Source organism: Nicotiana tabacum, chromosome 6 (genome assembly GCF_000715075.1).
Source record: "Nicotiana tabacum cultivar K326 chromosome 6, ASM71507v2, whole genome shotgun sequence".
Classification (NCBI taxonomy): Eukaryota; Viridiplantae; Streptophyta; class Magnoliopsida; order Solanales; family Solanaceae; genus Nicotiana; species Nicotiana tabacum.
The window spans coordinates 92,140,233-92,212,321 of record NC_134085.1 but is presented as its reverse complement, the minus strand read 5'-3'; the positions used below and the strand labels follow the sequence as shown (position 1 = coordinate 92,212,321).

Below are 72,089 nucleotides of genomic sequence, written 5' to 3'. Positions count from 1 at the left end.
TTGGAAATTTAGACCTTTGATTGAGGATTCGAAGGACCATTTGAGGTCGGATTTAAGAACTTTTGATATGTATGAACTCGTGGGGAGATAAGGAATCTATTAATGTAAAAATTATCGAATTCCGAGACATGGGTTCGGGGGTCGTGTTTTGGTAATTTCGGGATTTGTATCGTATTTTGATTATTTTTGCTTGGACTTCGTTGGGGGGGGGGCGTTTCGAGGGGCAAAGGCTTCGCGATCTAGAGATTTGACCGGTTCGAGGTGAGTAATGATTGTAAATGATGTTCTGAGGGTTTGAAACCCTAGATTGCACATCGTAGTGCTATATTGAGGTGAGGCACACGCTTGATGACGAGCATGGGGTCGTGCACTATTGGGATTGTGACTTAGTCCGTCCCGGATGACTATTTTACCACATATTTGACTGAAATCTATTTGCTATCATCATGATTTGGGATGAATGCCATATTTGGGCCTTGTGCCAACTATTTGAACCTTTCGGGGATTTTTACTGGTATTTCCTCACTATTTTGGCTTTATACTTGAACTCACTCATGTTATATTTCACTATTTTTCGTACTCAGCCATGTTTACTCTGTTTTAACACTTACATGATCTTTTAAATGATATTTTTGGGTTGAGAATCATGTTTTACTATTGCCCGAGTGGCTTGTGAAGATTTTGACTAAGGCCGGCTGAGGGCCTATGTTGTGAGGGAACATTTGATACTGATTATGAGGCCGAGGGCCTGAGATATATATGCCACGAGGTGGATTGATTGATATGAGGTCGAGGGCCTAGTGCTGATGCCACGAGGTGGCTTGATATTGTGCTTGGGCCGTAAGGGGCCCCTCCAGGAGTCTGTACACCCCCAGTGAGCGCGGGTACCCATTGTGATGTGAGATTGAGCCCGAGGGGCTGGTATTGTTCTATGTGATTGCCCGAGGGCTGGTATTGTTCTGAGATGTTGCCTGAGGGGCGGATTTGTTGATACTATGCCCGAGGGGCGAACCTTTATGTGTTTATTTTCATAATTTACTATAAATTCCCTGTTAAATTATTGAAAAGGCTTTCCATGAAGTTAAATTGAGTTAAAGGATTTTTACCTATCTTTCACTGGTTTTACTGTTTTTAATGGTTTTACTGTTTTTAATGGTTTTACTGCTTTATTATAGCATGCTTTTGTGCCTTACGTGATTTCCTGCTTTCAGTCTTTATTTATGATTATTACTCACTGAGTTGGAGTACTCACTTTACTTCATGCACCCTGTGTGCAGATTCAGGCGTATCTGGTCTCGCTCCCGAGTGTTGATCATTCCGGCTCAGGCGAATCCGAGGAGTCTCTAGGTAGCTGTTGGCATTCGCAGCCCGGAGCTCTTCCCTATCTTATTCCTTTCTGTTCTTAGTTTCTATATTAAACTCTGTAGTTATATATATTTGGAGTATTTCGCTTTGTTAGATGCTCATGACTAGTGACACCCCGATATCAGGCTGTGTTTGGGCTGTATTCCGCATAATATACTATCATTTGCTTAAACTTTGGTTTATTTATTCATGTTTAGACTGTTTCTAAATGTTTAATTGTTAATAATTGGAAAATGAGAAGTGTCGGCTGGCCTTGTCTTCATGAGAGGCGCCATCACGACCGGGTCCGGGTTTAGAGTCGTGACAGATAAGAAGGAAAGAGGAGAGATGATGCATCTTTTTTCCCTTTAATAGCCATATTTAACTCAAACAAATGTAAAAGAGATTATGCATTTTAATAGAAGGAGAAAGATTAAAAAAAGGAAGAGGGAGATAAAAGAGGTAGTCTGCCAGAAAGATAAAAGAGGGAGTCTGCCATGTAGGGCCCACTTTTCCACTTGTCTAATAACTAATGGTGCCTTTTACATGTTTTGTTGGTTGATTCTCACTCAGAATAAAAAAATTCTGTTTCAATTTAGATGAGTTAGTTTGTTCTGCATGGAATTTAAGAAGAAAAAAAATTTTGAAACTTGTGTTCTTAAAAGCTTAAGGAGTTATTTAGATGAGTTAGTTTGTTCGGCACAGAATTCATGAAGAAAAAAAAAGACTTTTAAAATTTATGGTCTTAAAAGCTTAAGAAGTTAAAGTTTTGTTGGACCATGACATTTTGTGATTATAAAAGATTCTCATTAAGGGTAAAATCGATAAAATGAAGAGTTTAAAGTTGATTTAGCTCCAAATTTAGAAATATGTCATTTATTTTGGAACAGACTAAAAAGGAAATGTAACGATCTGACCGATCATTTTGAGCAATTGCACTTCGCTCGCCAGTTCTCGAGCATGGCTAGCCACGTATGATGTATTATGACTTATGTAAATCATCGGTTGTGGATTTGCAGGTCAATCGAATAGATATGGAAGAATGATTCTCAGCTTGAAGCTTTAAATTTGAAAGGTTTGACCAAGTCTTGACTTCTTAGTATTTGATATCGGATTTGGATTTTTATGATTTGGTTAGCTCCGTCGGGTGATTTTGGACTTAGGAGCGGGTTCGAAATGTATTTTGGAGGTCCGTGGTAGATTAGACTTGAATTGGCGAAATTGAAAATTTGGCATTTTCCGGTCGGCATTGGAAATCTTGATATTGGGGTCGGAATGGGATCTCGGAAATTGGAGTAGGTCTGTTATGTCATTTATGATATGTGTGCAAAATTTCAGGTCATTCGAATGAGGTTTGATAGGTTTTTGGATCGGTTGCGGAATTCAAAAGTTTTTGAAATCCTTAGGCTTGAATCCGAGGGTGATTTCGTGTTATGATGTCGTTTTGAGTGTTTCGAGGGTTGGTATGAGTTTGAATGATGATTTGTTCGTATTTTTGATTGAGGTCCCAGAGGCCTCGGGATGAATTCGTAAGGTTTTCAGAAAGATGGGAATTGGAATTGAGCAGCTTCATATGCAATGCTACTGTTGTCTGTCATAACTGCACCTGCAGATTGGGGACCGCAGGTGCGAGCCGCAGGAGCGTAAAGAAAACACCAGAAGTGGTGTTGGTCGCAGAACCGAAGATCTTGACCGCATCTGCGAGATCGCAGGTGTGGATTTTTGGGTGCAGAAGCAGCCCGCATGTGCAAAAATATTTCCGCAGATGCAGAAATCGCTGGGCTGAAAGTATATAAGTTCCCCTTCGCGAAATTTAGCCCATTCCACCATTTTTGAAGTCGGGATTGAAGCTTTTAGAGGGTTTTGAAGAGGAAATCAAGGGGATTCATGTTGAGGTAATATTTTTGAACTTAATACTCATATCTATGGTGAATTTCAGTTGATTAAACATGGGAATTGAAGAGATTAGGAGTGAAAAATTAGAAAATTAGGGCTAGAAATTGGAGAGTTAAAATTGGAGATTTGAGGGGACATTTGAGGTCCGATTTTGATATTCTTGGTATGTATAAATCTCATGAGAGGATAAGGATTCTAGTGTTGTGATTTTTATCCGATTCCGAGATGTGGACCCGGGGGTCGGGTTTGACCAATTTCGGGATTTTGAGTTTAATTTGATAATTTTCTCATGGGCTTTGTCACTTTGGCTTGTATTGATGTTATGATTCTGATTTTGGATAGATTCGGGATGATTTGAGGCCGAATCGAGAGTCAAGGGCATTGCGGAATAGATTTTTGCCTGGTTTGAGGTAAGTAATGATTGTAAATCTTGTCCTGAGGGTATGAAACCCCGGATTTCACTTCGTTTCACTATATTAAGGTGACGCACACACTAGATGACGAGCGTGGGGCGTGCACCGTTGTGAAATGTGACTTGTTTCGTCCCGTAGCAACTCTTAAGTTGCGTATTTGACTGAAAACTATTTGATACACTTGTGTTTGGAAAAGATATTACTATGTTTTGGGCTGAATGCCATATTTGGGCCTCGTGCCAAGTTTTTTGGACCCTTAGGGGCTTTTCCTTATTATTTCCTCACTATTTTGACTTAAGATATGTACTCAGTCATGTTATGTTTTTATTGATTTCATAACTCAGTATTTATTATCATAAAAATGATATTTTGGGCTGAGCACCCTGTTTTACTGATAGCCCGAGTGGCTTGTGAGGTTGATGACTGAGAGAGGCCGAGGGCCTGATCGTGAGGTTGATGACTAATGATCGAGCTTGTAGCCCAACACGATATATATATATATATATATATATATATATATATATATATATATATATATATATATATATATATATATGTGTGTGTGTGTGTGTGTGTGTGTGTGTGTGTGTGTGTGTGTGTGTGTATGTGTGTGTGTGTGTGTGTGTGTGCGCATCGGGCTGCACGCTGCAGCGATATGTTGGATCGGGCTGCACGCCGCAACGATATAGCGCTTGGGCTGTAGGAGCCCCTCCGGAGTCTACACACCCCGACTGAGCGCAATCGACTATATTTATGGATCGGGCTGCATGCCGCAGCAGTTATTATAAGGTACCTATTGAGCGTGAGTGCTGATTGAGGAGAGTGAAGTCATGAGTGACTAAGAGGCTTGTCCGAGGGGCTATATATATACGAGTGATGCTTTTGCCCGAGGGGCTTGTTTTATGAAATTACTGTTTTCACTCCTCTTTATTCTGAGCCTCTATTAAAAAAGTTGAACAAATGTTTTAAACAACTTTCATTGAAACTGGATTTTTTACGAGATGCTCGGATCTTAGTTATTGATTTGGCCTTGTTATTTCTACTGAGATTTTTATGTTAGGAGATGTATATGAGTGACCGAGGGGTCTGCCCAATGGGCCGTTTATGATTTATGTTTGCCCGAGGGGCTGTATACGAACTATGTTTTACCCGAGGGCCGATTATGATTTTCATCACTTCTACTATAAACTGCATTGAACCTCTATTGAAACTGTTGGAAAGCAACTTCAAATGATTTTTAGAAAAAACTAGATTTTAAATGAGATGATTTGACCCATATTCTGATTTGAAAGCAGGTTGTGCTTACTGAGTTTATCATGATGTGGATTATATTTGTTTCTTGCTGCTCAGTTTTTATTTACTTTTATTACTTACTGAGTTGGTGTACTCACATTACTCTCTGCACCTTGTGTGCAGATTCAGGTATATCTGACCCCGATGGTGGGTGTTGATTTTCTCAGTGGCAGGTTCATCGGAGTTAGCAAAGTAGCTGCCTGGCGATCGCAGCCTTGCTCTACTCCCTTAGTGTATTCTGTGATTTTTTCGACCATGTTGGTCTTATGGTTATCAGACAGTTGTAGTAGATACTCATGACTAGTAACATCCCGATGTTGGGCTTTCTTTTCCACACTGTTGTTTTGTTTTAAACACTTTATAAAGGTATATTGTTAAAAAGATTTGATTCTATCTTAAGAATGAAAAATACTGATTGGTTTTGGGAATGTGTCGGCTGACGTAGTTCCATGATAGGCGCCATCATGACCGGGGCGGTTTTGGGTCATGACAAGTTGGTATCAGAGCCTATGTTACATAGGTCTCACGAGTCATGAGCAGGTTTAGCAGAATCTCGTGGATCGGTACGGAGACGTCGGTACTTATCCTCGAGAGGCTGCATAACCTTTAGGAAAAACTTCACATTCTTGAATTCTTATCGTGCGACATTGATCCAGCCTTAAATGTAACTCTTGAAATTCCTTCCACGTGTTTGCATGTGTACATGAGCGCTCGGTATCAGCTGTGCATCGACGACTTGTGATTCCCTAATCGAGGGGCGAGACGTGATCTCTGAGTGTTGATGTTGGGCCAGTCTGGAGGACTTGAGGCTGGGATTTGCCGTAGCTTGAGCACTGAGGTGTTGTTTGTGTGATCACGTGTTTTTGGATTCATATGTTCGGTAGTGTCCCTATTAGTGGAAGTGATGGCTGGATGGCTACGTGATGAGCAAGAAGTGACTGCGAGATCTGTTCATATGATTTGAATGTAACGAGAAGGGTCTGCTTGAGGGTAGAAAGAACTATCTGGTGCTTGATTTTCATCGTGATTTGATGCATAACCCCGAGTTGTGGGTGTGTTAAAGGATTTTTTCATGTTTTCTAGTTGGGAAGTGAAGTAGATTTCATGTTGTGATATGAGTTTAGACTCAGGAAAATTAAGTGATTGCATGATGTTTATGATAGTTGAAGGGTATAAAGAGATGTTAGTTTGAGGCAAAGCAGGCAGGCTATCTCCTGCGAAGTGTTTCGAAGTTTGTGTGATCCTTATGTTGTTTGTTGGAAGACCTCTTTTACCAGTGAAATATATGTGTTGCAATGTGAATTTGGATCTCTTAAGAGAGTGGGCTTGACTATTGCGAGGGTGAATGCGAGATTGCAGAAGATTGGGAGTATTAGATGGTTTGTGTTGCACGAGCTTATGAGGGATTGAGTTTAATCTCACTATGGTATTATAGCAGTAATAGAATATAGGCATTATGAGTTATTGTGTGTGTTGTCTATGGCTTCGAGCCAAGTGGGGGAGTCTGCTATTGATCAGTTGACTACACAGTTATATAGTATGTTGGTTCCAGTTTGAGGCATACTAGCGAATTAGTTGTGGCTTACAGGGGTTGAGATCGAGGATGACTCGAGTAAAGGAAAAATTTAGATAAGGGTTGTGTTATGCTTTATGGGTATATGAGAAACATTAGATGAATTAGTTGTTATTGTAAGGGATGTAATAGGTATAGAGTAGATATCACTTGGTTGCTTAGAAAGATGGGCTACTTCTTTAGGTGTTGCTGGTGGGCACAGGTCGTTCGGTTCATTTGATCAGTATAATTGAAACCTGAGTAGAGTGGATGACTCCCGAGAATGGTTTTTAATGGATTCAAGACTTAAATGTAATAATTAGAGATCTTCAGGATGTGTATTTGGCTGGAAACTGAGGTTTACATTGGAGGATGTCAAGACTTGTGACATTTCTATATCATTATGGGTTCTACACATCAGTATCAGGAAGGCGAAGGTAATGGCTTTAGATTCGCAGGAAGTCTCTTCAGGGTAAGTATTTGAATGTGGTACTTTTGGGAATATTTAAGAGAATCAAGCGGCTTATGAGCCTTACACGGTGTGGTTTCATGCTTAAGTCTCGTGTGGTGAGTCTGGGTTGCGGATTGCGGTATTATGGCAAGGGGAAATATCAATTTGTAGGTAATTTAGAAGGAACTTGGATAAATAGGACAACTTGGTAGTAGGTCGGATCGGCATGGTAAGGGATATGATTAGTTCTTTGGGTGCTTATGAGGTGATGAGTTTCTAGAAGAGTTTTGTGGCAATGCTCTTAGGTTTTGATGGCTTGCGTAGCTTGGTTGAGCTAGAAGGAGTTAGTTCTAAGGGTTCGGTTTTATGCAAAAGGGATTCGTAGAGTTCTTGATGATTTCTACCACGGTCAGAGATGTATATTTTCTACTTGCGTAAGGAACATGTGATGTATAGTGATTTTCTTTAAGATGGGATCAAATGGAAAGTTCTTAGCTAGTTGAGTACGTAGTTGCTTGTGGCTCGGAATAGATTATGAAGTCCTCATATTTGACATAGGATGGCATGGTATATGCGGTATGTTGTGTAGGGTTGAGATTGCATGTGTATGGTTACAGTTCAATTCTGAAAGGAAGGTCATAAATTCTTAGGAAGCACGGACAGTTTCAGATGATTAGGCAAATGATATTGCTAATTGGTGTAGCTTGATGAGGGTATACATTTCAGAAAGGGCAATGTGATTGAGTTATGGATACTTCATTGGTATTGCGGCACTCTCTTGTTTGATCGATTGTAGGAGTTCAGATTTTGCCTTGTGGCACAGAAAAATTTCAAGAGTATTCCTCGTAGGATGACCATGTAATCAGAGAAGTGTGGACATTCAGGCGGTGGAGTTGAGACAAGAGATGGTGATTCATATGTTCTATGGATTTGGAGACTGAGAGTTTCCGTGAGTAGATTGTTTCGTGGTTGTGGACTGTGAAAATGTAGCTAAGGTTAATCAAAGGGTATTATGTGTTGTGATTCAGTCACTGTGGACTTTTGGAGGGTTATTTATCTATTGTGGGTGACCTGAGTTGACTTGGGGTTCATTAGTAGGCTCAACATGGATGTGTGTTCTGCACCGGGTCAAATTTGTTGACTCTGAACTGCTATTGTTGAGGAATGTGCCATTCGATTGTTGTTGAGCTTATTCATGTTCTGGAGTGATCTATGAGTTACTCTTCTGTGTTACGAAGAGTTGTGATTTGTTGGTTATATGCACATATGGTGTGGTTCAATTTGAGCTTTATAGCAAAATTTGAGCGAGATGAGTATTTGGGTATTGCACGATTGATTGTGCATTAGGTATGTTCTTTCGGGCTGGTGTGTCATTGCGTCATTTGTTTCTCCATGGTTACAGTGATTCACTCTTAGTTCTAGACATCAAATTGCGCGTGGTTGTTGATTCTAAGCATGGTAACTTGAGGTGTTTCGTGTGGACTAGTGTTTGGATAGGATCACGCATTGCAGCGAAGTTATGTGGAGGTATGATCATTCGGGTTAGATTTGTGTGTTCTGGTCCTACGGTGTGTGATGAGTTCTTATGGTGTTATGGTGGTACTAGTGAGCTTGCGGTACAGTTCTCTCATTTGATTCACTTTCCATGATTTGAGTACATTTGGACTGTTGTTTATTGGTGCACGGGTTGTACGGGTTGTGGCTTGAGATTGTATCGATGTGTCATGCCACTAAAGTAGCCGTATTGGATGAGATGAGGTCATTGGGATCTCGAATGAATACTATCGGATTCGGTTTCAGCATGTTGGAAGGATAATATCGAGATTTGGCTTAGAAATTTACTATGGTCCTTTCCAAAGGAGATGGAGCTTCATGAATGGTTGATCTGAGGAATGGTTATGACTTTCTGCGTGTTTCATTCATCATTGGCAGTATATAGAAGTGTTGGAATAAGGCTTTATTTGATAAGAGGTTTATTATCGATATTCAGTTGTTTTGAGCAACTGCTATGATTAGAAGTTATCACCACGAGTGTTTGGGTTATGTGGGATATCATGTAATTGCATCTAGGATTTCAGATATGGTTTGTTACAGCTTGTTCGGACTTATTCAGAGTATAGATATTAGATTCCGATCTTATAAATGATTTCGGAAGTGGGAATTTGGTTCTAAGGTTTATGGGCTTGGTTGGATTGCGGAATTTTAGAATGTTGTGCTATCGGACCTATATGGGATGGGGTGATGTAGGATTACCCCTGGGTATGTGCCTGGTAAGGTTCTACATCGATTTGTTGGCTTTTGGAACAACTCTGGACACGTTCAAGGACAAACGTATGTTTAAGTGGGGGAGGATGTAACAACCCGACTGGTCATTTTGAGCAATTACACTTTACTCGCCAGTTTCCGGGCATGGCTAGCCCCGTATGATGTATTATGACTTATGCAAATCGTCGGTTGTGGATTTGCAGGTCAATCGAAATAGATATGGAATAATGGTTCTCAGTTTGAAGCTTTATATTTGAAAGGTTTGACCCAGTCTTGACTTCTAAGTATTTGATATCAGATTTGGATTTTTATGATTTGGTTAGCTCCGTTGGGTGATTTTGGACTTATGAGCGGATTCGGAATTTGTTTTGGAGGTTCGTGGTAGATTTAGACTTGAATTAACGAAATTGGAAATTTGGCATTTTCTGGTCGGCAGTGGAAATCTTGATATCGGGGTCGAAATGTGATTCCGAAAATTGGAGTAGGTCCGTTATGTCATTTGTGATGTGTGTGCACAATTTTAGGTCATTCGGATGAGGTTTGATAGGTTTTTGGATCGGTTTTAAAATTCGAAAAAAATCCTTAGGCTTGAATCCGAGGGTGATTTGATGTTACGAGGTCGTTTTGAGTGTTTCGAGGGTTGGTATGATTTTGAATGATGATATGTGACTTGTTCCTGCTATTGTCTAACATAACCACACCTGTGGATTGGGGACCGCAGGTGCGAGCCGCAAGAGCGTAAAGAAAACCATAGAAGCGGTGTTGGTCACAGAAGCGAAGATCTTGACCGCATCTGCGAGATCGCAGGTGCGAGACCTGGGTCGCAGGTGCGGTATCTGAAGGGATAAGTGGATTCCGCAGGTGAGGATTTTTGGGTGCAAAAGCGGCCCGCAGGTGCGAAATTTTCTCCGCAGATGCGGAAATCACTGGGCAGAAAGTATACAAGTTCCCCTTCGCAAAATTTAGCCCATTCCACCATTTTTGAAGTCGAGATTGAAGCTTTTGGAGGGTTTTGAAGAGGAAATCAAGGGGATTCCTGTTGAGGTAAGATTTTTGAACTTAATGCTCGTATATATGGTGAATTTCAGTTGATTAAACATGGGAATTGAAGAGATTAGGGGTGAAAATTGTAAAATTAGGGCTTGAAATTGAAGAGTTAAAATTGGGGATTTGAAGGGTCATTTGAGGTCCGATTTTGATGTTCTTAGTATGTATAAACTCGTGAGAGGATAAGGATTCTAGTGTTGTAATTTTTATCGGATTCCGAGATGTGGGGTCGAGGCCGGATTTGACCAATTTCGGGATTTTGAGTTTAATTTGATAATTTTTGCGTGGGCTTTGTCCCTTTGGCTTGTATTGATGTTATAATTCTGATTTTGGATAGATTCGGGACGATTTGAGACCGAGTCGAGAGGCAAGGGCATTGTGGAGTAGTTTTTTGTCCGGTTTGAGGTAAGTAATGATTGTAAATCTTGTCCTGAGGGTATGAAACCCCGAATTTCACTTTGTTTCACTATATTGAGGTGACACACGCTAGATGACGAGCGTGGGGGCGTGCACCGTTGGGGATTGTGACTTGGTTCGTCCCGTAGCGACTCTTAAGTTGCGTATTTGGCTGAAAACTATTTGATACACTTGTGTTTGGAAAAAATATTACTATGTTTTGGGCTGAATGTCATATTTGGGCCTCGTGCCAAGTTGTTTGGACCCTTAGGGGTTTTTCCTTATTATTTTCTTACTGTTTTGACTTAAGATCCGTACTCAATCATGTTATGTTTTTATTGATTTCATAACTCAGTATTTATTATTCCTTTGATGCATAAAATGATATTTTGGGCTGAGAACCTATTTTACTGATAGCCCGAGTGGCTTGTGAGGTTGATGACTTAGAGAGGCCGATGGAGTGGCTTGTGAGATTGATGACTAAGAGAGGTCGAGGGCCTGTTAGTGAGGATTACATAATTATGGATCGGGATGCACGCCACAGCAATATGTTGGATCGGGCTGCACGCTGCAGCGATATAGTACTTGGGCTGTAGGAGCCCTTCCGGAGTTTGCAGACCCCAAGAGAACGCAATTGACTATATATTTATGGATCGGGCTACACGCCGCAACGATTATTATAAGGTACTTATTAAGCATGAGTGCTAAGTGTGAATGTTGTTTGAGGAGAGTTGAGTCATGAGTGACTGAGAGGCTTGCCCGAGGGGTTATATATATACGAGTGATGTTTTTGCCCTAGGGGCTTGTTTTATGAAATTACTTTTTTCAATCCTCTTTATACTGAGCCTCTATTGAAAAAGTTGAACAAATATTTTAAACAACTTTCATTGAAACTGGAGTTTTTACGAGATGTTCGGATTTTAGTTATTGATTTGAGTGACCGAAGGGTCTGCCCGAGGGGCTGTTTATGATTTATGTTTGTCCGATGGGTTGTATACGAATTATGTTTTGCCCGAGGGCCGATTATGATTTTCATCACTTCTACTATAAACTACATTGAACCTCTATAGAAACTGTTGGAAAGCATCTTCAAATGATTTTTACCAAAAACTGGATTTTAAATGAGATGATTTGACTCATATTCTGATTTGAAAGCAGGTTGTGCTTACTGAGTTTATCATGATGTGGATTCTATTTGTTTCTTGCTACTCAGTCTTTATTTACTTTTATTACTTACTGAGTTGGCGTACTCACATTACTCCCTGCACCTTGTTTACAGATTTAGGTATGTCTGACCCTGGTGGCGGGTGTTGATTTCTCAATGGCAGGTTCATCGGAGTTAGCAAGGTAGTTTCCTGGCGATCGCAACCTTGCTCTACTCCCTCTTTATTCTCCCTTAGTGTATTCTGTGATTTTTCTGACCATGTTGGTTTTGTGGTTGCCAGACAGTTGTAGTAGATGTTCATGACTAGTGACACCCTAATGTCGGGTTTTCTTTTCCGCATTGTTATTTTGTTTTAAACACTTTATAAAGGTATATTGTTAAAAAGCTTTGATTTTATCTTAAGAATGACAAAATACTGATTAGTTTTGGGAATGTGTCGGCTGGCCTAGTTCCATAATAGGCACCATTACGACCGGGGTGGTTTTGGGTCGTGACAGGAAAGTACGTCACCTAGTTTGAAATGGAGGGAATAATGAATACACAAAATTATTTTATCATAAGTTTAGTTGAAATAGAAGAGATTAAAAGAGTTATAAAATAAATTTTGTAAATAGACGCATATAATTTTATACACAGACAAACCACAAATGTAAATCTTCATATTAGAAATACCTTCTCGAGGTTAATTTCTCTTTCTAAAATATTTAAGTGCCAGTTTTCTCTATTTTTCTTTACATGTCAAGCACAATAACTTATTATTTATATCAATAAGCATTACCTAATTTCAAGAATAAATATTTGCAGCATATAATTTATTTCATTACTTGATACTTATGAGTTATGATGCATGGGAAAAAAAATTAAGTAATTAAATGAACAATATTTTGCGTTGTCATTCATCTAAGTTGGACGATATCTTATATTTTATTAATAAAATGATAATCGCAACTTATATGATTTAAATTTTAAAAAACAAATAATTATAAATAAGTGCTAATTTGGTTCTTGTATATACTACTACAGTAAAGTCGTTACTCAACCTTATTTGTGAAATGAACTTGACTTTGTTTTAAGGAAATTACTCAGAAAACTTGAAGAGCCTAATTGTATGGATTCCTAGAAAATTCTTATCCAAACAATAAAGTTAGCAAATTGAACAAAGAGGGGATGGTGTGACTATGAAGCTGTACAACGATATATTATTTATACCTCTTACTTGTTGGTGTCTCCAAATAAAAATGAAGGTGTTAACTCTTAACATCAATCCCTGCATTTAGCTTAAAGCAATTATTTCTACCGAGAAAATGAGATTTTAAAGTACTATAAATAATAAAACGTAAAACTAACATGCTAATTACTTTACTTTACTATAGTATATAACTAGATGAGCCCTGCAGCTCGGGCCCAACAACTCGAATTGTAGTATTTATTTACTCAACGTCTTTTATTTCTTTTGATTAAAAAAATGTTTGAATCTAAAAGTTTAGAAATTGTGTGAAAAAATTTCTAGTCATTTTATACTTTCCTACCAATTGTGATTCATAATATTCAGGAATTCTTTATTTGAAAAAAAATCAAATTTATGAAATTGAAAATTAAGAAACAGTTGAGAGTCATTTAAAAATAATTGACATCTACACACCATGACAACAACAAGAAGACTGAACTTCATGTCTGAATAATGTTGGAAAAAATATTGCAAATCCTTACCGTAGAAGTCACAAATGGCTGTTGGACGACCTTCAGAAATGATCAACCGCATGTTACCAAAAATTAAGACAGTTATCAAATGTTTAAATTAACATTCAATCCTTTAAAGCTTTGAAGATTTTAGCTTTTAGATATAGTTGTCCTACCTTTGTTCTCAACAAATTTACCTCTATTTACCAAACCACATTTTGTAAGTTTATATAAGCAAATCAAATTTGTAATTATGGCATAATAGATAAGTGCAGTAATCATGTGATAAATATAAATTCAGACGTACAGAGAGCTACAATTTTTAAGAGAATACAATGGTAAGCTTTGCGTGTACTGATGCTAAATCATCACCAACACACTATCAACAGGGTAGGAGACATTATTGGTAAAGGTCATCTGACGTTAACTACAAATCTTTAACGAAAGAAGTCACTATCGTCTATCAAATTCTGAAGGGAAAAAAAGAAACAAAAACATGGGGAGAAGATGAAGCAAAAACCAGCTCTATGTCCTCACTTTGTTGCTGAGTTGATTATTAGCAAATGCTAGAATAGCAGTGAGGGTGCCTAAATTCCACAGACATAGTTGGTTATTGATCATGGCGCCATTTGCTACTTCAAGGAACACATACATTATATATGGTGCTATCTGCTACTTCAAAGGAACATGTGTGGGATAGATGCGCACAGGTGGGAATCAAGGGTGTCACAAGAAAACTGCTCTTGTGCAAACTGCTCTTGTGCAAGGAGGCTGAGGAATTTCAGAGAGTCCTACAAAATAGCTGGCGAAGGCTTTTGAGGTAATACTACTGGAAAAATAAACTTGGAGGCGCAAAACTGTCTCGAGCTTGCAGTCGGGCCATCTTCATTGGACTTCCTTAGAGAGGACATCACAACTTTAGTTGATGAAACAGCTAGCAGCTAACCTTGTAATCTGTGGCAGTTTCAATTATGCAATATACGTTAGTTTGCCGTTCAATTCTTGGCTCACGCTATAGTGAAATTGATCATATAGTGGTACTATTGGTCCCAAAATTCTTCTCAATCTTGCAATAGATAGTGGTACTGCTGGCTTCTTCTTTGAAAGGAACTCTTCTGGTTACACTCCACATAGCAGTCATATGCATGAATATTTTCTACAGGCATTCTGTCCAAGTAAACCATATTAAGCTCATCTTCCAGCACTTGGGTAGAGAACATTTATCATAAAATCCGATTGATCTATATTAAGGGCATTTATAATTTTACAAGTAAAGTGGATAAAAGACTAAGCGGTTTACTGAAACCTCAGTTTTCAGAGCCAAAAAGATATATAGAGTAGTTATTTTTCAGCTTTAACAATAGTTAAACTCAAATTCTAAAGAAACACCCTTCCACATCAGGAGGTATAAGAACTCTGTCCCTCTTGGGACTATAAGCACCAATATTTTCTAAATTTTAATCCATCAAAAATCAATATGCGGAGCATTTCTAATTTTCGAATCAAAGGGTATATTAGAGCAGGAGAAATAATAAAAATTTACAAATATACAACCAACTTGAAGACAGCTTATATGGACATTTACACACTTGTAAGTACTTATATAAAGAAATTATAGTAATCAGAAAACATGTTATACGATGAGCCACCCGGAGATCACTATCAAGAAAACCATGCATCTGAATTATTAGTTGATTACAGAACATCATAGGAGTATTACTTATCTAGGTGCTGCAGAGACCGCTCAGTGAATCAATGAGTGTGCCAACATGGAAGAGAACAACTTAGTTTTAGAAGCAATATATCATCAAATAAACCCAAAAAAGAAGAATCATATTCATTTATACTATGAAAATAGAGAGGCAAGCAAGAAGTTCAAATATCACAAGTATAACATTCAGTCACCATTTAGTCTTATTAGTTATTACACACTGTAAGTTTATGGTATCTGGCACCGATCAGAAAAAAGTTTCATGATATCTGGAAGAAAGAAAAAAATTCTCTTTAATTGGTCAAACTCGTAGTATGTTATAATTTTTGTCCAAAGAAGCAACCACAATCAAGATTATTTAAAAGCAACAGTCTTTACAAAATTGGCTTCAAACATCATACGTTAACAGTCCTTAGATTCTTCTAATAACAATCATTATAGTAAATAGAAAGATTCACCCATAAGTGAACATGATCAAGCACATCTTTCAAATATATACAATTTTGTTCTTAACTGAGATTTGATTTTGATAAGTTACAGTTGACCAAAGATCCCACTTGTGGGATTATATTGGGTATGTTGTTGTTGTACAGTTGACCAAAGTCTAAAGAGACTAATCCATACTCATAAGAAATTGAGTCGATTCGCATGCCCAGAATCACATTTATCCTTCACGGTTTGTGATATTGCAAGTCCATAATGAATAGAATCATTAACAATTTGTTTTTTCCCGTCCACAAGAGAGGCACACTTTTAGATACAACAACAACATACCCAGTAGAATCCCACATCGTGGGGTTTGGGAGGGTAGTGTGTACGCAGACCTTACCCCTACCTTGTGAGGAGAAGCACATTTTTAGATGTCTAACATTTTATATAAACCACTATACCTATATATCTTCTCATCATCCATTACCTAAAAATTTGCTAGCAGTGTCCTTGTCTTACAAACATAAGTTAGAATAAAGACCCAACATATGACTCCTTAATGAAAGCTTAAGGAATTTCCATTATACTACAATTATTATCTACAATAATATAAATGATATCTAGATTGTTCATTCTTAAGCAGGGCCATCTAGAAAGAATATATTGATTATCTTTTTCTAAAGCAAAAGACGAACTGCACTAATTTAAATGAGTATTTTAGAAAAATTTAAAAGATGATGCACGTATAAATGCGTCAGGTTGAGTCGAAGCCAGTAAGATAGGTACAAAATTTTAAATCTTTAGGAATCAAAATCTTGCAGAGTTTTTGAAGTAGCTATTAACTTTGGGGAATAAAAAGAAGAAAAAGAAGGAGAAAGAAAGAAGCAAACTTTTTTCCTCAAGTGCGGTGGTAGGAGCAAATGCAATTGATAATTTCCACGGTAAAAAATCTAGATTTACCTCTTGCAGACATATCATCAAACACCATGGCTGTATAGTTCACTTCAACATTCCTGTCATTTTTTATACATCAGATTTTCCGATTTAATTCTGTATTCATAAAGGACAATATAATGTGCAGATCAGGCACAATTAGTAACATCCATGTACAATTCTAGCAAGAGAGTATTCAAATAGAATAGCAAGCTAACATATTGACACGAGATTATTTTATTACAAATAAAGAAAGCGCAATGAACAAATAAAGATTGCAGAAAATAACTCTAAAAATAGAGATGCCACACCAAATACAAATAGAGGAAAATGGAAAAATCTCTGGAGATCTCTAAAAGAATGAACACCCAAGAAAAAAAAAAGACATCCATTATACTATAATCGGCCAAGCACATACATATTAACACTCTCATTCCACTAAAGAACCTAATTTTAAGTATTGTAGAGTTCTCATGCTAAAAGTCATCATCGCAGACCCATCAACAAATTCACCAGAATTAAACAAAAGTAAATCACACAGCAGAGATAACATAGAACTGAAATTAAGAATTTAGCAATTTGAAAAAGAAATCCTCAATCAAAGAAGGACATGCACGAGTTTTGCTGTACAAATAGGAAGCAAGGAACTCCACAATTTACCTTTTCCAATCTATACAGAAAAGAGGCATGCCATAAAATACCATCTCAGCCCATCAACAGAAAATTTTTAAACTTTTTCAGAGTAAAGAACAGCGAGAATAGATCCCGCACTGAAAGGAAGCTTCGAAAAAAGTTAGCAAATTCACCCAAAGAGAGATGACATTTTGAAGCTGTGAAGGAGAAAGGTAATTCCAGAGAGAGCAGCGAAAGGAAGAGAATTAGAAGAACAAAGGAGTGACTGAACTTGAAGGCGAGCAATAAATGTAGAGTTAAGAAAATATTTGGTACTGGTAGTACACGTGCATTACACGTGCAATGATTTAAGCCCAACACTATGGTACATTCTAGAGAAATTTTCATAAAACGTCTTTTAGTAGTAATTAGTCATCTATAGATACCGTTTGCTATATTGCGGATTATAGATATATTTTATATGGTTATAAGATATATTTGATGTATTTAAGCTATTGTATTCATAAATACAATAGCAAAAATAGGCGTGAATCAGGGAAGTCCAGCTAATCAGTTGTTGTATTCGAATGTATTTGACTGTATTCATGGAGTGAAACATGGGATTACAGCTGGACAGATTATTGTATTCAACTGTATTCGATTGTATTTACGGCGTGAAATAGGGGATTACACTGTTTTTAAAACGGAAAGTGAATCAATTAACATAATAGACTCCTAATATAACTCAACAAACTCAATTATAACACACAAAATTTGTATTTTTCAGTTATAAAAAAGATCCTTAACCCAAAAACATAGCAATCTTCAGAGAAATTATATAATACATCTGAATACATAAATTATATTAATTAAAAAAAATATATGAATACATTCATGGCATATAGCGAGACAATGGATACAATGAAATGGATAGAATACAGAGGGATACATTGAAATACAATGAGAAAAAAAGATACTGAATACAATGAAATACATGGAATGCAACGAGATACATTGAATTACAATGAAAAAAAAGATAGTGAATACAATGAAATACAGCAAGATACATTGAAATGCTCTTAAAAAAAAGGTAACAAAATCTTCAAATTGCTCAACCCCAAACTTCAGACGACCTATTTTAGTCGACAATTTTCCGACGACCCATCGAATTCCGACCATGATTCCATAAGCAGTGATGAGAGAAAGAAGAAGAAAACGAGAAAGATCGCTGAAGAAGAAATCGCTGAAGAAGAAATCGATGAAGAAGAAATCGTTGAAGAAGAAATTCAGCAGTCAATTCGCTGAAGAAAAAATTCAGCAGTCAATTCGTTGAAGAAGAAATTCAGAAGAAAAAACATACTGAAGTTGACTCCTTATTCATGTCCACGAAACTTTGGGAGAAAAAGAGAGTTGATATTAGAGGAAGAGATCCACGAAACTTTGGGAGAATGGGATGTATCAAAGTAGAGAGCGAAAGAAAAAAGTGTAACTGATTAGCGTATTTAGTGGCTTAGGGCTAGGAGTAAACCAAAATTAGGAATTTTGCTATAAACCTTAAAAGGTATCTATAGAATATAATTTTTTTAAATGGTACTTATTTAAAATAAATAAGGTGTTAACCTTTTCTATAAGAGGTAAAAATTCCTACATTTTCTATGCTAAAAAGGACTTAAGACGACGAAGCCCCAACTCCCGCTTCTAAATAGTACTAGTGGGAATGGCCCGTGCTGAACCCGGGCCCAAACTTGATAAAATAGCAGCTTATATTAATTTATAACGAAAATAAATTACTTTCTATAGAGAACAATTGCAGTTTGATCAATTATGTATTGAGATATGTGAGTTGATTTGTTAAACATTATGATCTGTAGGACGAGGTGCGTCATTATACTTTGGATAGCAATAAATTTCTTTCGATTTAGTCTTAGAAAGTTGGATATGTAGCAGAGTGAAGAAAACAAATTCAAGCCAAAAAAGGAGATCATATTTATTGCCAGTCTTCATTATACTTTGGATAGCAATAAATTTCTTTCGATTCAGTCTTAGAAAGTTGGATATGTAGCAGAGTGAAGAAAACAAATTCAAGCCAAAAAAGGAGATCATATTTATTGCCAGTCTTTCAACCCACTATTTATATCTGTTACAACACCAATATGTTTTACCGGCTAACAAAAATATAAATGTACATGCCAGTAAGTTACACAAAGTGAACTGTGGTGTCCATATTTTCTACAATATTGGAAACAAAACGACGTCAGTAACGGCAAGTGGCAACATTTTCTGATAGCTAAAAAAGGTAGGGGTTGTTCTTTGTATTACCTGTCAAGCAAAAACTGGCAATTTTCAAATACGTATTTACATAGCTGGATAAGACGTATATACAGGCATTTACAGAGTTATAACACCCTGCGAACAAAACAGACGTAAGATCTATAATGATGTCTTTTTTCGTCAACAAAAAATTCCTATCAGTAAACCATAATTTATATTGAAAAATATGTTGCATAATCTTAGTCAATAAGTGCAAGGTAAAAAGTATAAATCAATCCAAGCACAAGAATGTCTTAGAATACCTGTACAGATAAAGTACTACTACTTTATAAGTATTTTGAAAACAAAAGGATGTCAATAATGGCAGCTGACAAAGTAATTTGGGAGATAAAAAAAAGTAGTAGGTTGTTGTTTGTTGTACCTATCACAGACAAACTGGTGAGTTTGAAACACGTATGTACATAACTTCAGAAGACGTATATTACAAAGAAGAGGGTGAATGTAAGAGCAGCCGAAAAATATATAAGTTTTGGAACCTCATGTTAGGTTTTTTTATTGAAGTACATCAGTAGTTTATATTGAAAAGCATATTGTATAACAGGAGAAAATTCAGAACCTAACTGAAACATAGAGATTCTGTAGAATAACATTATAACCAAGTCTTTGTTAGGCATAAATAATGCAACAACTCTATATTAACAGAAGGACTTAGAGAGCTTTTTCACGCATAAACAATGGAATATTATTGAAACTTGATGAAAGATAGTGTGCTCAAAATTTATCCAACAGCGATTTGTGAACATTAGTAAGATGCTAAGTAATGGTAAGGACGATTTCTTTGATAAAATCTTAACTCATTTCCCCCCATTTTTACCCTCTTTCTCACAACAAAAAGGAAAAAGAAAAAATGAAGCCAATAAGGGGAGTGGTATAATCAAATACTATAGTTGAGGAATGACATAAACCTGTTACTCTATGATGCGAACAAATGAAAATTTACCAATCAACATTTGAAGTTTTTTTGAGTTATTTGTTCTTTAGTCAAAGAATCCAGTAGAGGACTCAACGTTGAAAGACGAGAATTGCAAAAGGCGAATTACCGAAAACACTCAAATGTTAATTAATAAGGTGAAACTCTTTTCAGCACTTAATTCCTGAATTTCTAGATAGAAAGATAACAAATTCACCGGCAACCGCAGAACTCCCAAATGATTTTCTGAAGAAGCTTCTTCGGATAGCATTGCCCTTATCTTAATATTGGCAGCTTCTAATGTGGGAACTCATGCGTCAATTATATTTATTTCTATGACTTGTGGTGTACTTTACTGCATGACATTGTTCTTGCCTTTATATATTTCTTTTTATGCTTTTTGTTTTTACTGATACATCCTCTATCTCATTTTTTTCTTTAATCATTTGGTAGTAAATTTTGAAGGAGAAAATGTATATAATGGATAAACAGTTGGAGGAATTGAGGAAAAGGTTCGTTATATGGAAGGTGAAAATGGGTTGGAAAGTGAAGCAAGTTTAAGAGAACTATAGGAGATTTAGGTGGCCATCAAGAAGAAGATTAATTATTGTGAAATGTTAGCTTTAGATGTGTAGAAGCATCAATGAATATAGAGCTGGTTATACTCGAACAGAAAGATAAAAGCATAATGAAATATTTTTGTAACTGGAAAATATTTTCTTAGTTACTGATGCCTACAATGGTGCAGTTGACTAATTATGTTACTAAATAATAGTTTATATTGTGCCCTTTTTCTCTTCTTTAGCTTGGTACAAAGGTGGCAATCTATATTTATAATAATGGTACCTATTCAACAACATTGTATGTGTGTGTTAACTGAACTAGATGCACATGGATTTCTATGTTCTCTTTGTTATTACAAAATGCATGATTTTGGATGTTTGTGTAGCTAAAGTCTGAATTAATTTCCCCTCAAGCCATATATGATGAAGTTGGATACTAACCGAAAAATAAAAAGAGAAAACCTGAGCTAAAGTAACTCAATCTTCGAAGGTACCAAGACCAGATGAAACTTCAAAGGTTTCTTCCAATTTTGATGTTGTCATTGTTACATCTATTTTTATTTGAGTTCTGTGTGACTTATTTATTCTTCATGTTAAAAAGAGTAATAAAAAAGTAGAGACAAAGTTTATTAACCTTCATTTTTTCTTGGGGGGGGGGTGTCTCCAGCTCAGTTTGTTGCCTTTTGGTAGAAGAGCCAACTTCTGTAGTTAACTCGTTCTCCAGCTCTTCTCTGGGTGTAACTTCTTCCATAGTCGACTGACTGCTTTCTCCAGCTTTCTAACTCTTTCTTCAACTCTTTCCTTGTTGCAACATTTTTCAATTTAGTGTTACTGCTTTCTCCAATTTCTTCAGAGGCTACTGGTGCGGGCAACTGAAACAAATCTTCCTTGACAAAGTAGGACACAATGAACAACCACATATCAGAAGTTCTAGAAAATGCTTTCCTCGGTTGTATCTTGAAGAGTTTATGAGGAAGACACTGTCGAACATGTTCAAGAGGTAATGGTTGTTTCTGCAAGAGAGAAAAAGATGAATTTAACATATCAAGATAGTGTTCAAAAGTGATATACTCTGAGTTAAAATTGATGTTTGTAGCCTATAAAGTACTTGGAATGCAGAGAAAATTAAAAAACATCTAACTTTTTCGGTCATTTAAAGGATTTGCATCATCTAGCTCTAGGCAGGAAAATTATTTTAAGCTTTTAAATTTAAGTCAATGTATTTAATATGGGAAGTTCAAATAGAATGGCAGGTACCTGGAATCCCCTATCCCACACCCAACTACTTCAAAGTCCAAGGATGTGTGGATGCTAAATTGCACCTATTAATGGAATAGGCACTGATAGCATTAAAAATAAGATCAAAACAGAATGAACAAAATCTAAATGCAAGAATTGACAAGTAAAAAGTAAAGGAAAGCAATTAAAGTTCTTGTTTGTTTGGTGCATCCTAAAACTGGATTATTACAGTTTAAGAGCTTAGAAATGGGTTAGATTTGTGTGCCATCTTGGAATTGAGCGTTGCACGAGTTAGGCTTTGGCTTCTCTGGACTGGACCTGATGTTGGGCCGGTTAGTCTTGGTCCAGGTTATGTTTCGGCCACCACAGTGAAAATGAAAGCTCTAAAATGATATTATTTGTGAAAAAGCCCAGTTGGAACCTATCAAGGTTTTGTATTTTACATGCTCTTCAAAATTAGGCCACCAACAGAACAATTTGGGACCTGTTTGACAAGAATCAATACTGCTTTTCAGTTAAGTGGGTTTGTCAAAATGACACCGGGGTAGAACATGTGTAACTAATGGCCTTCCAACTGTGCTTATTTTCAATATACCTAAAGGCATACGTTAACGAGGACAGAACAGAAAGAATTAAGAGTACACTTGTTTTCACAGTGTCATAATTTTAACAATGTTTCTGTTGTTGCCATCCACAACATACCTTTACCGAGATTATTTCACAGATATCTGCGGCGGCCATATCAAAAAATTTCTCTCCTAGTTCGCCTAATAATGTTGCAACCGCTGATCCACTGTCATCTGTCATTACAACCTCAAAGCGGGCCCTAATATGCAAGAAATGTACGTTATTTGATTTTCATAAAGCCAATGACAGAACATACTTTTTTTGTTTGAAGATGTCGAGCGAAGATATTTTATTAAGCTCGGACAGTAAGCCACAATACCTGGGTGTTAACATCACACTTTGGTTGCAGCTCGCACAACGAATAATTTTCGGCGAATGAGTTCTGTACTGTTGCTCGCAGTGTGAACACAGTAACTCATAGAAATCTTGGTCATTAGTCGGCAATGATAATTTACCTTCTACATAAAAGAGTTGTATTTCTGAAAGAAGGGGATAGAAGTAGATTAATTCAGTTGGGGTTAAAATAGTAAAGTACCTTAGATGTATACATATTAGCAAGCAGGAAATACACATACATGAGGTTGTGACTAAATATTAGCAATTGGTACAATTTCATTGTCTTTTGGCGCCAGCACAAGTGACAAAGTAGCCCTCGAAGAATTTTGCTGACTGTATCTCATCAATCTTGGTCGGTTGTCTGCGACGTATAGAGCATTTCATTGCCAACAAAATGTCAGGTACATTTTAAATGACACTAAAAGGTTGTGATAAGTTTTAAAGACGTAGGAAAAAGTAGGAATATGTTGTTTCAATGAGAAATTATTACGCAGTAGCACGGAAAATTAACAGAAAGTACCCAAAAAAAGTGCATCTTTCAATTGATCATAACTATAATACAGATAACATAATTTCCACCCGACCACAACTCCAACATATAGTACATATATGTGTTATGTTGACATATAACGTAGCCATTTTCTGAGGATACGGATAAGAAACTCTGGTTATTAAGTGACAGCGGCAATTCCTATTGGAAGAATAAGTTCATTTTGCAGAAATTTAGTCACCGTTGAACGACAATATTATCTTATTTGTCTAATTGTAGATCAACTATCGCAACAACCAACGTGGTGCAGTACTATTTCATAGATAATCAAAGGAATAGAAGTATATATTGGAAGTGCATAGAAGTGTTGGTTGCTCTTAGCAATGTTACATATAGCGTACCAAAATAGTCACTGAATGTAAGGACAACGTCACACATCCTCAAGAACTGTTCGGTAAATTATTTTGGCGAAAAAGTTTGCGTATAAGCTGTAAGATTTTAAACTCATAAATTTATATTGTACAATGAGATGCAATGTAGTTCAAAACTAATTAAATGAAGATACATAGATACCAAATTGTTATAAACTTGTAATTAACTGATAGAGAAATTTTGAACTAATAGCCTGCTAAGCATGTCCCATTTTTTTGGTAAGCAGGAAAACATGGTGGTACGACGGCGAATTGCATATGCTAGTCCATCTAGTTTTACCTACACATGTTCAGTTTGCATGAAATAAATAGCGAAGTATAAAATTCAATTACATCAATATTTGTTCTATACCAGTTTTGAAGCCTTCCAACCTGAGGATATGGTGGATTTATCAGTATGACTGAGTTGTACCTTGTCGACAATGATAATCTTATATGACACATTATATTAGTAAATAATTCAGAACAGATCTCTTGCAATAGGGAAAAAAGGGTAATTTTTTTCCATACCACCATAGGTAGTTCGAGTAATTCGCTTTGCTACAATTACTGGATATTCAGCAACCTGTGCAGCTAGGGTGCTTCCATCAACGTCGGCGAAGTCTTCCCACAGCATAAGGATAAAAGGGTTCATACTACAGTAAAAGGAATGGACAATAAATGACACTATCCAAAACAAAATACAATTGTAATAATGTCAGTAAGAGTAACAAAGAAAAGGATGTAAATATAAATATAACAAAGATAATTTGGTAAAACTGTAATTCAAATAATGCTATAAGAATTAACTGACACGTTGGAGCAGCAGATTGAAAGTTGGCAGAAAAGTTTTTTAAATGGTGCATCCTGCGTGTCTAAGCAAACAAATGCAGCATGACTCATATAGGTTTTTTTCAGTTTGGAACTAATCACTACTGGAGTATGTAGTTTATCACTGCATTTTCTAAAAGCTACGTACTGAATACATAGTAAAAATTTATATTTTAGGGCACAAAAAACAGAACAAATAAATTACCAAGTAAATTGCCAGGTATAAAGATTGAGAAGAGAATTTTTTGCCTATATAGGAACTTAAGAAGTTGTCTAATATTTTTTGAGGAAGTAAGAGATCATTTGGAGAAATGAGACACGTCTATCTAATATATTAAAGGTACCTTCACATTTGAAAATAATAAATCTTTTTGAACGGATGATCTTCTGGAATGAGTAATAAAACTTCTTAACTGATATTATATGTGAATCATGCTTAGCTACAGAAATGACATGGACAGTAGAAAATGGGGAGTTTCGATCTCCCATTGACTAATGAAGTCTTCGTGAGTAAGATGTTTCAAATGATAGCAGTCAATATTTACATTAAAAGAAGCAGTATTAGACACATTTCAAACTTCTTCGCATTTCTTTTCTCATGATCAATGCTGGATTTTATCTAGGGCAAGGTACAAATAAAAATTTGTACTAAAGCATGGTGATCACTGAAATATCGTAGCTCAAAATGTCAAGATAAAGAGAAAATTGGATTATGTCTGAAAGCTGATACAGTTTCCTTTTGGGGATCTTATGCCTTGTTCTATTTATACAAAGATTAAATTTGTTGAGCAAAACGGTAAGGTAAGCGACATGGATCAACCTGAAGGTGCAATAAATGAGTCTGACCAAAGTAATCAAGTAAGATGATATCGTGATATAGTATCTGGCAATATATTTGTACCCAATTTTTTTTGGAACCTGTAGAGAAAGTAAAAAAGATAAATAGAATGCTAGCTCACTTACCCGGTATCCATTACGATGATTTCACGACATTTGTTACTGTTAGCGCCAGCATACTTTATCGACCTACAGTTCACCACGACGGCAATTATGTCTGTTTAATTGACATTGTAAGTGGCTTATAATTTAGACGAATGTACACAGTCCCAGAATGTAAGAATACAAATAACTTTAACTGTGAAAGGGTAGTACGCGTAAAATTATGGTTACCAAATTCCTTATTTTGTTGTTGCTCCTGCAGATAGGCAAAAGGTATAGTGTTCAACCTTGTCGGAGAGTGGGAGCGGTGGGTCTTGTATGTTGTCATCTTTCACCTCTTCGACAACAGTAAATCTATCGATAACCCATTCAAAACGGTTCGTAGGTACTCTGTAGGGTAGAGGAATCCTCACTTTTGCAGTAGATATCAAGTAAGTGGAAAACGGAGTTAGCTTGTGTGCATCCTTTTCTATGTCTTCTCCGTACAAAACAGCAGCTACTTTGTCTTCCTGTATTTTGATATTGTCATGATTTAGTTACCAGCCTCTACAGAAGTGTGTAGATATAAACTTATAGAGACATATAAATATAGAGTATTGAAATATTCAAATAGTCAACAAGTGCAGTACTCGTTGCCTTAAACTCATTAAATACATGACAAGTCTGTAGAGAAGTTATTTGTAGAGCATTGTAGCAACACAATATATCAAGAATATGTAAAGATAATGGTATATGCCAAATAGCTACAACAACATGAATATTTGGTCACATTAATAATGATTGTGCCCCAATTGAGAATCATGAGTCAGTTATTTCTTTAATTAACAGTTATTTATTTAATTAGTGTTTCTTTGGATTTGGAACTGACATCAAAACTTTATCAGTTGTGAAAATATATATGTGTGCCAATCACATATACTCATCTGCTACTATTCTAGTTTCTTGCACAAAAAAAGTTTATGTTTTCAGAACCGAGCCAATATTTGTACAATGATACTGCAAATCAAAATAAGTACCAGAAAAGACAATTGTTGTTCAATATATTTTGTAGTTATAACATAATGAAACAAATGAGCATACAGACGTAAGATAGCTATAATGATATGGATATTATAATTATATTTCTTTAGATCTACATTTTCGGTCGATATATTAATTGGTGCAAAGTGCCTAACTATATTGTTTATACCAATATACAGAGAGATGAAAAAGAAACACATGTAAAAAGTGCTAAGCATGCATAAAATTCAAATGTTCTGATGGCACATGCAATAATTATTTTCAAAAAGGCTTCCTAAAATCCAAACTGATAGCTCCTAGAACGAATAAAATCCAGCACAGCTGGTTAGTCCTATTAGTAGCTGGAAAAAAATGATATGTCAATGAAGGCAACTTTCGAACAGGGCAAGAGCAAAAACTAATGCCAAAATATCCTTTTAGACAAACCAAGGGTTAAAAGGGAGGAAGTAATTAATCCAAAACAGAAACACAAAAGTTTGGTACTAAACTTTTAATTCAAAGAGGCTGAGCAAGAAAATATGAATCAGGAGCGAATGGTAAATGCGTACAATCCGACTTCAGAGAGCTCTTGTAATATTTACTTTTTAACATAGTCTACGCCAGAAGAAATAATTAACTATATAATAACTTAAGCTGATAAGTTTCTTTCTTTTGTTTAAATTAAAAAATAATGGTGATTGTAATTATATTTCAAACAGTAAAAGAAGTAGTAGCACGGTACACAGAAAATTACATTTTCGTTTTGGACAACAACGATCTGGAATTGGGTCTTTCCATCTTTACTTTTCCTTGGCCGAGTTTTCTCAATGAGATGTACCTTTGAGGTCTACTCTTTTGTTTGTGGAGTGATCTTATCAATGGTTAGTCTATACTTCATATGTTCTCTCTGCAGTGGAAAAGAAGAAGAAGAACAAAAAATAATAAATCATCATTTGCTGAAAGATATTTTGTGGTAAAGTCAAAACCGCACAAAAGCACAACAAGTTCAGAAGTATATGCAAATATATAGAGAGAAATTCGTCGAAAAAGTCATCTCTTTCCTTCTCACGCTATCCGTGTCATATTAACATGACAAATACATAGGTAACAATAGTAAGTCTTAATCAAAAGATAAGTTGAGACAGCTGATACATCAGTAAAAGTTTTCCCTGATTGTTTTATATATTGGTTCCCTTTGGAAGCATATGGAGTCCGTTCGAAAGATTATTTCAATTCCTTATTGAGAATCAAACAAGATTTATCTACTACGAACCGAAGTATAAGAAAAAAATAATATAGCAGTGTGAGTGTTCATTTAGAAAGAAATTCCCATGAGACTACAACAAGTTAAAACATAGCTGTAACAGTAAAATAGTTCACAATTTGATCAAGGAAGATTGTTTTCTTAGACCGAAGAATCGAAAAACAAGTAGACCAAGGGAAGACTAAAAGTCTTTACCATTAACAAGTTCCGGACTTGAGTAACTCTGATTTTCTTGTTGTTATTAAATCCACCGAGGAAAAACAGAGCAACTTGGTTGTGTAGTCCTTTATATATTTCTATCGGAAAAAGATAATAAGTACTTCTAATAAAGAAACTTTTTCAGTTAACTCAGGCACATAAATATGAAGAAGGAGATGAAATATGAAGCGCAAAGTAATAACCTATAGCGAACAAGCAGAGAGGAAAAAGTAGCAGGAAAGCGGAACCCAAAAAATCAAGAGAATAAAATAATGTAATTAAGGAGCAACCTTGGTTAAATTTAATTTTTTAGCCTAAAAGAGTATGCAAGCTGAGGTTTTTGCTTTATATAATCTTAAATCAGCACTATATCAATTAATGACAACAGAAAGAAGAAAGTAAGGTGGTTGGGTTGGAAAAGTGGGTCTGGCCTGATGATCGCATATCAGCAGGAGGGTACTTTAGTCAGCACATTAAAGATTGTATGAAAGAGCTACAGTAAGCTATTTTTCAGCTCATAAATCACACAAACATTCGCACAGAGCTCCAGAGCACATACATAAATTGAAAAAGCATATGTTAATCCAAGAGGATTCAGCTTTAGTGTGTCAAGATCCATTGAAAGGTAACAGCTGCTTCACAAAATAAGAAGTTAATTCTACAAAAATCAACGATCATCAGTATAATAAAATGGTCAACACTTTATTTATACTCTACTGTATAAGTTTCGGTCTACCATACAGGGTTCTTCTAATTATATATACAGTTATTATCTTTGTTTCTTCGTAATCCATTGACTTTGCTCATCAGAAAGTCACCTCCAGTTAACACGATAGTTTTTATCCCTTTAACTTTTATAACTGGTAATTAATAAACATCAGACAACTGAAAAATTCAACAAGTTATCTAGTCTAATCTTAAAATTAAGGATCAGACAAAGTAATAACCTGTCAGGAAACGAGCACAGAGACGAAAAGCTGAACAGTGGAGAAGCGAAGCGAGAAATATCGACAGAAAACCCAAGCAGAACAGAGCGTAATCCAGAATTTATTCAACTATCATAGCTAAACACTTCTATAAACTGTCCAATATAACCTTAAAAGTAAACATCAGATTTGCCAGAAACAAGGGCATCGAAGTAATCTAACCTGAAGAGATAATGTTTAACCCCCAAAATATATTGCTAATCCCCATGAAAACCTGAAGAGATAATGTTTAACCCCAAAAATATATTGTTGGTCTCTGTGAAACACAGGTGTTTGCAAGGTAACAAAACAACTCAAAGCACCAAAAGCAAGAGGATGTTGATGTTACACGTCTGAGAGGAGAAAGAGCCGCGTATGTAGAGAGAGATAAAGACACCGTGAACGGAATAGTGTAAAATAAAATATGTCATAAAGAAAATTGTAGGCTTACAGTCTGTCTAGATGATGATGAAAAGACTAAAATACCCCTAGACGATGAAGAGCTGCTTATTCTCGCTTCTAAATAATAGGAACTAGTAGGGTATGTCGGGCTTACGACATAGATTCCTTGTGTCAGCTAACATCAGGAGTGTAATTCCACCTCATGTATTTTGAATCCCATATCGCATTCAAGGTACCAGAGCATGAATTGATTTTCCCTTCACCCTAGGAAACGACTGGGTCATGTACTTGAATATTCCTCCTTAATGATTCCTATTGCCAATGTATTACTTATCCATATGCCTCATTTGTGTAATAATTGACGTCATCATAGTAATTAACCATGTCAGCATTATTAGTCGTAGCTTTTGTGTCCCTTAGCATATAACCTCAAAAAAAAAATACTCTACTCAGCGCATTAATGGATTCCTGAATAGCTCCAGCCTAATCTTGAACTCTATTGTTCCTCATTGTATTAGGTCCATTGGGTATTGTAAGATCAGACAAGTCAAATAGGAAGCTTCGCAGTGTGATCACATATATATTTGGTAGGTATTTTTATGGTCAGTTTATAATAGCACATCTTAGAGTAATTGTTGAAGGTCATCATGGGTTTAGTGTGAGTGTTTGCCTAGAGATTTAGAGTTTGGAGGGTGAGCACGCTATTCTCAATATTTTCCCCTGAAGATGTTATGTGAGTTGATAATAAAGATTGCATAAGTGTATTCCACATTAGGCCGCACTAGGAGTATGAAGTGTTCCCATAGTTGTCCGCCATATATCTTGTGGATTCATAAGTCTATGTCTAATAAGGTAGGTGGAGATTGTCACACCTCCTTTTTCCGCCCCCGCGAAGGGCGAAGGAGTTTTTTCCAATTAAAGGACAGTCGAAACGGGATTGGTTTAATTATTTCAGAGTCTCCACTTGGGAGATTTAGGGTGTCCCAAGTCACCAATTTTAATCCCGAATCGAGGAAAAGAATGACTCTATATTACAGTTTGCGTACCAGAAATCCGGATAAGGAATTCTGTTAACCCGGGAGAAGGTGTTAGGCATTCCCGAGTTCCGTGGTTCTAGCACGGTCGCTCAACTGTTATATTCGGCTTATTTATCTGATTTTTAATACAATTATGAACCATGTGCAAATTTTATCTTTTACCGCTTTATTATCATTATTTTTTAGGAATGTGAACATCACTTAAAACATATCTTTGGACTGTGTCACATGAAATGCACCCACAATCCGAAACATATTTTATTTGATGTTTTAGGATTTAGATTTGGGTCGCATGAAATGCGCATCCGAGTTTAAGAAGGTAAAATTAATTAAATCGCGCCTAAAGAGTTTAGCGCGTTATTATCTTTGGGGAAGGAAGTGAAATTCACTAAACAATCCATCCCAAATTCTAAGTAATTTTTTTTAAAATAATTAAATAAATAAATGAGATTGGAGAATCCTGTAAATTTGTATTATTTACATCTATTTATTTTTAGCGAAATCCTTCCTTATTTTAAGAATATCCTTTAATGACTACCTTTTTATTATTACTAAGTTTGTCTATAAATATAAAATCAATATCTACATTCTTGAAAATAACATATTAAATAGAAGAGAAAAACAAATATTAACAGAAAGTAATAAAAATTATAATCATAAATACAACATGGAATTTTCGAAAAATAAAATAAAAAAAATAAAAAAAAAACTAATTATCCCATAGTTGGATTAAAATTTAAATTGTTAGTAAGACTTAAGCTTATTGAAACTAATTATTTACAAATACTGAAAATTGAAAGAAAGAAAAAAAAAACTTGATTACTAAACCATATTTCTAAAAAATTTAAACAATTTAACATTAACTAACTTTGTTTTAATTCACATCATGTCCTAATACTTGTTCGCAAACTAATTCATGTTTTAACTGAAATTGACTACATGATTCCGATTAACTTATCGTTGACGAAAAACCTTATGAATAAGGAACTTATTTAATTTTTGCCAAACTGATTCAATAACGTCATTTTTACGTTATTTCTTCTATTTTTTTTATTAACAGTTTTAATTAATAATCAGGCTTAAATATATTTCCTAATAATCTGGTTAAGGCGTTATTTAATATGTCGCTATAATATGCCTAGTTATGCCAAATGACAGTGATTTACAGAATAATAATACATGAATAACCTAAATACAATACAAAAAATTAAATTAAACTAAATTAAAAATTTAACACTCCATTCTTCATTTCAGCTTACAAAATGCCAAAATTACAGTTGTGTACCTGATATTGTCAATATAAGAAGAAGAAAGTCAGCAACGTAATACGTAACACAGCAACAACAACAATAACCAGCAATAACCAGTCAACGAAAATCCCAGTGACAGCTTTGAAAAATTCAAAATAAAATCCAGGAATGCCGAAAATAATGGACAGAAACCAAGGGAAATTTTCAGATTTTTGAAAGGCTAGTTAATCTTCAACCCTTAATTTCTACACCTGTATACCAGAATATTTATCAGGTGTGTACTACTTTCTCTTCTAATTTTCAACTTTTTTTTTTATTTTTCTTTGTATGTTTTTCTTTTCTTGAGAGTTTCAATATTTTTTTTCGGAATAAATGTTCAGCTCTTTTTTTTTCTAATCTCTCTTTTTTTCTGTCTGTATTTCTTCTCTTTCATTTTTCAGACCTCTCTCTATATAATCCCCACCCTTTAATCAATTAAAATCAATCCTTTTCTCTACCAAACCCATTATCTTCCCACTCATCCCCATTACATTAAATAAATATATCACACCACCCCATTTCATTTTGTCCCCATGCTTCTTTTAAAATAATGCAAGATTCCCCTTTAAATTAAATCTTGTCCCCCCTTTATATTAAATAATAATATCACAACCCACCCCATTTCATTTTGTCCCCCATGCTTCAAATAAACAATTACAAATTGTACAATCCCTAAACTACCCCTTCCGACCTTACTGAAATTACCAAACTACCCCTGAACGTATTACAAATTTACCAAACTACCCATCAGCTATAACACATCAATTAATCAAACTTAACCAAAATATAGACAATATGATCAATTTCTAACAATGTTCAAACAACAATATGAACACGGATGAACATCATAACAATAATATCATATGAACATGATTTTAACAACATTTCAACAACAAATCACATGAACACAAATTGAACAACCAAGAACAACTAAAATTTGATTGAACAATATTTTAGCAACAAACAATCCTATTTTCGGATTCAACAAACAACAACAAACAAAATATGAAGATTTCTAAATTCAATCATATTGAACTTAAAAATCAACTCTAACAACATTACAACAAACAATTCTTATATTAAACTTAAAACAAGATTATGAGAACAATTCAAGCAATAATCATAAATGGTAAACAAGAAATCAAACTATACAAAATTCGGATTCAAGATCCTCCAAACAAAGTATGAACATGAATGAATCTATTTTAAGACAACAAACATGACAGATTAAACGATTAAAACAATATAATACTTTAATACAACTAAATTCTTTAAACAAATAACAAGATCGACGAAGAAACAATTATGAACTTAAACTTGAACTTAACAATATTAACAATTTCTAACAATACATAAACACATGAAACAAATTGAAGAAATATTTAATTAAATTTCAATTTGAATCTAACAAACATCAAACTAACAAATATTCACTTAAACAATAATACAAACATGAAATGAATATGAAAACAATTAATTAACTTCTATTTTGAAATCTGAAAATTAATTTTAACAAAGCACATGAACATGAACAAACTAGAAAAATAATTTTAACGATGAACAACGAACAAAACAAGAATTGAATTCTTTAACGATTTTGGATCCGGAAAATACCAAACAAAAATATGGACGATAAATGAGATTCAAAAATCAACTAACCGGAAATGAAACGACGAACAACGATTGTAAACAAATCCGTCCGGGCTTCGACTCAACGAAAAACCCTCGACCTTTGACAAATCGAAGAAGCCGAAGCAACAACGAAACAATAGCAACTGCTGCGACGAGCAGCAGTCCGTCGAGAAGCAGCAGAAGCAGACGCCCTGGCAGCAGCGCGACGGAGGAAGAAGAAACTACATGAAGCAGTAGCAGCTGGGAGCCGAACGCAGCAGTAATGACGAGGATGCAGCAACGACGGGCAACTCGACGAGACCGGCAGAACAGCCGCGATAGCAGTGTCGACGAAGCTTGGAAGAAACAGTCGCAACAGCAGCATGGTGGAGAAGCAGGCAGCCATGGCAATCTTAGCTCAAACTTGAGCTCGACGAGCTTCATTAATGGCGAATAGGGCTGGGGTAGTTTAGTCGAGCCGGGGTCGTGAGGGTGATGTGCGTGTGTGTGTGAGTGTGACGGGGTGTTCATGGTGGAGGGTGGTCGATGTTGGTGAGGGCAGCCATGGTTGTGCTTTGGAGTTTTGAGGAAGAAGAAGGAGAAATGGGGGGGGGGGGGGCGGATGCTTAGATTTTTAGGGTTTTCTTCTCTTATTTTTTTTTGTTTTGTTTTTGTTTTGTAAAAATGAAAGACAAATGGGGTTTGAGTCTTTTGGGTTATGGACTGGGTCGACCCAGTTCGAAATGGACTGGGTCGTAGGGAAGATTGGGCCAATTTTTGGGCCTGTGGCTTGAAATTGAAGAAGAGGCCTAATTCCGACTTTCTTTATATTTTTGCTTTCTTTTCTTCTTTTATTTCTCTAAAACTAAATTATAAAAATACTTAAACTATTATTAAGAATTAAATTAAGTTATAAAAGCGCAAATTAACTCCCAATAACAATTAACGCACAATTAAGTATTAATTAAGCATAAAATTGTATATTTGGACATTAAATGCTAAAAATGCAAACGATGCTTATTTTTGTAATTTTTAATTTTTGTAAAACAAATTTAATTACTAACAATTATAGAATTAAATCCTACATGCAAAATGCAACATATTTTTGTATTTTTTATTAATTTATCAAATAAATACGCACAGACAAATACAAATAATTATTCAAAATATCACAAAATTGCACACCAAAGAAAAATCATTTTATTTTTGGATTTTTTGGGAGTAATTCTCATATAGGGCAAAAATCACGTGCTTACAGCTGCCCCTCTTTGCCCGGATACACGAAGGGTTTTCGTGCAAAGATAAAGCGAGCGATTTTTGCCCATCCGAGTACTCCGTTGAAGTATTTTTTAAAAAAGATTTGACCGAACCTTTGTTTCAAAGGTTTCCTACATATCCTGGGCTAAACAGGAATCAGGTCAATGTAGTTCGGGAAGTTTTTGGTAGCTGGGACTACCGTGGGACTGCGATGTTACTGCTGTTGCATGCTGTTATCACTGCTTACCGATCTCCTTGTTACACCATGCTTAAAAGAAAACAAGAAGCTAGGCTAGACTAAAATTTGTTCTTGTTGCCTTGCTTTCTTGTCGGCTTGTGTTTCCTCCGGTGCTTTTCTTCCGATGCTTTTCTTCCTTTTGACACATGGACTTGAGTTTATGCTGGGACCTCTTGTTGCAACCTTCCGCTTCCCGGTGCTGGGGATTTTATTGTTTACTGCTGGGGATTCCTGTTGTAACCTTCCGCCTTCTGGTGGGGTTACTGATTCCAAACTCTGTAATACAAGACTAAAAAGTTGCTTCAATGCAAAATTATGAAATGTATGCCCGCATTATACTGGTGGGCGACCTAGAACATGAATGTATTCCCGCATTTTACTGGTGGGCGACCTAGAACATGAATGTATTCCCGCATTTTACTGGTGGGCGACCTAGAACTGAAATGTATTCCCGCATTTTACTGGTGGGCGACCTAGAACTGAAATGTATTCCCGCATTTTACTGGTGGGCGACCTAGAACTGAAATGTATTCCCGCATTCTACTGGTGGGCGACCTAGAACTGAAATGTATTCCCGCATTTTACTGGTGGGCGACCTAGAACAGAAAGTATTCCCGCATTATACTGGTGGGTGACCTAGAACTTAAAAGTATTCCCGCATTCTACTGGTGGGCGACCTAGAACTGAAATGTATTCCCGCATTTTACTGGTGGGCGACCTAGATGTATTCCCGCATTTTACTGGTGGGCGACCTAGAACTGAAATGTATTCCCGCATTTTACTGGTGGGCGACCTAGAACAGAAAGTATTCCCGCATTATACTGGTGGGCGACCTAGAACTGAAATGTATTCCCGCATTTTACTGGTGGGCGACCTAGAACAGAAAGTATTCCCGCATTATACTGGTGGGCGACCTAGAACTTAAAAGTATTCCCGCATTTTACTGGTGGGCGACCTAGAACTGAAATGTATTCCCGCATTCTACTGGTGGGCGACCTAGAACAGAAAGTATTCCCGCATTATACTGGTGGGCGACCTAGAACTTAAAAGTATTCCCGCATTCTACTGGTGGGCGACCTAGAACTGAAATGTATTCCCGCATTTTACTGGTGGGCGACCTAGAACAGAAAGTATTCCCGCATTCTACTGGTGGGCGACCTAGAACTGAAATGTATTCCCGCATTTTACTGGTGGGCGACCTAGAACTGAAATGTATTCCCGCATTCTACTGGTGGGCGACCTAGAACTGAAATGTATTCCCGCATTTTACTGGTGGGCGACCTAGAACAGAAAGTATTCCCGTATTTTACTGGTGGGCGACCTAGAACTGAAATGTATTCCCGCATTTTACTGGTGGGCGACCTAGAACTGAAATGTATTCCCGCATTTTACTGGTGGGCGACCTAGAACTGAAATGTATTCCCGCATTTTACTGGTGGGCGACCTAGAACTGAAATGTATTCCCGCATTCTACTGGTGGGCGACCTAGAACTGAAATGTATTCCCGCATTTTACTGGTGGGCGACCTAGAACTGAAAACTTCAATGCTAACTTAGGAGGAAATGCGTCTCCTATGGGTAAAAGTAAATTTAGGAGGAAATACGTCTCCTATGGGTAAACTAAACTTAGGAGGAAATGCGTCTCCTATGGGTAAAAGTAAACTTAGGAGGAAATACGTCTCCTATGGGTAAACTAAACTTAGGAGGAAATGCGTCTCCTATGGGTAAACTAAACTTAGGAGGAAATGCGTCTCCTATGGGTAAACTAAACTTAGGAGGAAATGCGTCTCCTATGGGTAAAACTAAACTTAGGAGGAAATGCGTCTCCTGTGGGTAAAACTAAACTTAGGAGGAAATGCGTCTCCTGTGGGTAAAAGTAAATTTAGGAGGAAATGCGTCTCCTATGGGTAAACTAAACTTAGGAGGAAATGCGTCTCCTATGGGTAAACTAAACTTAGGAGGAAATGCGTCTCCTATGGGTAAAAGTAAATTTAGGAGGAAATGCGTCTCCTATGGGTAAACTAAACTTAGGAGGAAATGCGTCTCCTATGGGTGAAACTAACTTAGGAAGTGCGTCTCCTATTGGCAGAACTAGACTTAGGAAGTGCGTCTCCTATTGGCAAAGGCGTGGAATGTATTCCCTTGTTATACAGGTGGGCGCCTAAAATATGCAATGGACAGACAAGAAAAGTATTCCTTTCGTTATTCAGGTGGGCGCCTGGCTTCAACAACAACTTTGAAAATAAAATCCTATTCGAGGGCGGATGAACCCAAAATATCCTATTCGAGGGCGGATGAACCCAAAATATCCTATTCGAGGGCGGATGAACCCAAAATATCCTATTCGAGGGCGGATGAACCCAAAATATCCTGTTCGAGGGCGGATGAACCCAAAATATCCTATTCGAGGGCGGATGAACCCAAAATATCCTATTCGAGGGCGGATGAACCCAAAATATCCTATTCGAGGGCGGATGAACCCAAAATATCCTATTCGAGGGCGGATGAACACAAAATATCCTATCCGAGGGCGGATGAACCCAAAATATCCTATCCGAGGGCGGATGAACCCAAAATATCCTTAAGACTTGAAAATGTCTTACCTCGAATACTTGCTGGGGATAACACTGCTGGGGAATTATTTACTTACCTGTTGGGGGGGTAAAATGTTATCAGCTGGGGATAACGCTGTCGAGGCTAACACTGTTGGGGAATTCTGATTCTTTCAGAACTAGTGCTTCACTGAGCTCAAGTTTCATCCATTTGCTGGGGAACAACTTCCTCCATAGAACTTATTATGTTGAGGGCAACACTGGTTCTAAGACCACTTCCCTTGAGACTGGCGTTATCTTTATTCTTTCCCGCATGGGTACCTGACTTCCAGAAAATTTTCTAAGCGGAAGGAAAATTTTCTGCCCCAATTTGATAATATCCCTTGCGGCATGCATTTCTGGCATCAATGCCATTTCCTTTACCTGTTTCAAATCAAACAAAATTTGTTAGTTTAAAACATGGTGGTTGGTTGTGATACCCCTACTGTGATGGCTTTTCCCTTTCTCCCTCCTTGCTCTGCGTTCCACAGCTTGTTGGGGATGATATTATGTGCTGGGGATAATCCCTTCCTGCTGGGGATATCCGTCTTCTTTTGTGACATAACTCGGAAGCTGGCATTTCCCCGACCTTTTAGTCCTAGTATGAATTTCCCAAATCATGCTCATTGCTCTCCTTGATTTGCCCACTGGCTTTGGCCTTGAGGTTTATAACTTTGGTTTTGGCAAGGATATACCTTTTGACACTCGTCAATCCTTTTGTCAATTCCCTTTTGTTGGGGATATTTTCTTGACACTGGCCTCGCGCTTGTTCCTCGCTGACTACACCATTTGGATGCACTAGTCAGATCTCATTTTGTATAATTGGGAAGCTGATGACATATTTTGAAGTCATTTCATACTTGTTCTGACCGGACAGACTCTATTGGGGAAAATTTTTTATGAAAGGAGAAAGATAAAAGATACAAAACAAAAGACAAAGGAAATGATGACTCTTTTACAAAAGAAACTATAAATAAAAACCTATCAAACGCAGATACCGACTCTAATGGCCATGACATGCGTATGTGGCCTATCCTCTACCGTCAATCATCTTTCAAGATCTTCAATTGGCGATTCCCCATTGGATTCTTAATCTTATTCGACTTGTAGTGCCCAAAGGGTTTTCACTATCAAGTCTATCTCATTTTTTGTTCTTCTCTCAGCTTTCACCGCCTTATGGTGCCTGTGAAGGTTTTCACCGATATGACTCTCTCATTTGTATCACTTTCCAGCTGGGGATTTGGAGTGTTGCCGGTATGACTCTCTCTGCTGGAGATTAGAGTCCTTTCTGCTGTGGAACAGAATGTTATGTTCGTCGGTAAGACTCTCATTTGTCTGACTTGACATCTTTTGAAGACTGGTCAGAAGGTCTTTCTTTGGACCGTAATGTGGGTTTTGGATAGGGCTAGAAAAAAAAAGGGTATTAAAGGCTCAAAAATGCATTAATTCTGGGTTATTAGTTACAACTTTCGGAACTAGATTTATTTACCACAAACGCAACTTTTGCCCCAGTTTCTTGCTTGGGGATATTTTACTTGATTGATTTATATTTTTTCAAAACTATGACCGAGCCGTGAAGCGCCTACGTATCCTCTTTGAGGAATCAGGTCAAACGTAGTTCCAATTCCTCTTTTTTCATTTGACTTTTTTTTTTTTTGTTACCATTTTTCTTTTCTTTTCTTTTTCGTTTTTTTTTTCATGTTTTCATGCCATACTCGCGTTTTCTAGTCGTTTTTACTGATTCCGAACGAGGGGTATGAAAGAAAAATAAGTAAGGCTCAAAAAGGGGTAACGAAGGATAAAGTGTTTAGGTAGCAGAACAAAATGCCTTCGTCATTCCAGTCTTCAAAACATGCCAAATGCAAACAACACAACAAACAATAGATTTATAGTCTCTTCCGACGGTGCTGGGCTTGACAATTATGTTAAACATATGTTTGTTCATTTGTCACTTCTAAAGCACCGTTGGGCGACACTCTCATTCTCTTTTATTATGAACGACCCTCATGCCAATTTAGGCGAATCTTTATTTAACGGTTTTCTTTGTGTTTGCCCCAGTTCCACATGACTCGGGCTCCAAATAATCTCAAACCGTTCTTATTTCCTTTAAATGCTTTGATCACCTTCTCAGGGTTTTATGATTAACTTTTAAGACTAGGCCCAAACTGGGTGCGCATGTCATGTCCCTAGAATCAGCATTGAACAAAAATGATAAAAGGACTAAACAAAAAGATGACTGGAAATAATAAAAGACCGTATTTTGTATTAGACTACCGGTGAAATGGTTTAAATAACAAAACAAACAAAACAATCCAGAACAAAATCCTAAAACAAACTGGACAAGACAACATCCGACTTATAACCCTAATAATCCGAACAACAGAAATGACAACAAAATGAGCCACCACAAGCTTCTCTCTTGCTGACCAAGGAACAAAACGTCCTCCCACTTTATCAAAATTGGCATTTTAGCCACTGAGCTTTGCATCAATACTGCCGAGACCATTACCAGCTTCAATCTCATCAACCTCCGTCGGCAAGTTCTCGAGGGGGTTCGAGTGCTCCATGTCACTGTTATTAATCACAACCCGCCCTTCTCGGATCATTTTCTCTACTTCCCTTCTCCAACTATGACAACTCTCAATGTTGTGCCCTATGACATTGGAGTGGTAGGCGCATCGCGCTGCCGGATCAAAGCTCCTTGCAAGTGGATTTGGAGTACATGCGGGGAGTGGTTCAATCGAGCCAGCATGCCTTAGCCTTTCAAACAGACTGGCATAAGATACCCCGATAGGGGTGAGAGCCTTTTCTCGTTTCAGCAACCTCTTCATTCTTGCATGTTGACAGGGCCGGAAACCTGATCCAGATGGCTTTTGGTAGGCTTGTATGGGTGGGTAAGCATTTCGTGGAGTCGGGTACCTGGGAAGTGAGGTATGGTTTTTGAGGTCACGGGGAAAGAAGTGGTGTTGGGGAGCGGAGAAACATTGAAGAGTGATGGAGCTACTCGGATAGCTGGGAAAGCTGCCATAAATGGGTTGGGATGGAGAGTATGGAGAATCTTCCATTATGGTGTTGGGTGCTTGGGAAATGACCGAGTTCAAGAGGCTTGGCGGTGGAGGGGGTGGTGCTTTTCCCGTTATCCATGCCTGATACATGTCTGCCACATGCTGTCTCAGCATTTTCACTTCTTCTACCAACCTGTTGTTCTGTTCGACCAATTGTTGTCGGTCATCAGTACCGATCCACTCGGTTCTGCGGTTCTGAGCCATTGTCCTTTGATTTTGCTTTGCAGGGAGGAGTTACCACAACCAACCACTTTCTATATATGGACACATCAAAGGGAAGCCATCACGTTAGTGTTAGGGCATTGGACAGACAATCATGTATCAGAGATACAATGTACCTAAGCAGTTAGACAATTGTGCCCCCCTGAAAATCTTCCACACTCTCTTTTATTTATTTATTATTATATTTTTTTATATTTTTTTTATTTTGGTGGTGGTCGAATCTTATGGAGATTGCCTACGTATCATGACCCCGCATGAATCAGACCGAGCGTAGTTCGGACCCAATAAAAGATAAACAATGCTAAACATTTTTTTTTCAATTTTCATGTTAAAACAAACTGAGTTTCAAAGGTTTGAAGATGACCTACAAGCTGGAAAATCAAACAACCCACATATTCTAATTAAAAGATTTACAAATGGCCAATTTCTTTCACCGTTTGACAAATGCAACCAAACGGTTATTTTTGCAAATGTGGCCCCTTCCAACTTTCACATGAATTTGAGGCCGGGGAGGATTATTTTATGACACTTTACACACTTGTCCATTCTTTTACGAAAATAACCTTTCGACAACTGACAGATACTCTAAGGTTATTTCGGCAAGAACGGTTCAAGACGCGGCCGAAGTTGGCTCGGGTTATTTTGACTAAAAAAAAATCCAAACGGTATTCACCTGACCGCTGACTCTTTTTTTTTTTTTCAAATTATACTAAAAACCTGATGTTGCAAACACGGCCCTTCAGCGCCTCGGGGACGAAGATTTATAGGGCTGTGTGGGTCAACTAGACCAAAATCCTAAACAGGACCCAAAAAAGTGGCTGTTTATGCAAAGTCAGCCTTCCGGCGTCCCTCTCGGGAACATTCGGCTATTTTTGACAAAACAGCATCACCCGACTTATTTATGACTCTTTTTATCATTTTTCGAATTAGAAAAGTCAATATTGCAAACACGGCCTTTCAACGCCTCGGGGACGAAGATTTTTAAGGCTGTGTGGGTCAACTGGTCAAAATCTTAAAAATGACCCAAAGGTGGCTGTTTATGCAAAGTCAGCCTCCCGGCGTCCCTTTCGGGAACATTCGGCTATGTCTTCATAAAACAGCGTCACCCGACTTCTCTATGACAAAATTAAAATTTTGACATATTTTTTTTTTGGCTATTTTAGCAAAAGGGAAGGTTGGACACCACTAGACTTATTTATGACAAAATAAAAAATTTTGACACGTTTTTTATTTATTTTTTTGGTTTTTGACTATTTTAGCAAAAAGGGGGTTGGACCCGATGAGGGTTGCCTACGTATCTCACATCCGGTGAGAATCAAACCCGCGTAGTTCGGGCCTCGCGAATAAGTAAATGAACTAATATATTTTTTTTTTAATTGGAACTGTGAAAGAACTGCTTCAAAAGAAGAAAGGAAGTATATATATATATATATATATATATCAAAAGAAGAAAGGAAGTATATATATATATATTTTTTTGATTGATTTCTTTTTGAAAGAAAGACTTGTAAAAATTCCTTTTCTTTTGATTTGAACTTTTAGAATTTCAAAAGTAAAAGGAAGTTTTTTTTTTTTTTTGAATTTCCATTTGTTTTTTTTTCTTATTCTAAAGAAAAAAAAATATTTTTGGAATTTTACTTTTGATAAAAGAAATGCTTCTAAAAAATATTTTTTGAATTTTGAATTTTCTTTTCAATTTTGAAAGAAGTATCAAAATATTTTCGGATTTTTTTTTTTAAAACATTTTTATTATTTTTGTTTTATCAACAATGGAAAATAAAGATATTTATATTATTTTTTGCAAGACATATCTTTTTTGGAATTTTACTTTGAATTTTCTTGGCAAGACAAATACTCTTTGCAACAAATAAAGATATATATATTTTTTGGAAATAAAAAAACTTTTCAGATTTATATATATATTTGCGACAAATAATGAAAGACTTTTTTTTTTTTTGCATTTTCATAAGCAAATAAATAATAAAAAAAAACCATTTTGAAAATAAGACTCTTTTCATTTTCATTTTCATGGCAAGACAAACTATATATTTTTTCTATTTTTTTTTTGAAAAACACAACAGAACAACGACTCTTTTTTTTCTTTTCTTAGCTTTTAATAAAACAAACTAATAAGACATTTTTTTTCATTTTCTCAAAATTTCGGCAGAGTTTTGACAGTATTTGAGCACTTGTTTTCTTTTCAAAATAAACAATCAATTCCCTAACCGCTATTTCTTTTTTTTCAATTTCAAAATATTATTCCTGATATTCACAAGTCAATCAACACACAAGTCCGAATCAAATTAATGCGCAAGTAGTAACAAGTAAGATGCATCAGGATGGTCATTTTCATTTTTGGTGCACCTGTCCTAGACAGACCCAACCCCTGTGTTGAGCCTCCAAAGTCAGATGCACGTGATGCAAACAAACGTTCCTACTAGGGATCCGGCATGTGGCTTTGTTATACTAGGTTCAGAACCTGGGTGTTTGTTCTAGACCTGGCTTACCCGAGCGGACAGCTCGAGCCGAGGGGGGGTAGCGTACCGGGAATACAGAAGCTTCACCGGCTTAGCAACTTTTCCGAACCTCGTTCTAAATTGGGATTTGACACTATACAGAAAAGAAGTCGTACGAAGTACACCCTTCTTCATGATTTAGAAGACTCAGAGAGGAGATGGGTTTCGGCACAGTTTATACACAGTTCACGTAATATCAAAGCGGTAAAAGCAGCATTTAGCACATTAGGCTCAAACATGTAAAAATCAGATAAAACCAAATATAACAATTTATATGAGCTCGAATTTCTAACCCTGAACCACTGGTTCTGGGCTAGTCCCCAGCGGAGTCGCCAGAGCTGTCACACCTCCTTTTTCCGCCCCCGCGAAGGGCGAAGGAGTTTTTTCCAATTAAAGGACAGTCGAAACGGGATTGGTTTAATTATTTCAGAGTCGCCACTTGGGAGATTTAGGGTGTCCCAAGTCACCAATTTTAATCCCGAATCGAGGAAAAGAATGACTCTATATTACAGTCTGCGTACCAGAAATCCGGATAAGGAATTCTGTTAACCCGGGAGAAGGTGTTAGGCATTCCCGAGTTCCGTGGTTCTAGCACGGTCGCTCAACTGTTATATTCGGCTTATTTATCTGATTTTTAATACAATTATGAACCATGTGCAAATTTTATCTTTTACCGCTTTATTATCATTATTTTTTAGGAATGTGAACATCACTTAAAACATATCTTTGGACTGTGTCACATGAAATGCACCCACAATCCGAAACATATTTTATTTGATGTTTTAGGATTTAGATTTGGGTCGCATGAAATGCGCATCCGAGTTTAAGAAGGTAAAATTAATTAAATCGCGCCTAAAGAGTTTAGCGCGTTATTATCTTTGGGGAAGGAAGTGAAATTCACTAAACAATCCATCCCAAATTCTAAGTAATTTTTTTAAAATAATTAAATAAATAAATGAGATTGGAGAATCCTGTAAATTTGTATTATTTACATCTATTTATTTTTAGCGAAATCCTTCCTTATTTTAAGAATATCCTTTAATGACTACCTTTTTATTATTACTAAGTTTGTCTATAAATATAAAATCAATATCTACATTCTTGAAAATAACATATTAAATAGAAGAGAAAAACAAATATTAACAGAAAGTAATAAAAATTATAATCATAAATACAACATGGAATTATCGAAAAATAAAATAAAAAAAAAAAACTAATTATCCCATAGTTTGATTAAAATTTAAATTGTTAGTAAGACTTAAGCTTATTGAAACTAATTATTTACAAATACTGAAAATTGAAAGAAAGAAAAACAAAAACTTGATTACTAAACCATATTTCTAAAAATTTTAAACAATTTAACCTTAACTAACTTTGTTTTAATTCACATCATGTCCTAATACTTGTTCGCAAACTAATTCATGTTTTAACTGAAATTGACTACATGATTCCGATTAACTTATCGTTGACGAAAAACCTTATGAATAAGGAACTTATTTAATTTTTGCCAAACTGATTCAATAACGCCATTTTTACGTTATTTCTTCTATTTTTTTTATTAACAGTTTTAATTAATAATCAGGCTTAAATATATTTCCTAATAATCTGGTTAAGGCGTTATTTAATATGTCGCTATAATATGCCTAGTTATGCCAAATGACAGTGATTTACAGAATAATAATACATGAATAACCTAAATACAATACAAAAAATTAAATTAAACTAAATTAAAAATTTAACACTCCATTCTTCATTTCAGCTTACAAAATGCCAAAATTACAGTTGTGTACCTGATATTGTCAATATAAGAAGAAGAAAGTCAGCAACGTAATACGTAACACAACAACAGCAACAATAACCAGCAATAACCAGTCAACGAAAATCCCAGTGACAGCTTTGAAAAATTCAAAATAAAATCCAGGAATGCCGAAAATAATGGACAGAAACCAAGGGAAATTTTCAGATTTTTGAAAGGCTAGTTAATCTTCAACCCTTAATTTCTACACCTGTATACCAGAATATTTATCAGGTGTGTACTACTTTCTCTTCTAATTTTCAACTTTTTATTTTTATTTTTCTTTGTATGTTTTTCTTTTCTTGAAAGTTTCAATGTTTTTTTTTCGGAATAAATGTTCAGCTCTTTTTTTTTCTAATCTCTCTTTTTTTCTGTCTGTATTTCTTCTCTTTCATTTTTCAGACCTCTCTATATATAATCCCCATCCTTTAATCAATTAAAATCAATCATTTTCTCTACCAAACCCATTATCTTCCCACTCATCCCCATTACATTAAATAAATATATCACACCACCCCATTTCATTTTGTCCCCCATGCTTCTTTTAAAATAATGCAAGATTCCCCTTTAAATTAAATCTTGTCCCCCCTTTATATTAAATAATAATATCACAACCCACCCCATTTCATTTTGTCCCCCATGCTTCAAATAAACAATTACAAATTGTACAATTCCTAAACTACCCCTTCCGACCTTACTGAAATTACCAAACTACCCCTGAACGTATTACAAATTTACCAAACTACCCATCAGCTATAACACATCAATTAATCAAACTTAACCAAAATATAGACAATATGATCAATTTCTAACAATGTTCAAACAACAATATGAACACGGATGAACATCATAACAATAATATCACATGAACATGATTTTAACAACATTTCAACAACAAATCACATGAACACAAATTGAACAACCAAGAACAACTAAAATTTGATTGAACAATATTTTAGCAACAAACAATCCTATTTTCGGATTCAACAAACAACAACAAACAAAATATGAAGCTTTCTAAATTCAATCATATTGAACTTAAAAATCAACTCTAACAACATTACAACAAACAATTCTTATATTAAACTTAAAACAAGATTATGAGAACAATTCAAACAATAATCATAAATGGTAAACAAGAAATCAAACTATACAAAATTCGGATTCAAGATAATCCAAACAAAGTATGAACATGAATGAATCTATTTAAGACAACAAACATGACGGATTAAACGATTAAAACAATATATTCCTTTAATACAACTAAATTCTTTAAACAAATAACAAGATCGACGAAGAAACAATTATGAACTTAAACTTGAACTTAACAATATTAACAATTTCTAACAATACATAAACACATGAAACAAATTGAAGAAATATTTAATTAAATTTCAATTTGAATCTAACAAACATCAAACTAACAAATATTCACTTAAACAATAATACAAACATGAAATGAATATGAAAACAATTAATTAAACTTCTATTTTGAAATCTGAAAATTAATTTTAACAAAGCACATGAACATGAACAAACTAGAAAAATGATTTTAACGATGAACAACGAACAAAACAAGAATTGAATTCTTTAACGATTTTGGATCCGGAAAATACCAAACAAAAATATGGACGATAAATGAGATTCAAAAATCAACTAACCGGAAATGAAACGACGAACAACGATTGTAAACAAATCCGTCCGGGCTTCGACTCAACGAAAAACCCTCGACCTTTGACAAATCGAAGAAGACGAAGCAACAACGAAACAATAGCAACTGCTGCGACGAGCAGCAGTCCGTCGAGAAGCAGCAGAAGCAGACGCCCTGGCAGCAGCGCGACGGAGGAAGAAGAAACTACATGAAGCAGTAGCAGCTGGGAGCCGAACGCAGCAGTAATGACGAGGATGCAGCAACGACGGGAAACTCGACGAGACCGGCAGAACAGCCGCGATAGCAGTGTCGACGAAGCTTGGAAGAAACAGTCGCAACAGCAGCATGGTGGAGAAGCAGGCAGCCATGGCAATCTTAGCTCAAACTTGAGCTCGACGAGCTTCATTAATGGCGAATAGGGCTGGGGTCGTTTAGTCGAGCCGGGGTCGTGATGGTGATGTGCGTGTGTGTGTGAGTGTGACGGGGTGTTCATGGTGGAGGGTGGTCGATGTTGGTGAGGGCAGCCATGGTTGTGCTTTGGAGTTTTGAGGAAGAAGAAGGAGAAATGGGGGGGGCGGATGCTTAGCTCTTTTTAGGGTTTTCCTTTTATTTATTTTTTGTTTTGTTTTTGTTTTGTAAAAATGAAAGACAAATGGGGTTTGAGTCTTTTGGGTTATGGACTGGGTTGACCCAGTTCGAAATGGACTGGGTCGTAGGGAAGATTGGGCCAATTTTTGGGCCTGTGGCTTGAAATTGAAGAAGAGGCCTAATTCCGACTTTCTTTATATTTTTGCTTTCTTTTCTTCTTTTATTTCTCTAAAACTAAATTATAAAAATACTTAAACTATTATTAAGAATTAAATTAAGTTATAAAAGCGCAAATTAACTCCCAATAACAATTAACGCACAATTAAGTATTAATTAAGCATAAAATTGTATATTTGGACATTAAATGCTAAAAATGCAAACGATGCTTATTTTTGTAATTTTTTAATTTTTATAAAACAAATTTAATTACTAACAACTATAGAATTAAATCCTACATGCAAAATGCGACATATTTTTGTATTTTTTATTAATTTATCAAATAAATACGCACAGACAAATACAAATAATTATTCAAAATATCATAAAATATCACAAAATTGCACACCAAAGAAAAATCATTTTATTTTTGGATTTTTTGGGAGTAATTCTCATATAGGGCAAAAATCACGTGCTTATAGAGATCATTGTGTATCATTCCGGTGGAAATTATTGAAGGTGAAGTTAGTGGATGGTTAGCTTATGCGAAATATCTACTTGTTATCCTTGTTAAGCAAGTTTAGGGGTCGAAATTACTCCCGTGAATGTGTTCTGGCGAAGTCTGTAGATATGAGAGGCCATTGAGGGCCGAGAGTGTTGTGGGAATAAAATATTTTCTCTTGATTGCATAGCAGTTGGTTTTGATTTGAAAGGTACCTTCTAGGTGATATGATTTAAAAATCTGCAGTCCATACCCAGGTATCATCGTGATAAAGTAGTGTTTGTAATGCTGAGGTTCTTGTAATTGATATATACATTATGGTGCTTTGTCGAGCTATGGATGAGTTTTTAGGATGGTTTTGGGTGATTCTCTGACAGGTGGATAGACCTAGTTACAAAGGGAACTCTGCCGAAATTTTCAAAAATTTAAGGAGTTAGCCAAATTCGGGGCTGTTGATATATTTCATAATGTGAAAAAGCAGAAGTTACATAAGGATGACTAATGAGTGAACCTTGATTCTCGTTCGAGGATGTAGTATGAGTAACCCAGTGTAAGGCCCCGGAAAATTTTTCCAAGTAATTTGAGATTTCGTCGTGCCAAGGTAGGCTAATTATTTTATTTTGTGTGCAAATGAGGATTCATGATATAATGAGTATCAATTGGATATGTTAATAAGCATATAATTCATATTATAGGTGAATTGGGGTCTAAGGAGAGGCCTAAGTCTACGCCAAGTTAGAAAAGTTTCATATTAGACGAAATCTGTAAATGAGTGCGTACAAGACCTCACTTTGAATGATCATATCTATAGTTCTATAAGGATTTGTGTGATTCATAACTATAAAATTAAATCCCTTTGAGTCTAGTTTCCAACGCAACAAACCGTTCGTCATTTGGAGGTGTATACGGAAAATTATGACCATTTTACTGGGCAGGTGTCTCTAGCGCAAACATTAGCGCGAAGTCGCGCATTATGCTGAGTATTCTGCCTCCCGCGCACGAACATAGCGCGAGCTCGCGTGCCTGGAAGGTTTTTAAATATCCTAAAGACCGGAAATAAGAGAATTTAAGTCATTTCTCAAGCTTAGGGCTTCTTCTACACCCCCAACTCGACCAAGGCATCCAATTGCACACCTAGTTACAACATGATTTTGATTGGGCTTCATAGGGTTTCTTCAAAATCCCAAGAACACCCCAAATTTGTCTTTCAAGATTTGGTCTACAAGAGGTAATCCTACACCTTAGACTTACATATATGGAGTTATTATGGAAATATGAGTATGGATTAAGTATTGTAACTCATGGGATGGGGATTGGAAGTCATAGGTGCCTAACATATGTTGTGTTGGTATTGTAGAGATTGTGAGGTGGGTTATTAGGGTATGATTATTGGGGTAATAATATTATGTATACATGCATGTACAAATTAGGTTTGTGGAAAGATTGATGAATATAAATAAGTAAAGATTGAGTTGGGGAAAGAAGAAAATCTTGTAAAAGGAATTTAAAATCAAGATGCTCAACTAGTGTTTGATAAAATGCTCAAATGAGCTGAAACCATGAATACCTTCCTAATTTGTGTTAATTTTGTTATGTCTCAAGTAGATTGGGATTGCTAGAATTTTCAAAACGTTGTAGTAACTTAAGGAAAGCTCAAACGAGGTATGTATGGCTAACTTTGACCTTTGTAAAGTCACTTTGTTTGGTGTACGAATATTTGGTATGTGATATCTACGTGGATTATTTGTGGAATTCTTGTGATTGGTATGATTTGATTGTTCGTGGTTATGTCTCCCGATATAATGGTGTACGTAATTGGCAATAAACCAAATGTGTGATTGTGAATGTGTTATGTGGTAAGAGTTGAGAAACAAATGATGGAAGAAAATCGTAAATGATACAGTTGGAACAACTGTGGTAAGAACATATATGGCTTGTATTGGAAATTATCGCGGTGACATAAAATGCATATGAGTTGTTGAATATGATGGAAATAGTATTAATGGCTATAGGAATTCTTTGAGAATTGTTGTTGTTGTTCTTTATGAATTGTTGTTGTTGTTGTGTTGTTTGTGAATTGTGATTGTTCGGTGGGATCGGGTTGCGCGCCGTAACACAAAGTAATAAGGTGTGGGTTGTGATGATAAGGGTGGCCGGGGTAATAAGTGTGGAAAAGTGATCGAAATCACTATTGAAATGAAAATATGAGAAAGTTGTGAAATCATTGATGTGAAAATGTTTAAGGGGAAATGGAGAGATTGTAACTTGTTTGGCTTGATGGTTTTATTTCATGTGTATTTGATTGTTGGTTCCATGACTACTTGTTACTTGTGCATGGTTTGAGTTTACTTAGGGCAAGTTTGTTCATACATACCAATACAATTCAAATGTGTTGACGTCCCTTTTACCGGGGGCGCTACATTCGTGTTATGATTGTAGGTGGATCCATAGCAGGTACTCCAGTCTACCGACCGTAGCTCCCCTTCACTTTCCGCCAGAAGCATTGGTGAGCCCTTTTCCTCCCGGGGCCTTGCGTGGCTCATGCCGCTTTTTATTTCAGGGTCTTGTTTTGGTTTTTGGTGTAAGGTATAGCCGGAGCCTTGTTACCGGCAAATATTGTATCACTCTTTTGTATCCCTAGAGGCTCCGTAGACAGGAAATGTGGGTTATGTACTTATGTATTTTGGGCAGTATAACTTGTAAACCACGCTAAGTAACTATGTATGTTATGTAAATCTCATAAGAATGTGTTCAAATTTATAAATGGCTATTTCACTTGGTTAATGGGAAATGGAAACGCGGGGTAACACGTGGAATAAGAAAGGCACCCAGGTCCGCTTGGCTGGGGCTGCCCGGTCGAGCGCCGGTCGAGCCCCTCGGTTTTGGGGCATGACAGTAGCTTTCACTCCTTCGCTTGAAATGTGCGGTTGGTTTACCTAACGCATGGCTTCCCCAATGCCAATAGTCGCATGAGTTCTTCTAGGCCATAACCCATGCGTTGAAAGAGACCGCATGATGCATTCCGGAGTTGACGTAGTTCCGTTACTGCCTTGTCGTCTTGGGTTAGGAAGGATACGACAGGCTCAATTCAAGGACACTTAATTTCAAGCTTAATTTCAGGCTTTCGAAGCTCTAACGCTTTCTGTCTCATTTGTTCTCTCTTTTGTTTACCTTTCATTTTCACTTTCTTTTTATAGAATGTAGTGCCCAACAGTTTAAAGGAAGGGGTGAAGTCTCAGGATCTACTCTAGTCGAGTTGTTAGATGTCTCTCTCCGGAGTCGCTCCCCTATCTTTCGTGAAAGCATACGAGTCATTATGTTAAGCATCTAATCCTAGTCTTTATGTTATCTGTGTTAGAGGAGTTAGATGTCCCTCATGTTGAACAGTCTGACATCAAGTTGTTAGGACCTTAGTCGCTATGCGAACACTTAACACAAGACTGCAAGCGTTAGTGGTTGTTGAATCAGTCATCAAGGATCTTAGCCAAATGGTGACCGTCTACGTAAGCACTTTGGGCGCAGGTTTACTTGACGAATTGTCATAAAGACATCACTCTGCTATATATATAAGAAAATTAGATTCTAAAAAAAGATTCAATTAACTAGAAGCATTCGGAGTTTTCAATTCGTTTGTCATCATCTAAAAGAAAAAGAAAAGAGAAAAGCAAATTTTGAAAGACAAAACTGCTAAGCTATAAGTAGAAGTTGTTGAAGTAGAAAATGCTTGTTGCTCGCTTAGCGCACGGATAATACATTATCTCATCACTCACTAAGGCTAGCGAAAAGTGATCGAATAAAGCATTTGTTCGTACAGCTTTCGAACCTCACGCTCTATCACGTACGGAAAAGAAGCTGACTCAAAGAAATCGGTCACAAAGCTTATTTTTGCGGGTCAATAAGCTCTCGAAAAGACCTGATCCTTCCCTAACCATGAATCTTGACCCTAGTGAAGGTAGTCGATGAGAGGTAGGTGGTTCCCAAAGTATAGAGTTATTCTATATGACGCTCTCTCTGTATTGGATGGATGCCTTAGCTGTGGGATAAAAGGCTTTTCTTTCAAGTCTTCTTTTCTTTGATCGCCTAAGTCCTTGACTTGAACACTTCGCTGAAATCATGTATAAGATCATCCCTTAGTGGACTGATTCAACCTTGTAGCATATCTTGCAGCCCTTAGACCGGTCTCCCCTCATTCATGCCTTCCTTCAAGGCCTATTCTTTTGGATATCCTTGTTTCCTTCTTTCCTGGAACATCCTTTTCTTCTGATTGATGGGACTTCTGTCTGAAATCCCTTGACCTAACCTCTCCTTGACTTGCCGCAGCCAAGTCTTCCCCAACCTCTCCTAATGTTCTTGGTGAGCTAGCCTGTCATCCACCGCCCCAACTGTGATGGTCCCCTTCGGCTAGTTCTTTCACAAGTGACCCTGTCTTCCATCTGCTTCTTCCTTCTAATGGTTTGGTCCCCCTCTCCCTTGTCAAATCTTAGTTATCCGTGAATGAGAACTCGTTTTGCTTGTTGGTTGGCTTATGATGGTTTCCTGACCCAGTTCAACATATTCCTTTTTTTGCTCCTGCTTGGTAGCAGGCTTGTGTGCGAGCTTGGTCCGGTTTCGATTCCTAAAGCCCATGGAGAAGGGTGTGGAGCCTCGCTTTCCATGCTGCTCCCTCTGACAGTGTGTTGGCGTCGATAAAGGTTTAAAGCCTCTTTCCTTCAACACCGAAAAGCTAGTAATTTTATGTGTCTTCTTGAGCGAGTCAAGTGCTTCATGGATGTGGAGAACGAACACATAAAACTTTTTGCTTTTCCTCTCCTTCCCTCGCTTACAGTTACTTCCAATTCCAACCAATTTCTAGTTAATGCACCCATAAGAACCCGACAATCCCCCGTATAGAGCCACTGTTGTTTCGTCTGGCATGTACTCTCTAGTCACCACTCCTCCGAGTATGACAAAGTGAAATGAGACAAGACTCACCTCCCCCTACTTCGTCAATCACAACCGTCTCGTCTATTCTATTCTCGAAAGTGTGTAGACAGAAGGCCCTTTTTCGGACTGTCTTGTTTTCAGGCCTCCACGGCCGTCCGGGGTTCTCCATTCTCAGAAAGCTTCAACTTTCCCACGTGTGCGCAAGCTTGCGAATAGTTTCTGCGATCACTCTACGTAATTTTATAAACCGGTTTATGCTTGTAGCTACCCCCGGGGGGAATACGTGTAATAGCCCCGCGGGGAACCCCCGCCCGGAGGCGGGAATCTCTTTGAATTTGTCTCTGCGATTGGTCTTTCCTGCAGCTGGACCGCACCTTCGCTTCGCACCTCTGGTTTGTATGCAAAATCAAATATTGAATAAGGGTTTAATAAGGAGATCTCTTAATTACTTGATCAAGGAACAGTGCTTTCGAACATTACTTACGAGAATCTCAATCCTTCTGCCTCACCTTCTGAAAGGGTAGTAAGAAGGGGGGTTCGGGTGCGCTTCTTCTTCCTGCCGGTTCAGGAGCTTAGGCCCAAGCGGTAGTAGTTTCCTAGTTGGAGTTGGCACACGTATGCCCGACACCAAAGGTTGGTTGGCGCATTCGGTAAAGCATTCCGCTAACTGGCGCATAGCAAGCAAGAAAGCTCAAAGCCAGCAGTAAGGTCCGGAGCAGGAGCATTAGGGTAGGTGATGGCCGCTGAATGGTGGAATTTAGCAAGTTGCCGGAAACCGGCACCACCTACCCGAGCAAGAGTTGTGCTCAGCGGGTAAATCCGGAGAAGGGGAACTTCAATTAAGAAAGAATAAAAATAAGAAGAATTGCTTAAGTAAGGTAGTCGTTTCTTTTTTCGGTATACTGCTCCGCTCGCAGAGCGAATGAACATAAGTCAAACCGAATATGAGGAGGAAAGTGAGATCGTTGTCTGATCTTTATCGTCGAATCTCCAAATGTGCATCTTCGAGTGTTTCAGCCGATCCCCAATCTCCCAGTATAAATATTTCGGTTGCTCAAGCCGGTACAGGTACAGAAGTGGCTACAACGGAGCAGCTTACTCCTGAGATGGATTCATCGATTGAACTAGATTTACCCGACTTTTTCACCAAAGCGGATTTCCCTGTGCTACCGCGTTTTAAGCAGACTATGGATCCATTCGACGATCTTTTTGATAATATATGTGAACAAATAATAGCTATAGTCCAACCATTTCCCGAATTTCAAGGGTGGGATTTGTATTTTTTGGACGAAGTTATTTCATTGTCCTTTTTTCCCTGATGGATGAATATTATTTTTCCATTGAATTCCTCCAAGGCATATACTTAGATTTAATCACCAATGGTGCTTCTTCAGCCTTTTTAACCTTTTTTCTTAATTATTGAATTGAAGTTATATAAAAAATGAACTGACAAAGCGTCTATTCTTATCCATAGATTTGGCTCGGGACTCGGGGATGAGATCGTTTTGACGTTAACATACTTACGCTATTTATAACAAGCGATAAATAGGTGTTATGAAGGATGAAGGGGTACACGGATTAAAGAAAACGAGTTTTGTTGAAAGTGGACAATTTGGAATAAAATACGGGTCGAGCGATAATACCCGATAATTATGAACTAGTACCATGCAAGGTACCATATGACCATGGTAGTATAATATATAAAGTATATATGAAATATTTTAAAAATAAATAGAATTTTAAGTAATTTGTGATAATTTTTAAATTATGCTGGTTAATTACCGGGTAACGGAACATTACCCAGTTAACTAATAAGTGGGTAAAGATTAATAATCTTTACCGCTACTCCCCACGCAGTAGTATGACACCATTCAAGCATATGACTCATAGTCATATATGCTTGTAACGTGTAAAGTCATTTAATGACTCGTAATGATAAGTCATTTTAAAGAAAGACTTGAAATGTTGAATTCCTTTTTGGACAAAATAATAGTAGTCACTTGGTAAGTCTGATTCTTGGTTAAGTTCAAAGACATCTTGTCTTTGAGAAAAAAACGTGAAAGAACAGAATCAAAAATTCTTCCAAAATTTCAAATCCAAAACAAGTTCTTTTCAATTTCAAGGAAATCCAAGTATAAATTTCATCCATATTTTGCAGAATCAGATTCGTTCAAATAATTCAAGAAACAGGTATGTTAAGGCCCTCCCTTCTTTCTTTTGTCATTGTCCAAATTAAACTGAATAAAACGAGCAAACACAGTTTCCATAAATTACTCTATTCATAGAAATAGTAGGGGTGCTTATATTCTTGATTCCCCATGAGAATTATTATTATCTTATGTTTATGAGTCTTAGAATAATACGCAGTTGGAAAAGTTTATCCGGAAGGAATATTGAGATTATTACGTATTTTTTCATGCATTTCACGCATTTATACATGTGCATTAACCCATGACCAGATGGCGTTATATACGCGTATATATGTAAATATTTGTATATGGGATATGGGAAAAGGTTACGGCGTTATATACGCACCATCATCTGATCAGCTGGTATATATGTTGATGATGTTGCCCACAGTGGCCGAGACGATATGATGGGATGCCCTCAGTGGCTTGATGATATTATGTACACCCATACCTATGTATGGCACGACATTTACACGCACGTGCATGACATTATAAACGTTTCAGAATTTATAAAGCTATTCAGATTTAAAGATGTGTTTCTGTATTCCATGTTTCATCTGTCTTTTACGTACTAATTTTCATGCCTTACATACTCAGTACATTTTTCGTACTGACGCCTTATTCACGGGGCCTGCGTTTCATGCCCGCAGGTAGGCAAGTTGACGGTCACCCTTCTTAGAATCCCTGATCCAGCGAGAGTTGGCGTGCTCCACTTGATTCGGAGCTGCTTTTGATTTTGGTACGATACGTTTGTATATATAAATATATGTATATGGGTATGACGTGGCTTAGTCCCGTCTTTGTACAGTTATGTTTCTATTAGATGTTTGTAGACAGTATGTCTAGTTGGGTTGTATGTGGCCTTGTCGGCTTTCAGTTATTGGATGTATAGTTGTCTATGGCAGCCTTGCCGGCTCGCCCATTGTATTCTGCATGTATATGTACATATGTCTTGTTGGCAGGTTTCCTTCATGTATGTTATTTTCGTAATTCAACAAATGTTATACAGGTTTATATCCTAGACGCATGCTTAGGGGTGTTTGACAGGTAGGACTCAGGCACCCGTCGCAGCCCATCGGTTTGGGTCGTGACACTAATGACGTCAAGTTAGCTACAAAAGTTGAGTTGTAGATGGATGGAATAGTTGACTACTATATGCTAAAGAATGAAAAGATCTAACATCAATTTATTGCATGATTCAGAACTACTTATGCAGCTAATGGCAGAATTTTACTATAGTGTCCGACAACTTGATTTTGTGGTATTTTTTGGTTATATTTTTAATTGCTTTGTTGAATCACACCGATTTGGTGTCGTGCAATTCTATAGTTTGGCAAGGGCTTTTCTTAGTTTTCGCTCAAGTTGCTCACCACTTTACAAAGACATATCAAGCATACCATAATTCTTGATTTTTTATTGTGCACTCTTATTCTTGATTTATAGGAAAAATAGTAATTTGGTGGTGCAAGAACAGAAAGAACACTAATAGAAAAGGTGAAAACATGTACAACCAAACCAAAAGGGCTGAATATGCTAAAGAATTATGGATTCTCAAAAGCTAGCTTTAAGATAACTAATTGTATCTTTTGATTGTAGCGTTGAGGTATTTGTCTGGAAAAGCTGCCATTCAAATTTCAAAGGTAGAACTATAGTTGTTAAATCCACATGTTCTTTTTGTTATGCAGTCTCTCATGGCTCATTTGTTATAGCTAATGTTCCAAGAAATTTCTTGCAGTATAGACCCAAGACAACGCGTGTAAATCGAGTTATAGATTGTTACGAGACCTATTTAATTCACGCCCAACTTTGACTTTTGGCCATCAGTATTGCATCTTCCGCATCAGAGGGAAGAGGGAAACTAGGATGTTCATTTTTTAAACTTTGGGAGAAGTATTTTTGAACTGGAAGTAGTTGAATTATTTTTTTGTTGTGGTATCTTTACAGTTTTGTTACATTAGCTAGGTGTTGGTGTCAAGAGTACTAACAGAAGTGGTCCTATAAATGAGAAAATCATCTGAGTAAAGGGAAAAATAGAGGTCTGACTTCATTTCATTATGATGCGCTTGCTGATTTGGCTGAGTTTGTCCTTATTAAAAGTAAATATGAGATTTTTAGGTTTAGCGTGTCAATAGTAGTGTAAATATAGCTGCGACAAAAGAAGGTATTGATAAACTCTACTTTGAAGATTATCATCTATGTTGGTAAATAGGTAATTCACGGGTCCATGCATCAAGGGTTCAATCTAAGAAAGTGGATAATTTAAAAATTAATTTTATAAGTACATTGAAAAAGCAATAATATCACCTGAAAAATAAAATCATGTGTGTGTAATTAAACACCTATACCGGCTTGGAAAACTAAAAAAATAATACGGAAACTCACCAGAAGATAACCAAGCCAGATAACATAGAAGAACGACAGGGAGAGATGAAAATTAGAAAAATTAAAGTTGCTTGAAAATTAGAAAGAAGAATCCAACTTAACACTAATTCGACAAAGACAACTTAGAGATAAGTTGCTTTATTGGTATTAAATTTTCTGATTACTATTAAGGCTTTCCTTTATGGATTACTTTGGGCGTTGGATGAATTTTGATTCTCTTTAGATATGCTTTGGAATAGTGATCGGAGAAAGACAACTTAGAGACAAGTTACTAGCTTAGTTTGCAATATGCTGTGTATATACTGCTTTATGAGTGATTTATCTTATTTTACCTTATTTTTGGAGCGAGAGGGTTCATTCTAGAAACTTTACTGATGGAGTTCAATCTATTACATTCCTAGATATCGGGATAAGATAGGAGTAGTCCCATTGTTATGCATATATAACTCTTGCTTCCAGCTGCCATGAATTCTTTCAAAGTAAGTGAAATTTTACATCATTTCGTTTCACCAATTATACAGAGTATTTTTTCAGATTTCTTATTCCGATGTCCTCGGAGGTATCCATGCTTTACTTTTGCATCTATTTTGAGCCAATGAGGAGCTCTATACACATCTATATATGGAGATCTTGGATAGTATATGTTTGTTCAATGATGAAGGTTTTGAAATTTCACATGTCATTTGTGCAGTTTTTGATAACTCCCCACTTTTAGTTGACGCTACTAAAAGAATTCCGGAAGCATGAAACATCCAGCTCTCATTAGACAAATTATAAATTAAAGGCAAAGTCTGTAAAATGTAGATGTGAGTTATGATTAAATTTATTAAAGTGGCTACTCCCTTAATATATACTAGCTTTAGGATACGTGCGTTGCACGTGTTTATCGCGTCAATCAATTAAAATTTATGTAAAAGAACAAGTTATGTAAAATTGTAATGGACATTAAAGTAGATGCAAACATTTGTTTATTAAGTTAATGCGATAGTTAGAGTTACAATAATTGGACCTACAACGATAAATAATTTGATTAAGTTTGTTATATTATTCCTAAATAGTAGGGAATTAATTAAATGATTATTTTTAAATATTAGGGAAATAATCAAATGACTATTTTGTCTAATGTGAACTTTATTTTAAAAAGGGTAAAAAAGGCGAACGATATTTCGCTAAGGGCCTTCGTGCTTTTAATATAGTATAGATATGAACTTTTTATTTACATGAGTCTAATGTTTAAAATTAAAATTTAACAGATTCGTTTGTATTTCACTAACCTTCAGATCAATACTATTTTTTACTATTTTTTCCAATTTGCTCTGCTCAACTTTAAATGTCGTTTTCTCTACTGTAAATTGTATCTTTAAGAATTCCTATCATTATCGGGCATATGCCCGTGCATAGCATGGGGCCACCGCCTAGTTACTACTATATATAAATGTGAAGAAGTGTACGAACACTGCAATATGTGGTTGTACAATAAGCAATAAGAATTGTATTTTCAAAACTGTGGAGTCTTTTAGGGTAATATTGTAATTTTTGTCATCCAAGCATTTACTGCTACTATTCTGTGAGGCGTGTACTACTTTATAAACACGTGTAGAACTATTCTTTTCCATCCCGCTTAATAGTCTGGTCATATAAGCGTATTACCTCCTTTTTCCAGTTCTCTTCTTCCTCTCTCTTTCCCTACTTGGTAGGAGTAATTTTTTAAAAAATTCTATATCTCTTTGATGGTGAGTGTTTCTACAATTTTCTTCGTTCATTGCACTTTTTTGGATATATGTTAGTTTCAGCTCTCAGTTCTGGTAAGTTCCCCAGTCTATCTTTGCTTGTTGCCCTTTTGTTGGTAATTTCGTGCAATATTCTACAATTTATATGAGTCTTAATAATTGTATCTAATCTTCACATGCATGCCTAAAACTATATACCTTGATGAATGCCGATGTATGATTTTGGATAATTATTTCCTGATGTCTTTTGATTAATTCTCTTTTGGTACAAATTAGCTACTCCAAAATTAAATCGTCTCATAAAAAATCTAAAGTAGCAAAAGTATGAATTTTGTTTGCAAAGCTAGCCCACCTAAGGTTTGTCTCGATCTCCGCTATGATTACATGCCTCTTTCCGTTCATTTTTCTAAAATTTGTTTTCTTCCAAAATTTCTCGAACCGCCCCGTCGAATATATGCCTGATGTATATGCTTCACCGGCTTGTGTTCCAATCTCTTCTAAAGGAAAAAACATAAGACAATATCACACCTGCATATTTTAATATTTTTCAGCCACTCGTATTCATTGCTTTGTTTTTGTTTAATGTGAACATAAATAATACTGGAGTTGTTGAAGTGGATTATGCATCCAAAGTGTTTGATGATATGTCTAACTCATTTTATTTGGTGTAATGGAGTTCACAAATCTTATTTTGATTATTTTCAAATATGACAGAGGGATCAGCTGAAATAACCAATGCCCTAAGTGATGATTCAGGTGTACTTAATTTGTGATTGTAGGTTTCCAGCCTTCATAGGATTGCTGGCACCATGGAAAGTTAGTCAACTTCGCTCCACAAAATAGTAGTATTTGTCAGATCCATCACAATTGATCTTTGTTAGGATCAGCAATATGAGATGATTATATAATAAGCTTGCAGAGAGTCTTAGTCTCAATTTTATGCAGTGTAATGTCTATGTACGGTATTTAAGCCTGAAATTATCAGTAATCTTTAGCAGCTTGAAAATCACAATGAAGAGAACTTGGTTAAAAATGTTCCTATAAGTAACTATGCAAATTGATTTATAGTTTATCAATTAGTTCAACTTCTACAATCAATGCAAGAAAATTAGGCAGTCGAATGAGATGCTTAGCAACAAATTACAGTAGCTTTTCTATAAGGGCCTTTATTGCTTATCTGCGAATACACTTAGGATCACAAATTTATAATCAGTTCCACAAACGAGCCATAAATATTTATGTTACCTTCTTGAAAAAAAGGAGGTATGAAGATTTTCCATGACTTCATATTTCAGGTTAGTTCTTGACATAGTCTAATGAAAGATGGTAACATCGTAGCCTTCCAGTTGTGAGAGTGCACAAAAGATTAAGGACGACCAAATCTCTCCCTCCCTCCCTCCCTCTCTCCGTGGATATTTACTTAGTTTCTCCCATGTGAACTCTTTCCTACATGCTATCTGGTTTGGTATCGTCAAAAAATATACACAATAAACAATTAAACATCACAGTTAGTATGGTAGGATAGATTATCAAACATTATAGTGAATATAGCTTGTAATATTTATGTACATTAACCAATATTGTAGGGATAACTTTCAAAGGAGATACTTAAAATGAATTTATTCTGCAAAACTTTGCATTTGAACTTGTGTATAGGTGTTTTGTGCATCTGTAAGTTTTTAAGTTGGTATGACATCAAATGACAATGGATTGTACAACTATGAGCTCGTATTTTCTACTGCCCTTATGCTAAGTATAGTGAATTTAATGCTAAAAACCTATTCCCCTGATTTCAAACACATACTTTTCTGGAAAGCTAAAGAACGATAATCCTGTTGACAAGAACGTCGCAGCATTTTTCATGAGTTGATGGAGTAATTGCTCTCGTGACGGGAGATTCTTTTTTCGTTTCTACACAAGGTTAGAATGTTAAATTTGTTGTTTGTCTAAACAAGATTGATAGTTTTTCGACTAACAAGCTCTCCACGGAATAGGCAACTTGAGAGACTTTTTCTGTTATATCCTTTTACACTTGAAATCTTTTCTATTGATTATTTATAGTTAGTGTATATTCTTTTCAGTTAGAGAAATGAAAGCTTTTCTATTGATTATTTTATAGTTAGTATATATTCTTTTTTGTTAGAGGAATAATGTACTGCGGGAGCTTTAACGTTTTAAGCATTTCTTGGCATTACTACAGAAGGAGGTAACGAAATATTTTTCTAAGCTTTTTTTCTGTCAAAATTTTGCTTAGAGGTCGAAACCTTAAATGTTCTACCTTATCAAAGATGAAACCTTGAATGTTTCTGTTGGAGATTTACAGAAGATTTCTGTAGTAAGACATGACCTATCTGTGCATGAATAATTTTCTTTTTGTATGATGTATGTGCTTGACATGAATTGACATTTGAATTTGTTCAAGGCATGAGCTATGGTCTAAAAGTAACAATTTGAGCAAAAAACAGAATCCTTATAAGTGATAATTACATGTAACCAGTTGCTTATACTATTCAATATTTGTGGTTGTGGACGTTAGAGTTCTATGGATGTAAAACTCCTTAAGGTGAGAAAGCTTATTGAATATTGTTCAATTTAGCACTAACGAATTTCCTGTTGGCTTACTCAGTACTATACATACATGTCAAGTATCACCTGATTTGTCATATTACAATTATGAGTTAATGACACTTGGTTCTGTTACATGATAACATGATATGAATGAAAGGAAAATAAGTTCAATTTTTCATATTAACTGTATTTCCATGTTATGTTTAAGAGATTACAGAGGATGTCTCTATGATGCCACATAAAGTTAAAACTTACAGTTTTCTCTCTTTGATGTCTGGGATAGGATTTTGTCGTTAAATTTCCTTTGTAGGAAAGCACTATTCTTTGACTATCTATTTTGCATTTAGCAGAGTTGTTTGAAGGCTACAATCAAATTGTGGCTGAAAGGAAATTCACATATGAACCTATTGGCCAGTATTATGGGAATCAGAAGCGAAGACGTATTGTGAGCTTTGTGGTCAAATAAGTTTGTGGAGAAACTTGGAGAAAAAAAGTTACAGGAAGATTGATTCTTCTGTATTCAAATGGACTCAATGATTTGGTAAAATCTATTTCCTTCTTAACATGTGTAACAACCTCTCTCTCCGTATTGCATGTACCGATGAGTTGAAGAACTAGAAGTGGAAAAGATTAAGAGGTTTATTAATTTGTGTTCGGAAAGTGATAATTATGTTGGCCAGTTTAACATTGTTATTAATCTTAGATACTAATTGTTTTTTATGTTTAATGAAACATACAAAGAATGAGCTTGCACTAAATTATAATCATTCAAGAATAGTTATTCCTCCGACTGCTCCTTGTGATGCAGCAAACCATTGCGGCTAAATTGCCAAATGCATTAGACACTCTTAAAGCTCGAGACTCTAGAATCCTGAGGACATGGTTATGTGTTCCTTCTGAGCAAAGTTCACGAGTACAACATGATAGAAATAATAGAACTATAGAAGAAAGATGAATATTCTTGCTTGGTTAAGAAGAGTGAGTTAACTGAGAAATTTTTTAATTTTAATTTCTATAAGAAGCGTTGTATATGCCATCGCCACCATAGTTTAAAAGAAACTAAATACCTAACAAGTAGGCATGTGCATAAACTAAATACCTAATATGTCGGCCCGTGCTATGCACGGGCATCACCTCTCTAGTTACTAATATATAGAAACGGGACTTTGGTGGGACGAACAGGGGACAAACACAGGTATACCTGAAATTTAGTTTTAAATTAGGGTTAAATTAGTAATTACGGTCATTTCTATAGAAACACATGTGTTCCCTTTGTCCATCCGTATTCATCTATGTGTAGAACCCTATTTTCTCTCATTTTTTATTTCATTGTTCCTCTATCCCAGTTTCTCAGTCTTCACTCTTTCAGCGAGGCTCTTCGCTTTGCGGTTTTTTTCTGCAAGCTACTATTAATTTGAGCAAACCATGTGTACTGCACTTATATTCAACTATAGTCTATAGTAGTACTTCACATCTTAGAATTTCTCTCTCATTTAGAAGACCATCTCTGTTTGTGAGTATCTTAACTTTCTTATACTCTTTTCTGTTCTTCCATCTTTTAAATTGTAAATTTTTTTGATTGATTGGTTTGTAGTTTCTTATGTAGCTCTATTGTACTTGTGAATTTTGGTAGATTCTACTTTATTCTCCTTCTTTCTTTGTTGCACCCATTTCTTGGTGATGTGATTTTGATAGATCCAGTTTGGTTTTCTTCCTATCTTAGATTTTTCTGTTAAATTTCTTACATGCATGTTAGTAATTTGTATTTTGCTCACGATTTTTCAAAATAGATACTTAGTGTATATGTTAGAATACATATTTATTTCTGATTTATAGCTAAGAAATTAGCAAATTTTGGAGTGAGGCGGCTTTTAAGGGGAGTAGTCCTTGTCAATGACTACTATTTTTAGGTGCTACATTATTTCAATTTCGGCTTTATTCTGGAGAAATTTAACTCCTGCTATCAGCTCCTATAAAAATAACCACGAAATATGTTAGATGATTATTTTTTATCTTTTAAGGGAATTTGAAACAACAGACATAGTTTAGTCACTCCTACCGGTTCTGAATATGAGAGGACTCTTTTTTGGTCCACATAAGAGATACTACTACATGAATAGAACAAATGTTAGATAAGTGGATCTGTTGATGCTATGCGATTGAGAATTTGTTGGTAAAGTTCATGAGATATTTGTGCTTCGACTAACTCCAGTTCAAGGAAGAATACAGTGTAGTTTGCAATGACAATAAACTTAGACTTGATATTTAAGGTAGGCTTTCTATGACTTAAATATGTATGTCAGTTTTTTCTAATTCTAAATTATTCTATGTAAAATATAATTTATTGTAAACTAAAGAAATCATTTTATTGGAAATATTTTTTATTGTCGTTTGTCTTATTTATATGTGCAACATGTAGACTGATATAACAATCATGGTGTCAAGTTAATGGTTATTATTGTTCAGGCAGAAATCTTGAATCCAATAATATATATTAAAAAACTATTAGAAGAAAGCTAAGTCAGTTGCTAATATTGAATCTAGAAGTAAAGTATTTTCTATATTTTTTATTTCAATACTAAAGTTGCAGCCTTTATCCAAGAACAATTGCTCAATACAAATACAACGCCAAAATCAGTCACTACCCATTATCAGCACACAAAACAGAACTTTGAAGTTCTTTATTCAAGAAAAAAAAACATATTCCCTGATACAAAAGTGCAAGGTGAGCCTTTTAACACCACTGATTGTTGTAGATGTTATCTGTTTTGTAGAAATTCCCTGAAATTGCATGCATGCCAATTGTAGCTATATGAAAATTTCTCTTTTAATTTGCAGCATTCTGTCTTTAAATGTTACTTTTTTCCTGCACTATGTTCAATTGCTTTTCTGGAATTTATAGAGAAGTAAAATTTGAAAAGTAGCATGGCCTTTTTTCTGTTGCCAAAATGAAAAATGATTATGCTCCTCTAAGAAAGAGATTGATGCTCCTCTAACTGATGGACAGGTGCCACTGAAATCTATCATTCAAAAGAGGTATATTTTTTCTATTTGTTACATTAAGTTTATTTGAATTTGATTGTGCAGCTAATATTAAAATCGTGGAGCCTAAATTTGTGTTTGAAGATCAAACTGTTAAAAATAACCAACTCTTGGGGTAGTTAAGCATATTGAAGTGGAAGTGCAGATACACCTTGCACTTTTAAGTTTTTACTAAGAAAGGTAGTAGTGATCAAATACAATTGTGGTCTTTATTTTCATGATCAATACAATTGTTACCAAGTATAATAAAAGGTCTCACCTTACTTGAGTCTTTGAATATGGTGAACCAACTACTACTACTACTACAACATCTGGTCTTTAGATCTTTAGTGTGTTTAATTTGGTGATTGGATTATAATTGAGGGTAGATGTTGGCTTCATGGAGCTCAGACCTTCTGAAATTGCTGAAATTGCAGCAACACTGGCAATGTCTATTTAGTCGTCCAGGGAAAAGCGAGCAAAAAATATATTGAAAGGTTAATGCAATAACCTTACTTCCTCATACAAGTACAAACAGTAATTTTCTTTAGTCTTGATTCTTGAGGTATTGGTATATTCTCTGATTTATTTTTGGAGTCTCTGTCCTACAATAATGTGGTAGCATGAAGCTAGTTTTGAACGTAATAAGTTGGTTTTCTCTGAGACTATCTTCTTTTAACTATGTCTTATAGCTCTTTATTGGCTCTTTTTTGATGGACTATCTACATTGAGCATGTGCATGTGAGACCCTGTCCTGTGATTTGATTTTATGAAATATTGATAAATCTGACTCTCCCAAGTAGTGCTTTTTTCAAGAAAAGGAGATTAAACTGAAATGGACTTAAATCTGAGGATATAAACAGAGTGAGACCGTATTTCGAAAGTAAATGAGAAAAAAAGCATAAAGAAAAAAGAATAAACTTTTCAAGATTACCAGCATGCATAACTGCTTGATGATCTTTCAAGCTTTCAATTTTTGGAAACACTTCTCCGGATTCGCATAAGTCGCATATTGTTGGTCTAGAGTGGTTCGATTTTAGTTTACCGATCAATAATTTGTTAAAACTTTCACACTATAACTACAAATTCGCAGGGATATTAAAGAGGAAGAGGATGAAAAATATAAATTGAAGACAATATTTATATAGTAAAATTATCATACTGCCTACCTGCTCGAACCAACTATCATGTGACACTATAACATCTTCCAGAATTGCATGCCTCGGGGAGTAGCAGCGTGAGTGGAACCAGCAATCTTTTGATATAGCGGAGGTCACAAGAGACCTCTAGGATGTTGAATTGTGAGAAGTTTTCTTTCTTAGAAGGCTAGCTGCTGCTTTTTGTGAAATTATCGGCTCTGCGAACTACTTTTCTGTTTCCATGGACAACATCCCTAAACCTTACTTGGAATAAGCTGCTGCAACATTGGAGGTTGTAGGGTTCTTGGATGGGTCACAAACTATTGAGCTTTTGATCTGCTTGGCAGTTAAAAGTTATTGAATTGATCCCATGAAGAAGGTTATTTCTACTTGTCACACCTCCTTTTTCACCTATAATGGAGTTTTTCCAATTAAAGGACAATCGAAACAGGATTTATTTGTTAAAAGATTCAGAGTCGCCACTTGGGAGATTTATGGTGTCCCAAGTCACCGGTTCCAATCCCGAATCGAGGAAAAGATTGACTCTATTTAACAGTCCGCGAATCAGAAATTCTGAATAAGGAATTCTGTTAACCCGAGGGAAGGTGTTAGGCACCCCTAGATTTCGCGGTTCTAGCACGGTCGCTTAAACTATCATAATTGGCCTATTATCTGATTTTAATACATGTTTTATCCTATGGTACATTTTGACTTATTAAACCGCTTTTAATTATTTTTTAAAGAGGATCTAACGTAGTATAAAACATGCCTTTGGATCACGCCACATAAAATGCACCCGTAATCCGATACATTTGCCAGCCACTCTTTTAGTTCCCAAAATATATAGAATCCAGAATCCTTTTAAGCGCCTTATCACGAAAGTGACCAAGCAAGCAGATGATGTTATTTAACATTTTTGAGATTTGGATTTGGGTCACATGAAATACACACCCGAGTTTAGGAAGATAATGTTATTAAAATAACGCGCCTAAAGCAACTACGCGTTTCAGCTTTGCGAGGGCCATGGAAATTTGCTAAATGGCACGCCTCGAGTTCTAGGATTTTAAAAGAAATAAGTGAGGGCCACGCATTTGGTATTTTACTGGGCACGGCACGCCTCCAATGATTCTAAAGGGCTTTACTATTCGAAGTTATTGCAATCGGGTTACATAAATGCACCCCGAATTGGGATTTGTTAAAGTCGGGTACAAAACAAGTCGGGTACTTTTGTACGAAAATCAGATAATGAACTTACTACTAAGACCAAAACGTAAGAAAATGAACAAGAGCAGCTAACCGCTGATCTTTAAGCTTATTTATATTCAAGTTCATAACTATTTCCGTTCTACATCAATTGTGCAATGCAAAAGATCATTCTTGCTCAACTCTTTGGTTGATGCTTAACACTAGTTTCTGCTTTAAGTGTCATCCCAATTATTGATTCCTTAAAATAACAAACGAAAGTAAACTAGGCAAAATCCATCCATTTCCCTAAAATGTCCAAAACCAGAATTAAATTTTACATTTATAGCTAATAGGAAATCCTTGTGAATTACCAAAGACAGTTTCCTTTGACCAAAATAAGGATCTAAACCAACAAAATATTGAAGAGAGCATTTTTGCTTTTGGATGAGACCAACAGGCATCAACTCTTCTGAAATGCAATTTACGAGTCATTAACACAAACCCGCCATGAGGAGAATGAAGAAGTTAAATTTTGATCAGAGAAGAGGAGTATCATAAATATTAAAATGTGTATTTGACCGTGCTATTCCCCTGATGCCTCTTTAGCAAAACTAATGCAGAAAGTAATTATATCTACGAGGAAATTAAAACACCAGCTTGACTAATAAGTCTATGCATCTCTTTTGCCGAAAGTAGCATCACATTCATCATGATAAACAATTAACAGACCACCAATTCAGTTATCCTACACCAATTCATTAATATATCCTAACCAGCAATATAGTGAGATCCAAACAACAACATTCTGAATCTCAAAATCAGGTAGAAACGGACAAGCTCAAATCTCATTCACGACTCAGTAAGCACAAAGAAGGCGTGTGGACATACTTATTAGCTGAAAATAATAGCGGATAACAAGATACAGGCCTGGAATTCTTAGATTTAGGCGCAGCAAGAAGAGAACAGCAGAAATGAAGCAATTCCTCGGATTAAACAGCTTCGGACACCCAGAACAACGACCAACAGTTCAAAAATTACAAAAACAAATCACGGTTTCATCCTATTTTTTGGGTGTTCTTCTTTGCTTCTTTTCTTCAGATATGATTTTTTGTAAAATTCAAAATTGGTTCTCAACTTTTTCGTGTGTGCGCGTGTTTTGAATGGGAGTGAAGGGAGACAGCGTGAAGGTGGGAGGGAGGTCCGGTTTCAGCGTAGGATTTGGAGAAAATGAAATGGGAATTCCCCAAAGAGAGCTGCTGGGCGCCGTTTTTAGCTCTTAGGGAATCTGAGCATCTTTTTTCTTCTTTTTAGGTCTAGGATAGGAAGGGATTTTAAAGAAGGGAAAGGAATTCGGTTATGGGCTAGACGGGTCGGGTCCGGCGGGTTTTGATAAATGTTTGGGCTTGGATTGTGGGAATTGCTTTTGGGCCGAATTTGGTGTAAAGAAGGGCCCAATTTCACAAGACAAATCTTTTTCCAATTCTTTCTTTTATTTTCTAATTTTCCTTTTCTTTTAATTAAAATCCTACAAATTAAAAATCCTAAATTATACAAAAGTGTAAAATTAAACTACTTAGCTATTTATAAAATTATAAACAATACTTAATTCTAAATTAAAAGAGAAAAATCAATAAGCTAAAAATTAAAAGACAAAAAATGTAAAAATGAGCTATTTTTTGTGATTTTCAAATTTCTATCAAACAAATAATTACTGGTTAATTCTAAAAATGTAATAATAAATCCTAAATGTCATGCATGATATTTTTGGTATTTTTCATGATTTAAATAAAACTCAAACATGCACAAAATGCAAACAATTAAATAAAATTCTACACAAATTTCTTAAAATGTCAAATAATTAACAAAAAATCTATTTTCTTGGGATTTTATAGGAGTATTCATATAGGGCAAAAATCACGTGCTCACACTACTACTACTAGAGTACCATAAAGTGTAGGGCTAGACAATGGAGAAGAGGTAAAATTGGCGTAAATGAAGAACCTTCCTCCTCCATGGAAGAGACAAAGGTTTTTGATTTACTTTGTTACCTCATAGGACATTATTTCTTTATTTGTTAATGGGAAGGATAGAACTGCGGTTGAAGGAGAGGCTTGGCCAAATCTATAAATTTCCCAGCGTTCTTTCCCATGGCTTCAGTGGTATTTGATAAATGTTATTTTCGCATATATGATGATAAAAAAGTGGAATAAACAAGAAACTTTATCTGATGTCTTACCCAAAATATTGTTCTCTGTATTGCGTGTGTGCGTCTCTGACCATGTGCACTTCTGATTCTTAATGTCAGGTGGAAATTTTTGTGGTGATATTGTTTCTTTCACAATGATGTTAGGCTTTGGACCATATAGTAGTTTGTTTTGTTTTCCTATGTATAATGTAAAAAAAAGGTTTGGATAATTTTTGTTTAAAATACATTGCAGGTTACAATGAAACGGGAGAAAAAAGTTCAAGTTATCCTAAAAAGTTCTCATCACGTGTATTTGAAATTTCAAACGGATTATGGTTCCAGATGAACAGAAACAGAGTTGTATCAACTTTAGAAGATATATTTTGTTTTTAAACTCTCAAATTTGCATAATTTTAACTTAAATGATGGTATGTGAAATAATTTTTTTTTATCGTGCACTAATATAATGTTCTTCAAAAGGTTGGGTAAAAATCTTTACTAGAAGACTTCAAAAAACTATGTTAATTGTGTTGGGCACACAGCACGGGCTTACCTGGCTAGTAACTAATATTTAGAAGCGAGAGTTTGAAGAGGACGAACACGACGAACACTGTTGTCATTTGCTGTACAAAATATAGTTATCTAAATTGTACTTCAATATTTGGGCCTATTCGTTGGCTTTTGCTCTTTGTGGGCCTATTGAACACGTATAGGCTCTCCATCAAATTACACGTGTGCCACTTTCTTTATTACTGTACGAGTATATTTCTTACTCCTCAAAAGTTGAACTTTGACTGCTTCACAATTCTTTGGTGAGTTTTTTAATTTTCTTTTTTGTTGGAAAAATTCCCTTTTCTCCTTTACTCTTTCAATATCAGATCTTTTTAATTTTTCTCTGATATGATTTAATTTTTCCATGATATGGCATGTGATGTGGTCTGATTATTAAATTTGGGGCTTTGTATATTGTGATTTTTGCTTATGAAGCTAAGACTTCAATCTCTGGAAATCAGGTTTTCACATTTTCGTTATTTATTTCACATTTTTGGGTCCTTATTTTGATTTACTTACTCATGCATGTTTCGAAATTGATACCTGGGCACATAATTTGGAATAGTAGATAAATACACTTAATCTCAAAAGTAATTACTACTTCAAGATTCCTATAGGATTCTAATATCATGAATGAAGCTCAAATTAATTTTTCACTCATTCATAAGGGCAAAATTCCTGCTTGAAAACGGGTATACTAATTTTCCTTTATCATCTGATCTTAATTAGTTTCTTCTTCTCTCTTCCCTTTTTTCACGTTTCGTCTCTATTTCCTACTTCTTGCAAAAAAAAAATTCTTTGGTTTCTTGCAGAATTTTGGATTTTGATAGTTTTGGTCTTTGAACTGATCTTTATGAAGAATCTTTAGGACTTTCCGGGATTTTCTGTTGTCTTTGAGTTTTTGTTTTTAATTATTATTATTTGTTGCATTCATATCCAAATATTTATAAAAAGCCTTTCAAATATTTTAAAAGATTATTTCAATCAAAAAAATAGTTGAAGTTTTAGATTATCTATCATTGAGAAGTATAAAGCACCTGTACTATATTTGTTGCTTAATAGTTATTTTAATGGGCTCTCTGTGTTGGCTGCTAATTTCTTTTTCGCTTTGACTATGTTAGTGTGTGTACTATGTGCCGCCCTTTATATAAGGTTATGTGCTCTGTATTTTCAACAGCAACTTCTGATATGAATTCTTAACGGTCATGTCTTCTTCTTCTTTCTTTTGTTTCGTAATTTTGTCATCTTTTCTTCTCTATTTGTATATATGTATAATATAGCTTGAGCCTCTGTCTTTTGAGTTATTTTGCAATCTTTATTTGTCATTGCACTTATCTATCTGTACTCAGTTTTCTTTTGAATAATGACTAGCTAAAACTTTTACATGATGTTCCTGATTTATGTATACCTTGTGTTTTTTTGATAAATTTTATCACTGTTACCAAGATATCATGGCGCTAATAGGCAACATCAATCAAATAATGATCGAGACACTAGATTGGAAATGTAAAGTCCAAATTGTTAACATAGGTCGAGAATGAGAAAGTGAGAAAAAAGAAGATTTCTAAATCTTATTTTAGAAGATGAAGAGGTAATTTCATCTATCCTTCGTATAATGTAATCGAATTTTTATAATTATAAGTTAGCTGCATCTCTGATGAATATTGACACTTCACATAAGCAGTAAATTAGAGGGATCACTTGGGCGATGACATTTAATATTATGCCGACAAGCTTAAGCTCTTCCACACATACTTAATCTTCACTACAAGAGTTAAAATTTCATCCACTTTATACTGAAGACCTTTACACAAATTTTATTGTGTGCTTGATAGAAAAATTATAGTGGAACCAAAATAGTTATAGAGGTATACTAATGCCACCACCAAGCAAGTTGAATCTAACTGATTTGTACCACATTGCTGCTGATCTTGCTACTGAAAGTGGTAACTCAGTTCTACCCAATATTAGTATGATGAAATATATGATTTTATAAAATACACGAAC

The 72,089-nt window shown here is 36.0% G+C and overlaps 2 protein-coding genes and 2 long non-coding RNA genes across 56 annotated transcripts in view; 2 read left to right on the top strand and 2 right to left on the bottom strand.

Moving 5' to 3' along the window:
* Positions 1-13,770: 13,770 nt before the first annotated feature.
* On the bottom strand, positions 13,771-17,473 carry LOC107775418 (uncharacterized). Its single transcript, XR_001645746.2, has 3 exons — positions 17,236-17,473; positions 16,603-16,655; positions 13,771-14,669 (listed from the first exon to the last, which is right to left on the bottom strand). It is a non-coding gene; the product is annotated as an uncharacterized LOC107775418 (long non-coding RNA).
* Positions 17,474-21,495: 4,022 nt separating this feature from the next.
* LOC107772882 (uncharacterized) lies at positions 21,496-29,698 on the bottom strand. 18 transcript variants are annotated; one of them, XM_075254965.1, is made up of 11 exons: positions 29,272-29,684; positions 27,617-27,769; positions 26,095-26,372; positions 25,888-25,978; positions 24,625-24,749; positions 24,467-24,486; positions 23,433-24,394; positions 23,177-23,336; positions 22,933-23,056; positions 22,249-22,313; positions 21,496-22,004 (listed from the first exon to the last, which is right to left on the bottom strand). In XM_075254965.1, the coding sequence occupies exons 3-7, from the start codon at positions 26,189-26,191 to the stop codon at positions 24,278-24,280; spliced, it is 450 nt and encodes a 149-aa protein (XP_075111066.1). In that variant the 5' UTR covers positions 26,192-26,372; positions 27,617-27,769; positions 29,272-29,684; the 3' UTR covers positions 21,496-22,004; positions 22,249-22,313; positions 22,933-23,056; positions 23,177-23,336; positions 23,433-24,277. The 18 variants fall into 18 exon arrangements, with proteins under 18 accessions (XP_075111066.1, XP_075111067.1, XP_075111057.1 ...); XM_075254966.1 differs by lacking the exon at positions 24,467-24,486 and having other exon boundaries at positions 23,433-23,554; XM_075254956.1 differs by lacking the exon at positions 22,249-22,313 and having other exon boundaries at positions 25,888-25,950.
* A 29,593-nt stretch (positions 29,699-59,291) lies between these two features.
* LOC107815149 (uncharacterized) lies at positions 59,292-62,720 on the top strand. Its single transcript, XR_001654706.2, has 2 exons — positions 59,292-59,507; positions 60,147-62,720. It is a non-coding gene; the product is annotated as an uncharacterized LOC107815149 (long non-coding RNA).
* A 7,466-nt stretch (positions 62,721-70,186) lies between these two features.
* Positions 70,187-72,089, top strand: part of LOC142181643 (uncharacterized) — a 9,467-nt gene continuing 7,564 nt past the window's right edge. For 23 of the 36 annotated variants that reach the window (XR_012710484.1, XR_012710482.1, XR_012710479.1 and 20 more), the window contains exon 1: positions 70,349-72,089. This exon is cut by the window's right edge. The gene's annotated coding sequence lies outside the window, so the exon portion shown is untranslated. The other 13 variants (XR_012710491.1, XM_075254942.1, XM_075254937.1 and 10 more) reach the window with 6 other exon arrangements.

Excerpts from the sequence above, each read along its gene's own strand:
- LOC107772882 (XM_075254959.1), bottom strand. Across the intron at positions 22,005-22,932 it reads GTGAAATAATCTCGGTAAAG|AAACAACCATTACCTCTTGA; the intron begins GTATGTTGTGGA and ends TCTCTCTTGCAG.